The following is a 72,089-nucleotide window of genomic DNA, read 5'->3' on the forward strand; positions in this document are numbered from 1 at the left end:
GGGCAGAAGCTTTGGAGCGTCACTATGGCAACAAACATGGAGTTTACTATGTACATATCGCTGGGCCAAGCCACGGGGGATGGTATACAGCAGCAGTCACATCAGGAAACACAAGTGGATGGGCTCACTTTTCGCGCACCAGGTACAACACAAGCAGAGGAGCTAGCGATCGCCCTAGCTGCGTCGGACTCTAATTCTAAATCTATCATTACAGATTCGCGTGGCGCGTGCCGTAATTACGAGGCTGGTTGGGTCACCCTATTGACCGAGCGAATACTGAGAAACTGCAGCGAGGATGTCGATCCTACCCCCCGCTGTATAGTTTGGACTCCTGGCCATCAGGGCCTTCAAGGGAATGAAGCTGCTGATGCGGCAGCCCGAGCACTTACTTACCGGGCGTCCCCTTTTGCCCCTGAGGTCCTGGAATAAGAAGGCGGAATTCTCTTAGCTTTCAAAGACATTTGTACCTATTTGAAGGATAGCCATCGCCGGTACCCAGCCCCAGCTAAGGGACTGGAGAAAGCCAACGAACGCGTTCTACTTCGCTTATACACCAACACAATGCTGTGCCCGGAAGTAATGAAACATTTTGATCCTGGGATCACTGGCAGGTGCCAACACTGTGGCGAGGTGGCTGACACTTATCACATGGTGTGGGCCTGCCAGCAAAATTCGGCTCTCACCCCCCCCCCCCCCAACCCTACCCGAGAGGGCTGGGAGGCGGCCCTGCTTGGTTGCTCAGACCTTCAGGCCCAAAAGGCCTTGGTCAACAGGGCCAGGCTGGCGGCTTCGACCAATGGGGTCCCGGACTAGGGACTCCTCCTAGTATGTAGGGCTCCTGCGCGAGTCCACACCTCTCTTTCTTAATAAAAGCTTTCCACCACCACCACGGGACTAAACCCGCCCTTGCCACCAGTGCTCATCTACTTTGACTGGCGCTGCTCTGCCTTTAAATATATCATGTGGCACCTCTCTCTCGTAACATTAAAAACAAAGTACTGAAAAGTTAGTCAGACTATCTTTGAACGTTTGCAAGCAGCTTCCTTGGGGAATTTAAAATTGCAAAAGCAGCAGTGGCAACGGCAGTTCATTGGCGTATGCAGCAGAATTTCATCGTCAGTACAGCGCTAACACGCGCTTTTAATAACCCATGCGTTTGGTAACTTCGTTGGCTAGTGTACGCGTTTCCAATAACAAACTCGCAATTACTCTTCTTGAGGCGACTGACTGCCCTTATTCGGCGATGTCACATGTATTCATCGGCAGAAAAATCGCAACGGCATATGCAGACGTCGCACCGTGCGGATTTGTTTGATATAATCTGCACTAACGACGGGTGCTTATTATTGAGGTACAGAAGCAGCATTATGGCAAGGGTAGAAGTAAAAAAAGCGATCGATAGATCGCATTACTCAATAGAATTTATCGGCTTGTTAACATAAAATCCATTTCACGTGAATGCGGTTCATGGCGTTTGTCTGCGGGTCGCACCTGGTACGCATGTTGTCCCAAACGCCGGTAATATCGTGTTCATACCCGCTCCTACAGAGGTCAGCGTCTTTCCTACAGCCCTACAGTTGTCAACGCAAAGAAGCAGTCTGGCACCCGAACAAAGACGGAATCGCCGCCGCGAACTTCAGCCATCCTTGCTGCAAAGAGTTGTCGTCTGCTACTGCTCCCCCACGTACTGTTGGAAGCGCCCGCTAGGAGGCCATCAGTGGCCCCTCTATAGGCGGTGCACGGGGCGTATACGACAGCGATTGTGGGGTAACAGGATAAGCTCACGGTACGGTACAGTACGTTGCGGCCATTTCTGAACAATAAGCGCTATGCAAACATGTCAAATGGACAAATTACGCAGGGTGCGCAGAAGCAGAGCCGCAATAATTAAAGCGCACCGTAGGGTCCAGGAGACACTACGGAAGTGGTCGACCATCAGATCAACACTTCTGCGGCTGCAGATATAGCTTTGCGGCTATGGCATTGCTGGAAGTTGTAGATTTGATCCCAACTGCTGCAGCTGCATTTCGACGGGAGCGAAATAGGTAACGCACGTGCACTTAAATTTTAGGACATGTTAAAGAACATCACCGCGTCAAAATTACTATGGAGTCTACGGCTTGCCTCATATACTAAGTGTGGTTTTTACACGTGCAGCCCCATAATATAATTACAACTTTTATACTTCTGCCACTGTGCGATGTGCCATGTGAGCCAATGTCTAAGCTCAACTCTCTCAAAAGCTATATGGCGCACAACAACGGCTCAAGCAAAGACCTCTCCCTGTGTGTTCTATGTGCTGCACAGACAAACAACAGTGGTGCACGCAAGGTAACGTTTAACATCAACTCCACACTCCCGTATAAGCCTTACCGTTGAAGAAATTTAGTTTTAGCCGTCAACATTACCGCTAATTGTAATCCTTCAAAGCACCCAGCACGCAAAGCTTCGCTTACAGTAATTCCGACAGTGCGTATGATCTGGGGCCCTATAACGTAAATCTATTCCAAACTTTTCTATTACAATTCTGCTATCAGCCCTCCACGATTGGTCAAAAACTTTCTTCGACCACCCCCACTTCACCTGTCCGTCATGCGACGTCACGAAAACCGCGATACCTCCCCATCTGATATGATGTGTACACACTGAGTATGCATGAGTTGACAGAAAAAAAAAAGAAAAACAGTTATTTCTGATTCGACCCCTTTTCGCCATTAGCCCTCGGCTATTGGTAAAAAGTTTTCGGGGTGCACCCACTTCACCTGCCTGTCACGCGACGTCACAAAACCGCAAGAACCCACCGCGTCAAAGTGACGTGTACGCGTAAAGATGCATTAATATGCCGAACAAAACTGAACTCTCTTCGGAATAGCCGCAGGATGCCCCGTTCCGAAAGGAATAGAAGATGGCTACCGCTGATCGCTCAGACGCTGGCTACTCGCACCTGCCGGAGACCATGGGTGTGTTTGCGAATAATACAACTTCTTGCGTGGCCGTGTAACGTTTTCGAGCACTTTCGGCACATTTACCCCCTAATTCTGCCAACTCTTCTTTGCTGAGGGTCCGTTTTAGCATCATTCTTGAGCTTCCGTTACATGCCGCCGCGATTTTCGACCAGCCACCGCAAGCTAAGTAAGGGAAAGCCGACCAATCGTAGACGCCGGCACCACCCTCTTCATGCGGTTATCGACTTTCAGTGCAGTGGCTCGGCCCCATCGAATCCCTCTCCACTTGAGCATTCTCCTCACCTCTTGTCAGACAATTAGATACGACAAGCTGCTCAGTGTAGGCAATGTTATTCGTTTTTCAAGCAAACAAAAGTGACCTCCTATGAACGAGGAAAGCGTTTGATAGGTCTGTTCAGACAACCGTGCGGCTGACCGCCCGGTGCTTGCGTTGGCGGTTACGCAAATTTGACGTCACGAGATTAGAATAGGAACATATTCGAATAGTTTTACGCTATAGGGCCCCTGCATATTTTTTTTTTTTTGGGGGGGGGGGGTTACAATGGGTGCTGGGTGCGGCTTCTACACTGGTGCGGCCATTATAGCAGTATATACGTACGTGTGCAAAAACACCGTGCACGCGAAGCTGTCAGCTATAGACAATACAACTTCGGCTAGGCTGCGCTACCGCATCCTATGAAATGCGCCTTCAGTGTTAAAAAGTGTCCTCTTGCAGTCGGGTCGGCGCGCCACCGTGAGCAGTCTGCAGCAGCTCTTCTCTTGGTGGCCGCGGCACAGAGTCGCGCTGCACGTGCTGTGTCGCTCTCTCTCCCCGCTTCGTTGCTCGTGCCTCTCGCACATCGTGTGATCTCTCTGCGCTGCGCTTGCTTATCTCTGCGTGTACGCGGCGATAAGTAGTGCTGCGTGTGGTCTCTTAATCACATAGTAGCTGAACGGCATACTTATTATATTGAAAAAAAGGTTTTTTGGCAATGGCTCCCAACAATTATTAGTGCAATGACATGCAAAGGCTTACAAAGAATAAACTATGCGATTTGTGATAAACAGTGCGTAACTGCCAAATGTGCAAACTGGAACAGTTGTTCAGTCATTCGGCCGCGTCAAAGGCTCGCCGACCATGGTTAGAATTTCCGGAAAATACGCCTGGTAGCCCTTTGTGTTCCTGCAAAACATGTTATTGTTTTTACTGCATTTTCCTACAACTCATTTAACCATGATAAGCTTTCTCATGAGCTAGCCCATGCAGCGCCCTTCTTCCGAAACGGGGCCCGCACATAACGACCGAATAGACAAAGCTTAAAAAGTTATAGGTGACTCTAACCTTTGACTTAGGTATCTCTTAGTGACAGTCGCATCTCGGCGTTGGCATTCTTTAGGTTCAGCGAGCGAACGTCTTTCCCCTTGGCACGATGTGCGGTCGAGCAGCGAGGGAGGGCGAGGAGGAAGCGCAGCGCGGGCCCCACGGAGAAAGGAAACTCAGGAGAGGCCCTGACGTCACTCTTTCTGAAGCTAAAGTGAAGCCGGAAGTTGGCGTTGCTCATGGCGTCGCTCCGCCTATCGGGCCCGCTCTCCTCTCTTGTTTACATTTCTCGCGAAGCCACGCCGCGCTGCGCGCAACCGTGGTGCTCAGACGCGCGCGCTCCGCAGCAATACTAAACAATCGTTAGCACGTTAGCATGATTCCGCCAAAGAAGGCAATATTTCCCGCAGATATTCCTTCGTCCGTTGCCATTGCCGTGGTGCGGTACATTGCGTACAGCGTTGCATGCGCGTTCATTTCACGAACTTTAGTCCCTCGTGTCCTACCTGGCCACAGCAAAATCCGGCTAACGCAGCGCAACAAAACACGGAGACCAACGCGAACACGCCCGCACGGCGCCTTTGCCACGGTACGAAACCTACGGATCAACACGTGTGAGCGCACAGAACCAAAACAAAGCCACCATTGTGGCCCGAAAGGCGTGGCCGCCACGGCAAAGAAATATAACTTTAGCAAAAAAGAGGAGAACCTACTACGTCATTTCCTCCACACTTTTCTCCTAGCGCGCGGAGGGGGCAGGGCTTCTCCTCAGTTTCCTTCCCCCATAACGGGCCCCCTGGCGACACGGAGCCCCCTAGCGAGCAGCGCCCGAAGCGCACTCTTACGCGCCTCTCCAGCTCACGACAGAGCATGTAACGAGCGCGGGCGCGCAGCTGTTGCGAGCAAGCGAGCAGGTGAGGGCCGGGGGAGCAGAAACGAGAGAGGAAGTAGTGACGTCACATCCGCTCTGCTAGGCAGATGTTCACTCTGTGCCAGGCAAGTGTTTTCCATTAATCAAACGGTTAAATATCATACCACTTTGTGTGTGACGTCATTAGTACCGCTTTCAACTTACGTGTTTCGAGAAATTCCGCCAAGATCGTGATCACGTGGTGGGTCTCTGAAGTCCACGATTCTGTGCTTTGGTGTGGGTAATCAGTAATTTCTAATTAATTCCAATTATTCCAAACACTTCAATAACTCAACTTGTAATTAAACCTATGCTCTGATATCATATCTATGATGATTGTCAGCCTATTTTATGTCCACTTCAGGACGAAGTCATCTCTCTGCGATCTCCAATTACCTTTGTCCTGCGCCAACCAATTCTAATTTGCGCCTGCGAATTTCATAATTTCGTCACACCACCTAATTTGCTGTTGTCTGCGACTGCGCTTCCGTTCCCTTGGCAGCCATTCTGTAACCCTAATATTAGACCGGTTATCTAACCTACCCAATACATAGCTTGCCCAGCTTCCTTTTGTTCTCTTAATGTCGGTTAGAATATCGGCTATCCCAGTTTGCTCTCGTATCCACACCGCTTTCTTCCTCTCTCTTAACGTTAGGTCTAACATTCATCGTTCCATCCCTATTTGCGCGATCCTTAACTCCTGAAACACCCTCCCCTCCTGTCTCCTTTGTGACTGCGAGGAGACCGCCTCGCCAAGCCAACAAACTTCTCGGCTCACCCTCGCAACCTTTCGCTCTCACCTACAGCACGTGGTGCGATGTTATCACACTTGCACTTCATACAAAACATCGCGGCGACGTGGACAGTGACGGCGGAAATTCACCAAGACGGCCCACACAGTTTTGATATCGCCATAAAAGGACCTAATTTTAATGCGATTGTGATTTGTTTCGGAGCTTCCCGCGCACTTTCCGTTATCAGCTTCTGAATCGTTATGCCGCTAGTGTGCGAAGAGAAAGGAGAGTATGGTGTTTTGTTACCGAAGCAGGGAGGCACCATCCGCTCTATCTCGCTTCCGTCATCACCGTACCTTTTTTTGATTGGCTGTGTGCGCTGCTTTCGCTGACATTCTTCAGAGATAGAAGACAGCAGCGGGTCTTGATTTGGTCGAGGAGGAGACGTGGCGGGAACCGCTGAGGCCGAACGGGAAGCGGCGAGGGGGAATCAGGGGCCGTTGGCTCGCGCCCGCGCGCGCGCCAGTATTGGGAGCGTTGTACCCGGCGTACGTTGCCTTCGCTCACGTACATCTCGTCGGGTTGGAGGCGGCTATTAGAAAGCTTTAGCTGAGCGGACGCAAAGCGTTGGGGCTGCCAGCGCTTGGGTGCGTTCGCGTACGTAAACATAAACACTTTAGATGTTAGCGGTCTTAAACGCAAGCCGCAGTGAGGTCGCATGCGCTCGCAGTGCCATCAACGTCGGATCGATGCTGCGTTGTCATTTATTTAAAATATGAAATCAAGAATATGAAGTAAAGTACATTAAGTTACTTTTAATAAAAGCAGTTAATGTCTAAAAGATGATGACTGCCTACACTTGCCAAAAGATTTATAAGATTATCTACGCACCTACATTAGGACTGAGGCCGAGCCGAGGCAATTCAAACATACGTTTGGTAAACTGTAGTTGAGCGTCTCGTGCAACATAATCCGTTGTCGTCTGTGTTTTGTTTAGTCAGAGCCTGCTGCAAATTTTCACATTCCGCCGTTGCGGCGACAGCGTGCCGATATGCTCTGCAACCAGCTTCTTTACCACGTCGGCCATGAAATGCACATGTACGCACGTCCTCGCAAGCGCAGCCATGTTCTCCGTCTCTGAGGCAGGATGGGCGGCTTGTCGCGGCTTGTCTTGCCTCTCATAAGTTCTCGTACACCATGAGAGTCACCTGGGTAACGTGGCCGCTTAGGGGCAGCGATGTTTTCGGCTGTCCCAACAACCCAACGACGCATGTACACGTAGTGGTCTGGCCATGAGCACTACCGTCGCCCCTAGTTCTTGCGTACGCAAGCCACTTGCGTCCCCTAAACTAAAGATCTCAATGGTCGCTGCTGCTTTGTGCGTCGTTCTTAACTAAGGGAGAGCGAGAGACACGTGTCCGTCTTTCGGGGCAGCGGATGTTCGCGTGGCTGCGAGAAGTACATCCACACGGCATTCAGAACGCTGTCTTTGGGGAACCTCGGGTACAGCCGTGGCTTCCAAGGTCGCACTGGCACACCGTTTTTTATGCGTTGCATATTGCAATCACTCATTTCAGCCCTTGGGCGCGGCCGGGCAGCCATCATTGACCTTTAGCGCAACCACGTGACGTGACGTCACGACAGCCGGAGGAAAAGCTGCGCCCCAACTCGCGCGGTCGCGCGCGGCCGCAGCCACCACCTGACTCCCGCTCCTCCCGCTAGGGGCGCTACGCCGGCGCGTGACGTCACGGAGGAGAAGCTGGGCCTCAACTCGCGCGGTCGCGCGCGGTCGCAGCCACCACGTGACTCCCACTCCTTCCGCTAGGGGCGCTGCGCCGGCGCGTGACGTCACGGAGGAAAAGCTGGGCCCCAACTGGCGCCGTCGCGCGAAGCCGCAGCCACCACCTGACCGCGCAATATGCAACCCATTCTTGGCTTAACCAAGCTAAACCTGGCCATTTTTTGTGTTATCTCGGAGCGCACGGTTAAACCACAGAGCATCTTAGAATATTATTTAACCCGCATTTTGGCATGTGCCGATGTTCTAGAGAGTCATGATATTGCATGAGTGTTATGAACATGTTCTATGTTCGTTTCCAACCCGATTCTCTATGCACACGACCCCGCTTCTCTACCCATTTGACCTTGGATGCCCGCTGAGAAATAACACTTATGACAATCACCACGTCTAATATTGCAAGGTAGGGCTCTGGGACGCATGGTACACGAGTCCCGTCCCGTGGCCACAGCGTACTGATAAAAGTGAGAACGCGCATGGCTCTAGATAGAGTATAAAACTAAACTCTTACGCTTGAACAACAAGCCTGTACATTAGTGCCATATTTTTTTTACAAGTAAGATATGCTGAAGCCCAATGCTTCACTGCCAGCGGGATAAGAGTGGATGCAGTTGGGAAGCCGTTTACAGTGAAACATTTGTTTACACCCCCACAGCATTAATATTTAATTTAATTATGGAGTTTTACGTGCCAAAACAACTTTCTGAATATGAGACACCTGTGGTTATTTAACGTGCACCGAAATCTAAGTATACGGGTGTTTTCGCATTTCGCCCCCATCGAAATGCACCCGCCGTGCCCATGATACATTGGATAACTGCTCGGCGCCCGCCTTATAAGGTCAGTGACGAAAAGCCACTTACAACGGTTGAATGTGCCTTGCTGCTAGAGTATGCTACCTAAGTGGGACGTATCAGCTGCTGGCCTAACAGAACAGACCACTGACATGCGCAATCTGCCATCATAATCATCATCATCAGCCTCACTACGAACACTGCAGGGCAAAGGCCTCTCCCATACTTCTCAAACTACCCCGGTCATGTCAGCTGCAATAAGTAGATATATTCCCTTACCACTTCCAGTGCCTCGCTACCCATCGTAAACTGCTGTTCAATTCCCACATTGCTAAACATTACTTTAGTTTTCTGCGGATTAATTTTTAGACCCACCCCTCTGTTTTGCGTGTCCAGATCAGTGAGCATGCATTGCAATTGGTCCTCTGAGTTACTAATCGAGGCAATATCATCAGCGAAGCGCAAGTTAGTAAGATATTCTTCATTAACTCTTATCCCCAATTCTTCCCAATCCAGGTCTCGGAATAGCTCCTGTAAACACGCTGTGAATAGTATTGGAGAGATCGTATCTCTCTGCCTGACGCTCTTCCTTATTGGAATTTTTCTGCTTTCTTTATGGAGAACTACACAGTAAACATTTTACACCCTTATGGGTGTTAAAGGGGTGCTCTCTGCATTTACAACCACGCCCACACCCTTTTAGCACCCTTGTCGGCCAAATCACGCTATCACAAGGGTGTATACCACACATAAGGTGTGACTTTGCTCGAAGAAGGGTGTTAAATAGACGACTGAAGGGTGTTGAACGCATTGATGCACAAATCTGAGTAACTTTGTACACGTCCGCGCATTCAGCAATGTGTTTATGTATTGCATTTTTAATGCGAAAGCATTTTATGGCCTTTCAGGTAGGAAAGCTGGCGTTTTGCGCAACAACAATCCATACGGCACCCTGCTCATGCCAATCTTGTCATTTCCCTTGAGAGCATTCAGAGAGCATTCAGAACCGCGCCACCCTTTTATTTACTCAAATTATTCACGTTATTCTAGCGTCACGTCCATGAAAAGAACACTAGGTAAACCTAACCTTTGGTTACGTCGTAGGTACTTTCGTCTCTGTATATTTCATAGAATATGGTACTTTAACCCTCCGCTTAAAGAAAATATTTTCACCAAACCAAGTTATATCTCGTCTCGCATCGACCATCAACACAAGATCGATGTGCCATTCTTCCTTTTTGCCAAGAACAGCCACTGAATGGAACCGCCTTCCCGCCTGCACAGTCTCAATTTGTGACACCACTAATTCAAGATCGCTGTTTAAAGTGTCTTAGTTTGATTTTCTATTCTTGCCCGGCACTGCAAATATTGTATACTTTCACCCCTTCTTTCTGTTGTGCCTACTAGGCATTGAAAGTATGTATAATAAATCAATAAAATGTGACGTCATCAGCGTCTTGTATGACGTCAGTAGTGATACAGAAGGTAGCAAATAGAACTTCGTTAATTATGAGTAATTATGGGTAAATAATGTGAAATAATGAGAATTAGGGTGGAATAAACTGGATTAAGGTTCGCACAAACTGTAGCAAGGTGGATTACGGCAGATGAAGGTAGAATTGTGAAGGACACGTGACAATATATAAACTGACGTATCACGGTCACGTGATAATTGCAAGTGTACATCCGTGAAGTCATTAAATTTTCGCATTCCTAAGTGACTGTCGATCTTTTTCTAGGATTCTGATGTTAGTGGCATGACGGCCACTCGAAAATGTATCATCGAGAAAATGTACGCACTTTCAATTATTATCGCTATATTTTGTGCTCACAGTAATATGACCATGCAATTAAACACTTCTAAGACAAACTGCAGTACCAGAATGAAAACGCGCAACTTGCACAATTCTGCAAGAATATTTCGGTGCCCTTAAAAGCCCAACAAAAAGTGGCGAAATTAAAGAAGTTTGTGAGGTAACACACACAATCGGCTGCGACAGAGAGAACGACGTCACTGACGGTATGCCCGCAGTCCGCCGTTGTCGCTTGCGTTCGATGTCTCGAGTTTGCTCGGAGGCGTGGTTAGCAGTATTCGCACGCCATTTGCCACTTGTGATTCTTCGAAATTAAATTTCTTCAAAATTAAATCTACCCGTCACGTAAGAGAATGAGTGGCTCATACTCCCTTAACCAGTGGCCCCTCCCCCCGTAAAGGCGGCCTCCCCATTACGACGAAAGAAGTGACTTTCTACGCTGGAATGATGAACGGCAACGCAGCCAGCTGTGGAAGACGACGACGAACATGGGAGCAGTGGCACGAGAGCGTGCCGTGGATTTCCCATAGAGTTGCCGGTCGGCACAAGGAATCGCTCTGTTCCACGTCGAGCGAACCATCGCATTGCTGGGAGCACAGAAAAAGTGGCGCGCCGAACTGTCGACATCGTTCCGATAGCCGCCTATGCAGCCAGGTGCGCAGCACGTCAGCATCGTCTGCTGATATTCTTAACAAACTCGATGAAGGCTACAGTTTCGCGGATGACATGCTTGCTGAAATTCGCCTTCAACAACGAACCACAGAATACAGCAACGCTGCAGCGCGTGCTTAGCCCGGCCCGCCCGTGTAGCGGGCTAGTGAGGAAGTGAAGCTGGGCGCGACTAGACTTGCTTCAGTTTTCAAACTCGGCGCCGTTGCGCGGAACCGCCACCCGCCCGCGCCTTCGTGGCGCTGCACTCGCGCCCAGCTTCACTTCCGCAATAGCAGGCTACGCGGGCGGGCCGGACTAAGCATCCGGTCTCCCCAGGTAGTTTGCATGCCCTTCTAGAGCTGTCGCCTATAGCCCTATTCAAATTCGTAACTACATTTGGAGCACTATGGAAGCTAGAAGGCTTGTGCTGGCTCTCGAGAAAGTGTTTAAGCTGGAAGTGTAGGTTGAGAAGTTTGGGGTTGGTCACGCAAAGGCTTTTTTATGCCTTAGCAGTAGGATTATCAAATGATAAAAAGAAGTGCAGTGTGTCTAGCGTGAGAAGCTGCTCATGTGGTAGAGGCTTGTGTGCGTGTGAATCCGCTCCTCAAAAGGGAGTGTGTGTGTAAGTGAGCTACTTCCTTGCTGGTGCTGTTTGCGAAGAATTGGCAAGAAAACACAATAAGCAATATAACTTGAAATAATAAACCACGCAAAGCATGCTGGCACAGTAGTGACAGCAGCCTATGAGCATACAAACATGCAGCTGTGTGACAGTCTTAATGCACGACTGCAACATCTGGAAGGAGGCTTACTTCTTCTTTAGTAAGCAGCACAAAATCCATATTTTTGGCTTTCCTCGTGCAAACCAAAACGAGGCTCATTGCCAGTGATCTTGCCTTTTGTTCTAATAGCATTTGTTTATATTGAACTTAGTGCGTCGTTTCTCGTTAGTCATGCAGATGATAGCCGCAGTTTCACAATGTCCAGCCTTTGTGCTCTCCATCAAGAGCAAGCCACTTTAAAGCACTTGTGAAGGCAACATTGTAACTAGATATAGGTGTCTAGTGTAATTCAATAAGTCAAGCCTTTGTGCTCTCTATCAAGAGCAAGCCACTTTAAAGCACTTGTGAAGGCAACATTGTAACTAGATATAGGTGTGTAGTGTAATTCAATAAGTCAAGTTATTAGTTACAACTCAGAGGCTCCTTGGCCGCCTAAGCTTGATATCATGTGCAGTTGTGTGTGATTGTAAATATTGCCTATGGTATAGTGCATACTGCAAGTATGATTCCTGATCCAAAGTATACACTTGCATTTCCTTGGTGGCTTTTCATAATGAGGATTTTCTTTTTGCAAGAATATTCACAGAATGGGGACATTGCAGCATCATATCCTTTATTGTGCATCAGTGCTAATTTCGTAGGACCTTCCTACTACCGATTTATTTGCAGGGAAGGAATGTTTACTCTCTGCAATGAGCTTGTTATTTGCGCGTTGCATTACACCCTCCTACCTTTAATGTATTTCTATATAATTCTCAATACCTTAAAATGTGAGCTGTTTTTATTTAGACTACAATATCAAAATCAAAATGCGCCGGATGGCAATCTAGACTGCAAGGGATTTGAAGAACTTACAAGAAACCAGGACCTCCGAGGGCGTTGAAAGAACGTTTCCGCAGGCAATGTGCCTATTGTACTGAGCTAGCTGCTCATGAAAATTGCAAGCATGTTAGCGCGACAGTGTTAAGGAGCTCGTGTCGCAGAAAGGCCAGCGTCGTCGGCGTCGGTGTCAGCGGTGTTGGTCGTGAGCGATAAATCCCAGAAGGCACTTCATAAATAAACATCTTGCATGAAGGGCTGGTGGGAATCGAACCAGACTCTCCGGAGTGTGAGACGGAGACGCTACCACTCAGCCACGAGTCCGATCGTTCAAAGCGGTACAAAATGGCCTCTAGTGAATGCGGTGTTGCTTTAGAAACGTGCCGTAGAAAGTTATACTGTGGTGTATATCGGTAATTACGACCATGTAAATTACAGAAGTCGCAGTTTCACGAGTAGCGAAGTACGTTTCCGCTACATTTCTTCTGCACTCTGCGCTCACGCAGAGCCATCTTGCGGCAAACACAGAAGACCGCCTCCTCGCAATGTACGGCGCTGCCCCGACACGTGGCGCGCCACTCGCCCCATGATCGCGTCCGCCTTTATGGCGTGCCGCGGCCCGCCTCTCTGCCGATCGCGACATTTGGCTCGCGTACATTGAGTAGGCGGTGCGAACGGGGTGCGATAACGCTATCGCGTTCCACTCTTGAAGGCAAAGCTTAAGCGTCCTCCAATTTTTTTTCAGTTCACACAGTTTTGCAGGATAAATCAGGCCTATCATTGTTTCTAAGCACAACCGTTCCTCATTTGCATCGTGAAAATCTGTCTCATGCTTAATTGTAACAAGTCTTGAAAAATGAAAGTTTCTTAATTTTGAAATACACAAAGTATTGGTTGAGGCTAGACAGTTTTCAGACAACTTGACCATGTTGAACCTAGCCATTACAAGGCGAGAAAAAGAACATGTACAGGAGCACTCATTCAATGAAATGCTATGCTTGTGGTCATTTTCCATGTGCCAAAATGTACTTTTAAGTGGGGCAGGGCAGGTAGCCAATTTACAACCATTACGACTCATATGGGTAGTGTCAACACAGGATCACAAATGGTTGTGGCTCTGAGGTTCATTGAATATGTGAACACTTATATACAATCCCCCCCCTCCCAAGTGAGGGGTAACCGTGCAATATATTTTGGGCCGTAAAGACGTCTTTTTTGGAGACAAGAAATTTCAGGCTCTAGTTGAGAGGCTACAGAAAGAAGGACCATGTAAGTATTCGCAGATTAACATAAAAACTGCCTAGGAGGGGTATCGCAGTTTAGAGCATGAAGTAGAAAGTGGGAGCATGAGGAAAGATCATAGGTTTATTTAAACCTAGGATCTTTGGGAATACTACTTGTGACCGTATTTCCAAGCTAGCCGTTTGAAAGAAGGGGGCGTGCTCTAAGGAAAATAGTTAACAACACATCCTAAATTTTCAACGAAAGTATGCCGAAATGTCAATTCTTACTAAATTAGCGAATAAGAAATACACGATAAATTTTAGAATACAGAAAGGGTCTAATAAACTGTATTGGAGAGTTGGAGATTGTTGGGCTGGATGCATGTATTGCAGCGCAAATGACAATGCCAGTGGGGGTTCCCTTATTTTCATTTTGTGTGCACTCTCTGTAAAAATACTCTTTGTCTCCTAGTGTAATAATGTGGTGTAAAAACAGTCATTTTTTAATTTCTTATGCATCTCAGTCTTAATGTGCCATATCCCGTAAGGTTCTCAGCCGCAGTACTTAAAGTGTAATGCAGAGATATATTGCAGATTTCATAATGTCAATTTTATATCAAGATCACATACACACTATTGGACAAATGTCTGTTGTTGAGAGATGTCATTGTTAGTGTCTTTCAATTTTATTAACTCTTATTTTCTATGGTGAAAAGGCTACTGTAAATTTATTTGCTTTTGCTGCTGTATTTGCCTTGTAGCATTCACAGTGACATAGTGGTTTAGTGTTCACAGTAAATGCAATTCCTAAATTGGCAAAATAGAAATTTCTCCGACCTTTTACTTGTCTTGCCCAGTTGCCTGAGCTGTGCATTGTGCCCAGTCACATTAATTTTGTTACTTTCAGGAGCTTGTTGCCTTATCAAATTTTCCGCAGTGTACATCTGTTATTGCACAGACTGAACTCTCTTGATTCTCTTCTTATTTTGCTAATGCAGGTTGCAAGATTACAGCAATGCCATGTGCTGCATTTATTGGTCAAGATGCTCAGAGAATGGACACCCTGCACCTCGTGGTTAACCGTGAACATTTTTTTTTCTTTTGGAAAGCCAAACGCCATTTGCTGCATCAATTGCATTTTTGCAGCTCAGATGTGTACTATATTTTTTTCTAATTTTGAATCAATAATATTCACTGTTCAGTATAAAAACTGACGTACAGCGTGAAGGACCAGGACTGCGAGAGATGACATACACTGCGCTGACTTCCATCAATATTTCATTGCGTTGCCACATCGTGTGTTTATACACAAGAGGGGTCATGGGGGGGGGCACAGAAAATGAATGGCAATCACAAGGGGTGTTCTAACAGCAAGTCATTGTTGAAAAAAAACATCACAATTTCTATCTGTTGAGATACAAGACTTCACTAGGGGTCAGCGTGATAGACGGGGCACTAATGCACACAATACCCAGTTTTCTGGTGAAATCAACTTCAATAATTTACCGGGTGAGCTGTGTCTCGCTAGAACTTCCGTATCTTCAAAGAGAGGCATGCAAGGGCAGTCCCGGGAATGAATGCCCAAGTGGCCTTGAACAGTGTTATTGACGTTATAGTGCTCATAAATGATCATTTACGCGCCTGCCTGTCCGTCCAACGTATTTACTGCCTCCAAACTGGGGAGTATGGTAAACCACATTCGTTGCACATATCGCAAAACGTTTTCTGTGCCCGACAGAGCAACAACTCTGACGCGATTTTTAAACGCTTTTACAGTTTAAACGCTTACAGAGCTTTGCCAGCTTTTCTGGGTCTGAGAAAAGGACTGTGATTCCTGCAGGTTGCCCAATCTTTTTTAGCCTATGAGAGACATCATGCACATACGGTAGCACTGCAAACCTGTGTCTTTCAACTGACTGGTTTCTTGATTGAGTGGGCTCATCACGTTTTGTGCCCTTCAGAAGCTGTTCCGCTATGGCTGAAATTAAGGCCAAAGGGTAGCCAAACCAAGAAGGGCGATCAACCTGTGCAGCAAGGCTATCATGCATTTCAAGTGAGCAGGATTTACTGATGCTGTTAAGGAGGCGAAACTTTACAATACCTCGTTTAACAAGCTTTGACTATTTATTTTTTATTCATTTTATTTGTACATCCTGCAGCCTCGGTGAGGCTATTGCAGGAGTGGGTAGTGAAAAAATAAGGAAAGCGAGAAAACGAGATACAGGCACAAAAAATATGAATATCTAGTATATGTAATTGCTTTCAAAAATTCTTGCATAGGTAAAGAGCGGATGCTTCCAGGCAGTGAATTCCAGAGTTCAATGGCCAGCGGAAAGAAGCTGTGCTTGAACATCTCCGTTCGGCAAAAGAAAGGGATAAGGTTGAGATTCTGAGAACTTCTAGTGATAGAAGGTGGACTAAAGTTCAAATAATTATTTAGTGTATCAAGGCGCTCAGAATGAATCAGCGTGTGTAAAAATTTCACGCATTCTAAGCGGCGGCGAGATGAAAGAACTGTAAGACCTGTAGCTGATAATGGGAAGAAGGGAAAAAATGTCGGCTATAGTTGCGATAAATGAAGCGCACTGATTTCTTTTGGACAGATTCTAACTTTTTAATATTGGATTTCTTATGAGGATTCCATATGATGCAGCCATAATCAAGAATGGGGCGGATAAGTGTTTTATACGTCATCAGTTTGGTATCCTTTGGAGCCTTACGCAATGAATGATGGAGGTAACCGAGACGTCTAAAAGCTTTGTTACATATGATGTCATTGTGTTTCGACCATGACATGTCATGGGAGAAATGAAGACCAAGGTATTTAAATTCGGTTACTCTTTTTAAATCTTGACCATGGAAAGTGTACGTGAAAAGTGATGGAGATGGGCGTCTGGAGAAGGACATGGAAACAGTTTTAGAGAAATTAATGTTGATTTGCCATCCCTTGCACCACCTACAAAATTTTGCATAGGAGTCATTAAGTAAATCATGATCCATTGGTGTGTTACTACTATGATAGAGGACGCAATCACCAGCGTAGAGACGAATACTAACGGACACGCAATGCGGCAAGTCATTAATATATAATAAGAAAAGAAGTGGGCCTAAAACGGAACCTTGTGGGACGCCGGATGAAACACTGACAGGAGAGGAAATACAGCCGCTCAATTGCACAGACTGAGAACGCTGGGTTAGGAAGCTATGTATCCAACCAACCAGAGAAGGGTTATTTAGAATGGAGTTAAGCTTGTAGAGGGGTTTTGGGTGTGGGATGGTGTCGAAAGCTTTGGATAAGTCAACAAAAATGCCGTCAATCTGTCCGCCTAAATCTAATGACTGACAAATATCGTGCGTGAATTCGATTAGTTGGGTGGTGGTGCTATATCCGCGACGGAAACCATGTTGGTAATTGAATAGGATATTGTGGCTTTCAAGAAATTCCGTGATGTGTTTAAAAATTATATGTTCGAGTAACTTGCATGAGTGGGCAGTTAATGAAATGGGTCTGTAGTTCTGCAGAAGTTGAGCGTTACCGGATTTGTATATCGGAATGACCGTAGCAAGCTTCCAGGATTGGGGAACAGTGGAGGTGGATAACGATTTACGGAAGATAACGGAGAGGTATCTGCTTGTCCAAAGGGAGTGGCGAACGAGGAAAGAATTGGGTATGTCATCTGGGCCGCAGCTCTTTTTAGTATCTAAATGGAGGATCATGTTCAGAACACCTGAGCTAGAGACGACGATGTCTTCAATAGGAGGGAATGAGTCACAGCGAAAAGCTGGAAGTGAAGAGTTATCCTGTGTGAACACGGAATGAAAATAGGTGTTAAAAGCGGAAGCAATCGTGAGTGAATCTGAAACTGTCACGTCCTTAACAACTAAACTCTTTGTTGTGCTGTTACTTGGCATTATCGATTTCCAGAACATACGAGGGTTTGTTTTCATTAATTTTGGCAAAGTAACAGCATGGTAGAAATCCTTCGCAGGTGTTAGTTTCTGGCGCAGTTCCCTCTTGGCTCTGCAATTGAACTCTGCAATTTTGTCAGGATTGCCATTTCTTTTAGATTTGCGCAATGGCGAAACACGACGCGATAAATGCAGCAGTCCTCTTGTCATCCACGGTGAATTGATATTTTTCTTTTTTGTTTTCAGGGGAACAAATTGGTTAATACATGTTTCAACAATATTCTCAAAAAACCCTACGGCAACATTGACATCATTGTTCAAAGATACTTCATGAAAGTTCTCAAACGATTCGCTAAGTATGTCGGTAATTGCAGCATCATCGGCGCGGCTGAAATCACGAAAAGTGCAGCACTCAATCCGCGGTTTGGGAAGAATACAGCAAACCGAGAACAGTACGGCTTTGTGGTCAGAAATCCCGTCAGTAACGCAGTACTGGAAGCCACCCTCGAAAAGACTTGAGCCAAGAAAAAGTAAATCTAGGACAGCTCTTTCCCTGGTGTTCTCGTGGACAATCTGTTTAAGACCGAGTGATAGGGAAAGGCGCAATAGTTTTCTTGAGAGTGACACTTCGCAGCCAGTAATGGTGAGAGAGGGCCAGTGAATGCCTGCTGCATTAAAATCTCCCATACGTATTATATTTGACGATTTCAAATCATGCAGAATGTTGCTAAGAAAAGCGGACTGATCACCACAAGAGCCAGGAGGCCGGTAAAACACTCCAATCAGCGCGGATGACCTTTCCAAATGAATCTTGCACAAAAGCAATTCAATTTCACATGGGGTTTCAAGGACTGAAAACTTCAGGTGGGACTGTATATAGAGGGCGACACCGCCGCCTCTACCATTTGGTCTGTCAACTCTTACCAACGTGTACCACTTAACGCAACTTCGGAGTCGAATATGCCGTCATGTAGCCATGTTTCCGTAATGCCTATAATATGGGGGGAATGAGCAGTTACTAGAGAGATGAAGTCGGAAAATTCATTGAGAAGGCTTCTTGCGTTATTATTTAATACACGGAGGCCATTGGTTTTGCGACGAAGCAGTCAAGGCGGAGAGGCAGGTGCGACGCTATTTAGTGCTGTATTACGATGTACTTTTTCTAATGTATTAGAAGCGCTGTTCCAGTTATAGCGAACTTTATCAATAAATATATGGTCAAATCGCACGCGGACCGTGCACCCGTTGTTCCTAAATCTCTCAGACGCTTCCCAACGTTTTTTGCGGATATTCCGGACACGTAGCGAAAAATCTCCCGAAATACGGTAATCGGTTTCCTTTAGCCTGTGACCACTTTTACATACCGACACTTTCTCCCGATAGCCCAGAAGTTTCATAATCACGGGTCGCGGACGGTCACGTGAATGCCTTCGAAGACGATGGCATCTTTCTATTTGAGGACCAGCTCATTTTAAGTTTATCCTCAAACCATTTCGCAATGTCTGAGGAGAGGCGTTCATTATCTTCATCGGAGGATTCTGGCAGACCATGTAAGATTAAATTGTTCCTTGGAGCATGGTTTTCTTATTCATCATTTTTAGTTGAAAGGTTGTGAATTTCGTTTGTTAGACGTGCGAGTTCACTGTTAAGGCTGCCGCTTGGGACGGCAGGCTTATGTGACGAGGACTCCAGAGCAGCCAGACGCGATTCGATAGTCTCAAAACGTGTATTAGGAGTTTGTTGAAAGTTTTTAATTTCTGCGATATCCTCAGCTAATCTTTTCTGTCCGTTCAAAAGCTCAGCGAGCATTTCATACACCGATGGTTGATCGTCAAAACCTTGCGAAAGGCTCGGATTTTTTTGGGAGCGAGGACCAGGATTGCTTTCAACGTCACCACTCTGTAACAATCTACTAATACAAACAGCGAGCTGCGACTACAAAGAAATATAAGAAAAGCATCCGCGAGAATGGTGTGGGCAAGAGAGCAGCACGAAGAATCGGTCATCAGAGCGAATGCAGCGGGCATTCTGAAAGTAACATACCTGCGTAAGAAATAGGCAGCAGGTAAGCATGATGCTCGTACTGCTGCCACTTTGCCCTCTGAAGAAGGAAGGATCCGGCTGGGAATTTATACGCATGATCGTTGACGTCATGGGACTGGGCTTGATTGTGAATGGATGGTTGAGTGTGCCAGCTATGCCAGGGCTCCGGGCACGTGTGGTGGCGGTCAGATCAAGAGAGTCATCCGGAAGGGAGATAGGACAGTTCGTACAGCTGCCAGCGGAATCACCCAGGGATCTTGACGATGGCGACGAGCGCACGAGAGCTGTGACGTCAGGAGAGATGACCGCTGGACATTCGAAGTGGCAACAAGCGAGGAAGGCGATCTGCGTAAGAAATAGGCAGCGGGTAAGCATGATGCTCGTACTGCTGCCACTTTGCCCTCTGAAGAAGGAAGGATCCGGCTGGGAATTTATAGGCATTATAGCTGATGTCATGGGACTGGGCTTGATTGTGAATGGACGGTTCAGTGTGCCAGCTATGCCAGGGCTCCGGGCACGTGTGGTGGCGGTCAGATCAAGAGTGTCATTCGGAAGGGAGATAGGACAGTCCGCACAGCTGCCAGCGGAATCACCCTGGGATCTTGACGATGGCGACGAGCGCACGAGAGCTGTGACGTCAGGAGAGATGACCGCTGGACATTCGAAGTGGCAACAAGCGAGGAAGGCGATCTGCGTAAGAAATAGGCAGCGGGTAAGCATGATGCTCGTACTGCAGCCACTTTGCCCTCTGAAGAAGGAAGGATCCGGCTGGGAATTTATAGGCATGATCGCTGATGTCATGGGACTGGGCTTGATTGTGAATGGACGGTTCAGTGTGCCAGCTATGCCAGGGCTCCGGGCACGTGTGGTGGCGGTCAGATCAAGAGTGTCATCCGGAAGGGAGATAGGACAGTCCGTACAGCTGGCAGCGGAATCACCCTGGGAGCTTGACGATGGCGACGAGTGCACGAGAGCTGTGACGTCAGGAGAGATGACCGCAGCACATTCGAAGTGGCAACAAGCGAGGAAGGCGATCTGCGTAAGAAATAGGCAGCGTGTAAGCATGATGCTCGTACTGCTGCCACTTTGCCCTCTGAAGAAGGAAGGATCCGGCCGGGAATTTATAGGCATGATCGCTGATGTCATGGGACTGGGCTTGATTGTGAATGGACGGTTCAGTGTGCCAGCTGTGCCAGGGCTCCGGGCACGTGTGGTGGCGGTCAGATCAAGAGTGTCATCCGGAAGGGAGATTGGACAGTCCGTACAGCTGCCAGCGGAATCACCCTGGGATCTTGACGATGGCGACGAGTGCACGAGAGCTGTGACGTCAGGAGAGATGACCGCAGCACATTCGAAGTGGCAAAAAGCGAGGAAGGCGATCTGCGTAAGGAATAGGCAGCGGGTAAGCATGATGCTCGTACTGCTGCCACCTTGCCCTCTCTGCAGAGTTATGCAGACTCTCTGCAGACTCTCTGCAGAGTTAAAGGGCAAGAGTGATTTCTTACTTCTCAGTTCAAAGCACTAGCACACCTGTTTGTTTGCAAGGCACTGCCTGAGATCTAGAAAGTTCAAAAATCATCAATGGGGACCTGATTTGTTAGTTATAGAGGCTGCAGCTCTTAAAGATCTCCAAGACTCCCAATGCAGCAGGCTCAAAAGCGAGATCAGTGCAGTCAATAAATACCAGGTTGTCGTCCGCAAACCTACACACTTTGACAACGGGAGACGCGTCTAGGTGACCTTGAATATTGCAATCATGATTAGGTAGATAAATATCACTTAGTTGCGGCGCCAGGCATGACCCTATACAGTATACGAAGGAATGATGTCTGTATACGATCATGCCTGGCGCAGGTTCGCAGTGCTACCGTATTTCCATGATGTCTCCCATAGGCTAAATAAGATTGGGCAACCTGCAGGAATCAGTCGTTTTCTCAGCCCCGAAAAAACAGGCAAGGCTTTGTAAGCGTGTAAACGCGCCTAAATCACGTCAGTGTTGTTGCTCTGTCGGGCACAGCCAACTTTTTGTGACATGTGCAACGAATGTGGTTTATCAAACTGTTTTGCGGCAGTAACTTTGTTGGACAGACAGGCAGGTGCCTAAATGATCGTTTAAGAGAGCACTATAACAACGTCCATAATACTGTTCCAGGCCACTTGGGCATCAATTTCCGGGACTGCGGCTGCGTGCCCCTCTTTGAAGATACGGTAGTTTTAGCGAGACACAGCTCGCAGGTCATCCTGGAAATTATAGAAGCAAATTTCACCCGAAAACTGGGTAGTGTGTGCGTTCGTGCTCCCTCTATCGCGCTGCCCCGTAGTGAAGTCCTGTATCTCGACAGATAGAAATTATAATGCTATTTTTTCAAGTGACCACGTTCTTAGTACTATGACTTGCTGTTAGACACCCCTTGTGACTCATTTTCTGCGCATGCCCGCTCTTCTATATATACACACGATGTGGCAACGCAATAAAATAGTGTTGGAAGTCAGCGCAGTCTTTGTCCTCTCTCGCAGTCCTTGACAGTCACGCTGTACGTCATTTTTTCTCATTAACTGCAATTATCCCAAGAAAGCACCTTTGTTCAGTATATTTATAATGTTAGGTACGACCATTTTCTGACAAATGTTAACGGTGTGATATTTAACTTGAACTTTTGCATGACTGCCTGTGCCTGTGTTCTTTTAGTAACCAGAGTATGGCTAATTTATTAAACCATATTTGATAATTTGCATACACACATGCTACAGCAACCCCTAATCTTGTATTACTGCATCTAAGTGCAAATAATTTAGAAATTTACTATGCATTTTAAAACACTGTCCACCTTTTGTGCTCAGTAAAATCGTTTAGTCAACAGTGGTTTGCTTTTATCAGGCCGCCTACTGCACTTTGCACCCATACAGTAGTAAATGTGGAATACTCACTCTTGATTTATAGTAAGAAAAGAACCTATTTTCAAACTACATATTGTATATGTACCAGTGCCTTCGGGTTACAAAACAAAAATTGATAGCAACTGGCATTATAGTTAGAAAATCTCCTACACAGCACCTTTGGTCCAGAGAACTCTCGTTTCACAAAAGAGGACAAACTATGTAGACACTAAAAAATTCTACGTATTTTTCGCGCTCGAGTAATCTTGTTGGAAAGAGAAAATTAGCAATAATGCTCCTGCCTTAAACCTCACTTAAAGCACGTCTAGGTTTGGAAAGTATCGTTTAAGTCTGGAAAATGTTGGCCAGTTATGCTTACATCGACTTTCCAAACTTTTCATGATGCTTTGCGATTACATTGGTGTACAAAATAACAGGTGTCTTTCTTGTGCGTTTGCTCTCCATTTCAATTACTTCCCTAATTTACCTTTGCAATATCCCTTTTTAAGGCATCAAAGAATTTTCGTTCATTGGAGCCTAATATTGAAAATTTATTCCTTTATGTGGCCCAAAACACTGCGAGGTCAACTCAGGCTCTTTCATTGCCGCTATACATAGTCTTATCTAATAACAGATTTGATCAATACATATATTTTAGATACCTTTGTGCGAAATGTACATGTTCTTGTACTTACCGATGTGTTTGGTGATTGTGCATGTTTATATTTCATGTGATTTATCTATATCTTGTACTCTGTATTGCAGCATGCAATAAATCTGTTTACATTTTTCTTGAAGATGCAGCATATATCTTACCAGTCTGTGTTGCATGTTATGTGGATCTGGAAAGTGTGATAACTGTTGGTGTTGATATACATGCTCAAAAGTGTCATTTTCTAGCTTGTTATTGTGCAGCGAAGACAGGTTTTGCAATATACACCATGAATTACTAATATGTAATGTTATCCACACCTATAGGTGTCGTGTATGCCCATGGAAGCTTCAAGGCCGGCTGTTCGACGGTGCGTTTGGTAGCCGAACTTGAACCTTCTGGCACACGCGAGAGTTACGCGTGGATCGCTGTACATAGCAGTAATTGAAGGCGTGTACTGCCGAACCTGCCTTCCGTACACACTAGAAATAAAAGGGTGTACACCCTTCCAACACCCACATAGATGGGTGTTAATGTGGACATGCACCCTTACGCCCTAAATTTATTTTGCTGGACACCTTTCCTCTAGGTTGCTATAATTGCACCTCAACTGTAGGGTGTAGACAACAGCACCCTTAGGGTGTTCGTCTGGCGACAAACAGATTTACACCCTTAAGGTTGTTAAAAAGTTTAGTGTGTGCGGTGGCTGGCGAGCCCCTATAGATATCATTCACGATTTTTACATATGGCTCATGGACCCCCTGATTCCGTAATGCCTGCATGACTGCTGAGGTTTCGAGAAGCACTTTCTAGTAATAATGAAAGGTATATATAAGGGTTGGTTATATTCAACATATTTCTCTATCGCCTGATTGATATTGCGAATATGGTCTATTGTTGAGTAGCCTTTACGAAATCTTGCCTGGTGCTTTGGTTGACAGAAGCCTAAGGTGTTAATGATTCGATTTGCGATTACCCTAGTAAATACTTTGTAGGCAACGGACAGTAAGCTGCTCGGTCTATAATTTTTCAAATCTTTGGCGTCCCCTCTCTTAAGGATTGAGATTATGTTGGCGTACTTGGAATGGGGGGGGGGGTTCCGGTATACTCGAGGTCACGAGGCATTGCGTATACATGGTGGCCAGTTTTTCTAAAAAAAAACCTCTCAGCATCTTTCAACAAATCGGTTGTTACCTCGGCCTTCTCAGCTGCCTTCCCCCTTTGCATAGCTCCCAAGGCTTTCTTTACTTCTTCCGGCGTTACTTAAGGGATGTCAAATTCCTCTAGAATATTATCTCGGATTATTGTGCTACGTGCCACTGGTACTGTATAAGTCTCTATAGAACTCGTCAGCCACTTGAATTATGTTTCCCATATCAGTAATAATATTGCCGGCTTTGTATCTTAGAGCATACATGTGATGCTTGCCTTTTCCTAGTTTCTTCACTGCTTTTAGGCTTCCTCTATTCCTGCGAGAATGCTCAATTCAATCCACAATATAATTCCCTATGTCAGCTATCTTACGATTGTTGATTAACTTGGAAATTTCTGCCAGTTCTATTTTAGCTGTAGAGTTAGAGGCTTTCATACATTGGCGTTTCTTAATCAGATACTTCGTCTCCTGCGATAGCTTACCGGTATCCTGTCTGACGAAGTTACCACCGACTTCTATTGCCCACTCCTTAATGATGCCCATTAGACTGTCGTTAATTGATTCAGCACTAATGTCATCTTCCTGATTTAAAGCGGAGTACTTTTTCTGTAGCTTGATCCGGTATTCCTCTATTTTCTCTCTAACCGCTAACTCATTGATCGGCTTCTTACGCACCACTTTCTTCCGTTCCCTCCTCAGGTCGAGGCTACTTCGAGATCTTACCATCCTATGGCCCCTGCAGCGCACGCTGCCGAGCACGTCCACACCTTGTATGATGCCTGGGTGAGCACAGAGTATGAAGGCTATTTCAATTCTAGTCTCGCCATTCGGGATGCTCCACGTCCACTTTCGGTTATACCGCTTGCGGAAGAAGGTATATATTTTCCCGAACTTATTCCGTTCTGCAAACTCTACTAATAACTCTCCGCTGCTCTTCCTATAACCTATGCCATATTCCTCCACTGTCTTGTCTCCAGCCTGCTTATTGCCTAGCATAGAATTGAAGTTGCCCATCAGTATAGCGTATTTTGTTTTGAATTTACCCTTCGCCGATTGTACATCGTCATAGAAGCTTTCGACTTGCTGGTCATCGTGACTGGATGTAGGCCTGTAGGCCTGTACGGCCTTCAATTTGTACCTCTTAATAAGTTTGACAACAAGACCTGCCACACTCTCGTTAATGCCATACAATTTCTGTATCTATTACGTTATTAATCAGGAATCCGACTCCTAGTTGTCTCTCCGCTAAGCCCCGGTAGCACAGAACGTTCCCGCTTTTTAGCAGTGTTTATGCTTCATTTGTCCTCCTAATCTCACTGAGCCCTATTATATCCCATTTAATGCCCTCTAATTCATCAAATGGCACTGCTAGACTCCCCTCACTAGATAACGTTCTAGCGGTAAACGTCATCAGGTTCAGATTCCAATGGCGGCCTGTCCGTATCCACAGATTCTTAGCACCCTCTGCTGCGTCACAGGTCGGACCGCCGCCATGGTCAGTTGATTCGCAGCTGTAAAGAACCCTAAGCAATAGAAATCTTAGAATCGCAACTAGAGATCATAAACGAGGGCGTTTTCAGCGATTCAGCAATCTCGCTGGGTTGAGAGAATTAAAATGGGAATAACATCGACAGTCATCGTGAGATGGGTATCGCCGGATTTTTTTTTTACCAACGATTACGTCCTACCTAGTAAAGGTCATGGTACAAAAAAAGGATACCTTTATTAAAGAAAATATTTTTTGTTGTTAACGAAAGATAGGCCGTTTGCCGAAGAAAAGACATTTAGATCTTGTACTCGACCGTCATTTGCAAACTGAAGGCAGTTTTACTTTTTCGATTAATATTGACTTATGCGACTACCATTGAATGTGTATTGAAATCTTTCCTACGTGCGAGCCATCGACTCTTAGATACTTTCCTTTCATATAACCTATTATTTGTCTTTCTGCCAGTGCGGGATAGTAAACCTATTGTGGACGTTGTCATGTTCCGCCATTTGTAAAATTCTGTAAGATCGGCAGTTCGAGACAATCGGAGAGACAGTAGAAACATTTTGGGCCAATCAGAGCAGAGAAGATCTAGATTTCGGCAATACTGTGGACTTGCGTTTTTCCAGATTGCACTTTCTTTGTGATACGAATGAAATACCAATTTCTAATGCGCGGGATGGTTGCGTTATCATAGAATCTATCGTCAGACAAAAATAAAAGGCAGAGCACCGTATCCGCTGATGAGACAATAGTGAGAAAATAAAGAGCGAGTGCAGCCATAATATATTACAATCGTAGTTCAAAGAACTGTAATGGAAAAAAAGGTTCCACGTAATAAGAAAGAGTTCGAAAAGCAACAAAATAAAATTTATACGTATCAGAAACTCGATATCCACCACGTTCTAGTAAAAGTAAAACTCATTGCGGAAGGACGGAACGACAAATGAGCTGTCAGGATATTTTCCTAAATATTCGTTCTGTGCTGCCAACATAACGAGGACATCAGGGATTACCTTGCGAAGAGGTGCAATATCGCATACTAGTGCTTTCTGATCGCTGAGTTAATGAGTTCCGTGTCTCGTAAACCCTCAGGAGGAAGAAAGGGGGTAGAGTTCCAGGGAAGATGTCAGACAGGTGGCTTATACAACAGTCACGTAATTCTGCCGAGGCAGCTTACGAACTGAACACGTCTTTTCGGAACCCCGCTTGGTGAAAAGTATCCTTTGTGCAATAAAGAACATTCAGGCCTCGCAGGCCAAGCTGTGTGTTGGTTAAGGTCCATTTATGTATAATTTATTTTTTTCAACTCCCCGTTTATGGAGTCATTTACTGTTGATTACCGTACATAGGAGCGAAAATAGCCGATCCTAATATTAATGTTCTCATTTTGTTTTATTAATGCACAACATTTCTGGTCCTTGTTTCCATGTGAATGAAAGCAATGCACTCGCCTTACAGAATTTTGTTTGTGGCAAGGAAGTCCGCAGCGTTTGACAACAACACTACGGCTGTGCGAGCTGTGCACGTGCTGCGCCTTGTATGGTATACCCTTCTAGGTGCACTCTTGGACATCTATTGAGAATTTAACGAAATTCTTTGCTTACATGCGATACTGCTACACTGGCTAATTTATCTGCTTACTTGATGCCGTGCTCTGCTTTTGGCAGCCATGAAAAGGGTGGGAACACAAAATTAATTGCACTTGTTCGCCAAGAGTTAACACAACTATTATTCAGACGTAATGACTTAAACTGTAGTTCACCTAAATATCGCCTTAAGGCCGCCACTGCGCACCATAATAGAGCATGAGTACACAGATCTTTCACTATACTAATTACCAAGTAGAATGCTAGTAACTGTTTGCGTAAATTAGTAAGTGCTAAGACTGTCCGTGGACTCTCGGAGCTCTCAGCAGATTATTGCTCGGACCAGCGCAAGCATCCAGCAGACGATTGCAGTCTGGAGAACATGCGCGCGGTGTCTGCAGCCATGTTGGAAAAGCCGCCGTTTAATTCTTAGTACTTTGCGCGTTCCATATACGGCAAACACCGCGCACCCAATTTCCGCATCTGTTTCATCGGTGCATTGTGTGCCATCATGCCAGCTTTTCATGAGCTGTGGGATTGCTGCGCCATTAGTCTTCCTGTTTTTTTTCATAGACATGCACAACGATCAGGCGCAATGCCTGCTTCTCTGGAGATGCTTCGCAAAAGCTGTCATGCTCATTGTTGTGTTTAGTTAACAGGTAGATTTATCTTTTCTGGCGAGTGAGGCTTGCGTGTGTGGCTGTTTCTCGCCGGGATCTGGGGTAGTAGACAGTCGGACCTTACCCATCGTTGTGCACGTGTGGAGCCCATCGTTGTAAAGTTCGAGTGCTTGGTTTTTGACATGTACGATTACAACAGGGTAGCATTTTCTGATAAGACTCACGCGCGCTCTGGCCGGGACATGCATCACATCAAAAACTCATCTAAATGCCAACTAATGACATTCACGCGAAAAACATCAACTCATAGATTTTCCTATTATATGAACTCAAATATAATATCTCAGGCATCAGCATATAAATATCTAGGCGTAAATCTTACACCGAGCCTTTCCTGGGCCTTTCACATTGCAACCATCTGCGCAAACGCTTCCAAATCTCTTGGGTATATTCGCCGCAACTTGCGTAATAGCCCGTCTAACATCCGTAAATTAGCATTCGTATCATTTGTACGCCCTCAGCTCGAGTTCGCGTCCCCTATATGGTCTCCCTACCATGAATACCTAATCCACATGATAGAATCCATCCAAAACCGAGCTAGTCGATTTATTTCCCGAAATTACAGCTACCAGTCAAGCATTACTCAAATAAAACTCGACCTTTCCCTTCAATCACTGAGTAGCCGACGTGACATAGCACTCCTGTCCTTGCTCCATAGATATGTTCACCAAATCAAGCCACCAAACTTGCCACTGGAACGCGCGTCTTGCACATCACGACGACTTTATAATGATTTAAGTCTCACTCGCATTTATGGCAACACTAACGCATTTAACTTCTCGGCTTTACCACGAGCGATTCGGTTATGGAATTCGCTTCCTAATAGCACTGTCGCTCAAATGAGCAATGATAAATTCAGACAACTACTGAACCTACAGTCTTCATCATAACAAATATCTTCATCTGTACATATGTCATGTCATATAATACGTGACTTTCTTTTTCTTGTTATTGTGGTTTCAATTTTGTTTGCTTCATGTACTCGCGCTATGTACGTTATTTAGCGCAAGTGTTACATCGGCTTTTATGTTATGGTGAAATGTACTTTTCATTCCTTTCCCGATAACTCTTTGTATTGATTTAGCGTTTTTTTAACACTGTTTTGGAAGCATGTGATCATTACAAACTTTTTTAACTCTCTCATTTTTTAGCGCTCATATATCTGTTTTCTCTTGTCATTTGTTCAATGACGCCCCCCTTACTCAATGCTCCCCTTGGGGCCTGTAAGGTACTTTGAAATAAATAAATAAAATAGTGCTGCCATCAGCACTTTTACAGACGTGCCTCACCAGCTTCAGGGCCATGCACTACTTAAGCGCGGTTTCTTAGCCGAATGAGCAGCTTTCGCAGTATACGGACGCAATATCTGGGCTCGTTGTTTGTGCAAACGGCGACGCCTTACAATCGCGATTTTGTTTGTGCGCCTGTCGAAATCTCGCTTCAATTTCTAACGCGGCGAGTTTGCTTACACTAATTATAAGTTGCGCGAAAAGAGGGAGAGCGACGTAAATTGCGCTATAATTGTGCGTTTCGAACAGGTTATGTGCGCTTCGGACGCCATTTTCTACTATTCAATCTTTCATTTAGTTCCATTTCATTTTACTACCTTAAAAACGCCCTAGGGCCATTACATCCGGGGTGAGTGTACCTGTATTCATTATACATTAGTTAAAGGTCACAGAACAGAAGTGAACATTTAAATGAGACACACGTGAATGAAATGGATACATAATACCATCACGTACATACATAGGCAGCGAAAATACCTATTAATACCTTGTGCAAGCATATCCCGTCGTTCTTATTCCGAAAGATAATCGTTTATTTTTTGCTTGAACGTAGGTGCACGGGCTATGGCGGAAATTTGGTGGGGAAGCTTGCTCCAATCTGCTGCTGCGCTAAAAAACAATGAGCCTGAAGTGGTACGAGTGCGAGGGTGGCCAACATCTTACGTGTGCTGAGTGCGTTGCGATATTCGCACAGTGCGAATAATGTACGGTAGTTGATTAATGAAAGTTTGATCAAACTTACGAAAAAGAGAAAGCGCTGAGATGCGACAACGATTAGCAAGGGTAACCCAACCGGATTATTTTCTTCAAGGTTGACACGCTGGCATCTCAGGAATATTTGACTGGATGAACCTTCTGGCAGGGCACGGTTTTGCACTGATTGAAGCGCGTTCATTATTTATACTTTATGATGACTCTATACGGCAGATGCGTATTCGAGTTCAGACCTCGTTATTGTTTGATAGGCTGACAATTTTAGATGCTTCGGGACTTGCTTTAGGTTTAGTTTTTAAAAACCGAGAGATTTATTGGACCAAAAGATGACGTTAGTAATATGTGTTCGTCAAGACAAGTCATTAGTAAGGTATTTGGAAGGCTGCAGTTTCTACGTGTACACCATTTAATGTGTAAGGGTAAGCTAGGGGGTTACGTCCCAGCTGGAGAATACCACTACTTTGCATTTATTTGGGTTAAGCTTCATTAATCAGCAATCTCACCAATGTTGCAAGCGATTATTATCTTCCAGAAGCTTAAATTGGTCATACACGTAATTGTTTGGTAAGCGACGCGGTCATGAAACCACAGAAGTTACCGGTAGGAAATCATATGTGGTGTTGGCAATAAGAAGAAACTGGGAGTGGCTACTAAGGAATACTTCAAACCATCGCAAGATTTCGGGGTGCATATTCGCGAGATAGTTTTAGCAATAATCGTTGATGTGGTACCTTGTCGGGTGCTTTCACCAAGTCTTGAAATACTGCGTTTGTGTGTTGATTATTACCTTGATTGATGTGAATATCACAAAGAAAAGCTGCCAATTGGGTCTCGCAAGAAAAGGTTTAGCAAGTTCTATGCTGCGAACGATGGAAAAAGTTACTTGTGTGTAAAAAATTCATATTTCTGTATAAATTACACGATATATGATTTGACAAGGTACACTTCTTTGAGAGATGATGCGATATTTAAGTACAGCGTTCTTGTAACCTGATTTGTAGATGGGAACCACCCATTCCTTTTCCAGTCATGTTGTATGATGTCAACCAAAAGCGACTGCGAGAGTAGCAAACACAAGTAAGCAGCACTGATGGGTTTAGCATTATTTAGCACTCTTGAGTTTATGCTGTCTACTCCAGCTGAGGATGTCAATTTAAGACTGTCATTTAAAGACAAAATACCATCGGCAAGTAAAGTTACCCATGGCACGACACTAGTTGAGTCAGTTACTGTAATGAGAAATGCCAACTCATGTTCATAGGAGAAGACTCATACAAAAGTAGCACAAAGAAATGTGAGCGAATTCAACGTCGTCGACCATTTCACAGCTTTCATTGACTAGCGCAATACTGTTTATTTTCGTGGATAGATCACCTGCCAGAATTTTCTTAGCTTATTTGCCTGCATTTTTGGTAGATCATGGAGAAATAACAACTGTTCTATGTCCCGAATACCCGCGGTGCTTGCTCAGTGGCTATAGACCTCAGACTCTGCCCAGGCGGCGCTGCGGAAAAACCCGTCACCAGCGCCCCCATCGCAGCCTTGGCGCTAACTGAGTAGTGCAAGGAGGGCTCTCCGCAAGCGAAGGTGCATAGGCCCCAATAGACTCTTCTCTTTCGTTTGTGTTGAGGCACGGTTTCCTAAAACTCAAGGACCTGGAAAGCTTCTTCAGCCCATCCACGCTTCGGAAAGGAAGCTCAGCAGGGCGAAGTACGTGTACAATATAAAATAATGTCTCAAGTGTTATTTCGGCGGGCTGGAACTCGCAAGTACACAGAGCATCAGGTTTTTCTATAGGCATATCAGCATAAAAATCTAAGCATTTCAAATTGGTTTATAATATGTCCTGAAAACGACTTAAGTATCTCCTATATTTTTATGTATGTTATATTAATGTTTTGTCTCGCAATTATTTACAGAGTAAATCCTTTCATAGCCTTTTCCAGGGTAGCAAACAGAAAACGTTTTCCAAGGCAGCAAACAGAGTGCGATTATAACGAAAGTAAGCTTCCTACAGTGCCTACGCGCTGCATCTTTCTTTCTCGCAGGAGCTACAGCATCGCTCAGTACTTTAATTTGAACTTTTCGCAGACGCTTCGAGCAACAAGCGCGCACAAATAAATGTAAATAAACGCCACATTTTTTCTTCTTTACACATGTGCGTTACTTCGCAATTACTCATCCAGTGCTACTACAGAAACTTTATTGCTCACATTTGAAAAACGCAGTCGAGAAGGCTCAGCACATTGCGAAGCGTGCTTGTTATATCGGCGCAGGACATACAAAATACCGAAAGTAGAAATGAGCTCGCGATACAAGGATGCCATAGAACAGGATTTTTAATTCATAAACGAATCAAAATGTTTGGTTAAGCTGACCTGCCAAATCTCTCCGTTCCACTTGTTGAGTGAAGCGGAGGCGGACGTCTGTTAAAAGGTGGACATATCGATGGCACATAAGCAGGATGGTTCGCAACGTTGTTTTTTCTGTTACCAACGAAGGGGCGGCTTCAGATTCTTGAGTTTTCGCTTGGTTACCACGGTCCTTCGTCAGGGCTACGCAACATAATTACAGAAGAGCAAAATTGTCGCACTTTCTCATGCGAGCCGCTTTGTTGTGGGGAATGCAAGTAATCCGAATACCCAACAGGTTGAACGGCCCGTATCCAGCGCTCTCGCCTTTCCCCTTCATACGATCGCGATGGAAGTCGGTAAAACTGAACCTTGTTATTCCGTTCTTCACGTTCATAGCAATTTACAACACAACAGTAGGGTCGATTGCGGTGTTTCTTCGTAGCGCGCGGAGCTATCGCGGTTGCTGTCGTTTCCGCCATCAGTCTGAAGAGTGAGCCAGCAAGCGCTTTATGGCAGTTCGGCGGCCCGTTCGACTATCCTAGAAATCCATAGCTCTCTATCTAGGTGTTAAATGCGCAAAACACTCGCAATATAGACAAAAATCTAGTTAAATCGTGGTTTCGCAGTCGCTAATTGCATAGGCAAATTAGCAAGGGAGTCGGGCTTCGCACTACTCAATTACTGCCTCTTCGCAACGGCAGGTGGCGCTACGCGTCTGCAAAACTCCAGAGTCTGACGTCCATGGTGTTGGGCTGCTGAGCACGAGGTCGCGGGATCGAATCGCGGCCATGGCGGCCGGGATTCGATGGAGGCGAAATGCGAAAACGCCCGTGTACTTAGATTTAGGTGCACGTTAAAGAACCCCAGGTGGTCAAAATTTCCGGAGTCCTCCACTACGGCGTGCCTCATAATCAGAAAGTGGTTTTGGGACGTAAAACCCCATAATTTAATTAATTTTATGTCCTGAATAGCTGATAAATATGCGCGTGCCGCAGCGTAGTAGTTATGCCAGGCGCGCGCGTGCGTCGTGCCCTTTGCTGCACGGTACCAACGTATTTTTTGTTTCTTTTTTGTTTTCAAGTCTATTTAAATAATTTGTTAGCCAGGCCTTCGAAGTTGTTTTGAAAACGTTATCTTTGAAGTGAACTTTTCTGATAAATCATTCATTTTCATTTAAACCATTGCAAATTTGTGTGGGTAGTGTGTTTATTAAAGGAGGCCGCGAGTGAAATAAAGAAGTCGTAGGATTATTGCATATAGACCCATAGTTGCCTTTGTTAGAGAAGTTTATTGTCTCTTTAAAGTGACTGGCGCGAAACTGGCCCATACTGAAAGGCAGAATCAATAACCTTATGGTCCGGAAGCGTTACGTCGGGGGCGAATTAGTTGCACATGATTCTTTGCAGACATTTGCGCGCACAGAGACAGGACGCCGAACGAAGAAGGCACGCACAATATGGGCAAACTTTAACTGGATTTTATTGTGAAAGCGACATATATATATATATATATATATATATATATATATATATACATTTCCACAATCAGCAAAAAACAGGAAAGCAAGGAAACAAAAGAAGTGCGAAAACTGCATAGCCACAGGTGTCGGAGAAACCGAAACTTGTCACTGTCATATCGTTTCGCCATCCAGAAACCTCACTTCCTAATCACCTTATGCTACAGTCGGGCCGCGCAAACCACTCTGATCATGCCAAAGAATTTGTCTGGCCACGGCTATGTCCCTGATTAATTGATTTACGGGAGAAAATAATAACGTGCATCTACTAAAGGTAGGATACAAACCATTACATCGCTTACAGGGTACTGCCATTTGGCCTTCGATGCCTTGCTTTGCCTTGCGGCGATGTTCTGCTTGCCTCTCGTTGACACATCAGCTGGTTCGGCCGATATAACACTTGCAGCTCGACAAGGGAACCCGATATACTACCCATTCTTTCCTTGCACCGAACTTGTTTTGATGCTTTATCTTGCATTTTGATTTCTAAAGCGAAGCTTTCTATGCCTGTTCCTTCGACTTTCCAACTGCTGTTGCTGCTGCTGTTGCTGCTGCTGTGGGCTGCTGTCACGCACACCGACGAGCAGGGGGGTGGTTCAGAGCGTGTACATAGATGGCAGGCGCGAGTAAGAGAGGAAAGACGACGGGACAAACTCGTTTTCTGTCCCCCGCGTCGAATGTGCACAATACCCCTTGCCCTGGCCGTCGCCACATTAGCCGCTTGACAGCTGTAATTATCCGTGACTCCCATCAGAAGCATTTCAGGAACTGCAGGGCTTTCCTTTCTACTAACGTGTCAGGCCACATGAGACGCAGATAGAGCTGTAGAGCAGAGTACAGGAGAAGAGGCAGTTCCCATACTAGAGACCAGGGTGAGGTGACGTGAGAAGGCAAGGAAACCCCACTATACACGACAGCGGTTGCGGGTACACAGGATAAGCTTAATTTCAAGGCAGGGTAGAGTACGTTGATGGTACTTCTGAAAAATAAACGCCATGCAAATATGTCAAGCGAGCATTACGCAGGGCGCGCTGAAGCAGGGCCGCATTAATACAGGCGGGCCTCTGGGTCCAGGAAAAACTACGGAAGCGGTCAACCGTCAAATCAACACTTCTGTGCCCGCCGCGTTAGCTTAACGGCTATTGCATTCCTAGAGGTCGTGCATTTGATCCCAATCGCGGCAGCCGCATTTCGACGGGGACGAAATAGAAAGCGCACGTGCACTTAGATTCGCGGACACGTTAAAGGACATCACGGTGTCCAAATTCACCGTCCTTCATAATCCAATTCAAGTTTTATACTTCTGCCACAATGCAATGTGCCATGTATGGCAGTGACCTCAACCCTCTCAGAGGTTATCAAACATTGTGCACAACAACGCTTCAAGCAAACACCTCTCCCTGTGTGTTATGTGTACTACGCACACAAACAGCAGTAGTGCACGCAAGGTACCGTTTAACATCAACTCCCCACTCTCGTGTTAGCCTAAACGTTGAAGAAATTAAGCTTTAGGCATCAACATCGCCACTAATTATCGTGAATCAAAGTATCCAGCACGGAAAGCTTCGCTTACATCGATTCGCACTGTGCGTGGGTTCTGCGTAATTTTTCTTTCTTAATTGGGCCGCTTTTCCAGCGTTGTCTTCAAGTTTTTTGGGGGCCGAGAAAACGAGTTTGACGTCACAGCGAGATCCTAGCTTCTTTTGGTGTTTTTTATGGAAGTATGGAATGACAACCATTTTTTTTTCTTGTGGCTTCTGTTTTCTTTGCTATTGCCGCGGCGCGTTGTTCTGTTTTCATTCTTGCCTCATTTTTTTCTTTGTAGCACATGCTTCAAGCGACTGCTGTACCAACCTGTTTTCGGAAACCTGCCTCATGCAACCGCAAAACTTGTGAGGGAAAACTTTGATGCATTAGGTGATATGGCGTGACTTTTCAAGCACTTTCGAGAAACAGAAATGCGCAATATTTGCTTGAACTAATTTTGATTGCGCATATGAAAATGGGAGCAGAGGCCTTTTTTGTTCTATGTTCGTGTATCCATCATGGGTGATTTGATTCAAAGACAATTCGGATGTCAAGAAAGTTGATGCTGTTGCGCTAAGGCATCTCATGAGTTATACTCCAACGCTCTAGACACCTCTGGAAACATGTTAAAATTGTTCCAATTTGTCCTTCAGTGTTCTTAAAGGTTCTGTCTAGAATATTTAAATAATCATCCACGAAACGACACACTTTTACAACACCGAGGTCTAATGAGTGGGTACATATGACCCTGTCACTCTGGGCTAAAAATATGTCAATGAGTAAAGGAGCTATACAGGAACCGATACAAATTCCCTGTATTTGCAGGCAAATGCCATTTTCAAAAATTACAAACGTGGACCTTAAATACGCAGTCAACAATTCCAAGAAGGCGCCAGAGCCTATACCCGAGGCATTTTAGAAGGCTACTGCACCAAAACGACCTATACATTCCCCAACACACGAATGTAGTTCATCGTGTAGCAAAGAATAATAAAGATGTGTATGTCGACTGAAAATGCCTTCCGTCCTTTGCCCTAAGAGCATCATTAACAGCATTACATTCTTTTATCCTAAATGGGTCGTCTACTTTTAATCTTTTTAAATTTTTTTGTAAAAAGTGTGCAACGAACCTTTGCCACGTGCCTTCTTCAGACACTCACGCGTAAAGGCATGCCAACTTATTCGTGTTAGCCGTGAAAAACGTATCTCAGCTGCCTTTCTTACGTTTCTCTATGCTCTGTACCAGCCTCCTAATTTCAAGCTGTTTGCATAACTTCGTTACTCTGTATTTTGCTTTCGGGATAAACGCGCCGTTCATTCGGTTAAGCAGGTCAAAATTTTCGGTCAAAGGTAAAAATTTTCGCTTTTGACAAAAAAAAAAACTGGCTGTGACTAAAGACAGCGAAACCACCTACATTGCCGGAATTTAGTGAGTACAGGCTCTGTGCTTTCACCACATTTGCTATTTGCGGAATTGATACAACAGTTTTTGACTGCCTACACCGCGCCAGCACATCTACACCTCGTGACACGAGAGCTTAACTTGAGTTGATGTGAACACGCTTCGACACTTGCCTCACTACTGTCAGAATTTCAGGTGCATTCTTCCTAGGCTCCACGGTGTACTTTGGCCCGGAAACGAGGGTACGGCATACGTTGTCGGACAGGTTGATTCCTTCGGGGTTGTGACGCTTTGCTAAAGCGGGGTATCCCTTCCTTGGCTTGAAGCGTCTGAGATCCGATATTGTTTGCTGCAAGACAACTTGGCTGGATCTATTAAGCAGGCGAGAATAGTGTGCCAGAAATCTGGCACACTATTTTTGAAAGGTGAGCCATGAAGATCTCTGCATCGAGAGCGTCCCTGTACATCCGAAACTGCCGTCTCCGTTCCGATCTGAAAATCTTGCAGATTCTTTTCGTATGACCAGTGCACTACATCTGCAAGCTTGGAGTGACGGCTGATAACGGAACAAGAAGCTGAAACCCAATTGGGTATACTAATCCAAGTACAGCCAAATTAGGAAGGTTCACTAAGCTTCCAGAAATACACTCCCTCACTAGAACAGGAACTGGACTTCCTGGTGCAGTACTCGGCCACTACCTTCCTAGTGGTTCCTACAGTTTACCCACGGCCGTCAGTCCCCAGCAGCTGTGGAGCACCGCACCAAGTCGGCGGTGAGACCTGTAACGTAGCAGAGAGTGCTCAGAATCTCGCGGCCCGGATAGGCTGCCAATGGAAATTGACCCCGTCAATCTTTCATTGCCGAACGCTGCCGAGTAATGCTAGCTTAGCAGGACTCTTTGAGGAAATATCAGGCATGGTCTGGGATATCGTCGGCCTTAGTTAGATTAGAAGATCTGGTGAGGCTTATACAGTGCCGAACAACGGCCATGCCCTCTGCTATAGAAGTCTCCCAGATAAGATGCAATACGGGGTACGATTCCTAATTTATAAGGACATAGAGGGCAGCATTGACGAATTATACAGCCTTATTGAGAGCGCAGCTGTAGTCGTTATCAAACCCAATAACAGGTATAGAATTAAAGTAGTATAAGCCTACGATCCAACATCCGGTCCCGATGACGATGAAGTAGGTCAGTTTTATGAATATGTTGAATTAGCGATGAGAAAAGTGCAAACTATGTATACTGTAGTAATGGGCGACTTGAATGAAAAAGTGGGGAAAAAGCATGCTAGTGAATAAGCAATTGGCAACTACAGCGTCGATTCTAGGAACGCTAGAGGAGACATACTGGTAGAATTCGCAGAAAGAAATAAGCTGAGAATAATGAACACCTTTTCCAGGAAGCATAGCAACAGAAAATGGACCTGGATAAGCCCTAATAGTGAAACAGAAAATGAAATTGATTTCATACATTATGCCGATCCTAGCCAAGTGCAGGATGTAGAAGTGATACGTGGGGTAAAGTGCAGTGATCATAGGATAGTGAGGATTAGGATTGACCTGAATTTGAGGAAAGAAAGAGCTAAATTGGTCAAGAAGAAACAGGTCAACCTAGAGGTAGTGAGGGTAAATGCAGACAAATTCAGGCTCGTACTTGCAAGCAAAGATGAAGTCTTAGAACAAAGATAAAGATGACATAGAGATAATGAACTAAACCACAACTCGGCTCGATTCAGAGGCAGCAATTTAAGTGGGTGGCAAGGCACCTAGGCAACCAGTAGGCAAGCGCTCCCAAGTGATTAAGGACTTAATAATAAAACGGCAAATAATGAAGGTGTCCAACTCAAGAGATAAGATCTGATCAACGATGCGAAAATATTTTATAATCGAAACTATAACGTTAGAAAGACTGAAGAAGCCGTAAAAAGTGGACGCAGCCTGAAATCAGTCAGAAATAAACTTGAAATAGGACAAACCAAGATGCATGCATTGAAAGATAAGCAGGGTAATATCATCAGCAAACTCGAAGATATAGTAAAAGCAGCGGAAGAATTCTACACTGACATGTACAGTACCCAGATGAGTGAGGATACCTCCATTAGAAACAGTAATGAACAGGATGCAGAAGCTCTTCTTTCAACTAACGATGAGGCCAGAAGGGCCTTGCAAGACATGCAGCGAGGAATAGCAGCTGGAGAAGATGGAATAGCAGTCTATGTAATCAAAGATGGAGGAGACATAATGCTTGAAAAACTGGCTGCTTTTTATACGAAGTGTTTATCGACTGCAGGGGTTCCGGAAAACTGTAAGAATGCAAACATTATACTAAGAAACAAAAAAAGATACGATAAACAATTTAAAAACAATAGTCCAATTAGATCACTCCCAGTATTATATAAAATATTTAGCAAAATAATCCCCAATAGAATAAGGGCAACAGTGGACATTAGGCAACCAAGGGAACAGGTTGGTTTGAGGAAGGGATACTCCATAATGGATCACATCCATGTCATTATTTAGGTTATCGACAACTCCACAGAGTACAATAAGCCTCTCGATATGGATTTCATAGATTTCGAAAAAGCATTTGATTCAGTAGACATACCAGCAGTCACAGAGGCATTACGTAATCAAGGAGTAAAGAACGCTTACATAAATATTTTGTAAAATATTTGCAAAGGTTCTACAGTTACCTTAATTCTACATAAGAAAATCTAGAAGATACATATAAAGAAAAAGGTCAGACAGGCAAGCACCATCTCTCCAGTGATATTCACTGCGTGCTTGGAAGAAGTATTCAAGCTATTAAACTGGGAAGGCTTAGAAGTAAGGAGCGATGGTGAATATCTCAGCAGCCTTCGGTTTGCCGATGACATTGTTATATTCAGAAACAATGCAGACGAGTTACAACAAATGATTGAGGACCATAATAGAGCGCTTGTAAGAGTAGAGTTGAAGATTAATAAGCAGTAGACAAAGATAATGGTGAATAGCCTTGCAAGAGAGCAAGAGTTAAGGATCACCAGTCAGTCTCTAGAGTCTATGAAGGAGTAGGTTTACCTAGGTTAATTACTAACAGGGGACGCTGATCATAACAAGAACCTTTACAGAAAAATAAAAAATGGGTTAGAGCGCATACGGCAGACACTGTCAGTTCCAGACTGGAAGCTTACCATTATGATTGAAAAGAAAGGTGTAGAATCAGTGCATTTTACCGGTGCTGACATATGAGGCCGAAAGTAGGAGACTGACAAAGCTTCAGAATAATTTAATGACCGCGCAAAGAGCGATCGAACGATGATTGCTATGCATAACGTCAACAGACAGAAAGAGAGCAGTTTGGATCATAGAGCAAGCTTGTATAGACGATATTGTAATTGTCACGAAAAGAAAAACATGGAGCTGGGCAGGTCATGTAATGCGCTGGTTAGATAATCGTTGGACCATTAGGGTTACAGAATAGATACCAAGAGAAGCGAAACGCAGTTGAGGACGGCAGAAGACTAGGTGGAGCGATGAAATTAGGAAATTTGCTGGCGCGAGTTGGAATAGGCTGGCAAAAGACAGGGGTAATTGTAGATCGCAGGCAGAGGCCGTCATACTGCAGCCGACATGCACTCTAAGAAAAATCCCCCGGAAAACGGGAGTAACTGGGCCGTTAGTCCCAAAAAGGGCGCTTTCATCCCAAAAGGGACTAACTGCATGGATGTGCGTGCCATGCGGAAATTTCGGAGAGAAAGTGTTCAGTACCTGGTCAGAAAGAGAGCAACGAGAGGACGAACGGCAACAGTTACTCCCCACGCTCTACGCTGTCTTCATCTGTGTCGTGGAATGATGCAGCAAAAACGGTATTGTGTATGAATCGTGAATAGTTCGAAGCTCGTGCACTGTCTATTGAACTGCACGCAAAGCAGCCCTTTGCCTCTTCGTGAGACAACTGCGTGAAATCTAAAAGCTGGAATGTGAGGAGCCACGCCTAGGCCATGCAGTTCATGCGCACAAGATAAGTGAGCGATACGCATTAAACGCACACGTCATTGATAGACAACTAGATTTCCTTGGTCAATAGTACCGTTCTTTCCGTTCCAAGGAAATTGAAAACTTAACTGAAGCGCCGTGTAGCTCAAACGGGACACGCTAAGCGACAGAGAAATTGGCCTTCTCTGTCGTCGTGAGCTCGCTGCACGTATACATCGCGTAGTCCCTCAGTTTAAATCACCCTATGAATAACGGGCAGTATCCTTTTTTCAGTTGCTTATGGTTACAAGTACACTCAATATTAGACTCTCCCCACATACCATACACAGAATGCCGAGTCGCTTTTCGGGAGCTTAGCCTTGTCTCAGTATGCTGTCCTGCCAACCGAGAAAGAAGACGGCGTTCCGAACGGTCGATTTTTTATGTTCTCCGCTCTAAAGGATTTATCGGCCGAGGTGCTGCTCAGGCTACCTCAGGCTGCCTAAAGCCCCTTAAACTTCGTAAAGTATTTCATTTATTTATTTAACAATGTCCTAACAGGCCTCGTATGAGGCATTGGGTAAGGGGAGCGTTACAATAAGATTAACAGAGTATATAGAGCATATGAAAAACACAATAGACATACATTATTAATTGACCGTGAAAAAATATATGCCTATCTTATACAAGTATTAAAGGCATCGTACAACATAACAAGGTCTGGAGTGTACATATTAGAAAAAAACAAACGATACAGTTTCTTTAATAAACAATGAAAAATAATGTTGCCACTCTAGTACAAATACTAAACAATACTAAAGAATGCAAGAATAATAAGCAAAATGAGCTCATAAACAAGAGAGCACATAACTGAAAAAAAAGAAAAAAGCATCGTGCACTTTATTGAACTTACGCGGTGGAATATGAAATGATGAGCTGGCGGAACTTATCGGGATTAGGTTCGGAGACGATGAAATCAGGAAGAGCGTTCCACAATCGAATGGCACGAGGAAGCGCCGACCAGTTGAATGCATGTGTGTTCCCGTAGATGCGTGTGAAGCTGAGGTGATTATGTAATCTGCGAGATTTGAAAGGTGCGACTTCAAGCCGTAGAGAGAATTTCCTATCCGCATGAACGTACTTGTGAAATAGAGATTTGAGTGCAAAATCGCGTCGAGTACTTAGTGGCTGAAGTGAAATATCAAGTTTTATTCGTGAGATGCTTGAATTGTTGGTGTAGTTACGCGAGGTAAACCTGGCGGCCCTATTTTGAATTCATTCTAATAAGCTGATTAGGTTGTTATGATGGGGTGACCAGATTGGGGAGGCAAATTCGAGCTGGGGGCGAACAAACGTCTGATAAGCTAGCTTACGGATGTTAGAGGGCGAATTACGTAGGTTTCGGAGTAAGTACCCCAGTAATTTTGAAGCATTAGCACATATAGTAGTAATGTGATGGACCCAGGAAAGGCTTGGTGTGAGACTAATGCCTACGTATTTGTAGGAAGTAGCTACAGAAATTGGCTTATTATTTACGTTATATTGGAAGGAAGAGATTGAGTGTTTACGGGTGAAAGACATTACTTTGCATTTAGACGAATTAAGATTCATTAACCAAGTGTTACACCAATCGAATATGAGATGAAGGTCGCTTCGAAGGATGAGGTGGTCATCGGGGCTGGTTATAGGGCGGTAAATAATGCAGTCATCTGCGAATATTCGCCCTCGGGATGTTAAGTTATTAGGAAGATCGTTAATGTATATTAAGAATAGTAGCGGCCCAAGAACGCTACCTTGTGGCACGCCCGAAGTCACATAGGAAAGGGGCGAAGAAAGGTTGTTAACGATAGTAAATTTTCGGCGATTAGAAAGAAAGCTCCAGAGCCAAGTTAGTGTCAGTGAATCCAATCTTAGTGCATTTAACTTTGAAATTAGGCGGCAATGGGCTACGCGATCAAACGCCTTGGAAAAGTCAAGGAATATGCTATCAATCTCTACATTATGGTTCATGTCTAAATGAAGGTCAGTCGTGAATTCTAAAAGCTGTGTCTCACATGACAAAACCCTTCCTGAACCCGTGCTGATTAGTGAAAAAAAAAGCTGTTTGATTCCAGATGGTTGTATTTATGAGAAGCTATTATATGTTCGAGCATTTTACAACAAATACACGTGAGCGAAATTGGCCGGTAGTTATCTGGTGAGTATCCGTCACCATTTTTGAATATGGGAACTACTTTGGCAGTCTTCTAATCTGACGGGAGCGCTCCTGAAGTTAGTGACTGTTTGAGAATGTGATATAGTATTTTGCTGGAAGTCATAACAGTGTTCTTTAGTATTTTGGAATTAATCTCATCGACGCCACAAGAATTAGATTACTTAAGATTGTTTATAAGAGACACAATGCCGTCGATAGTAATGTCGATGGCTGTCATGTACTGATAGTCTAAATCGGGAACCTCAGGTAGGGTGGAGTGATCTTCAGTACTAAATATAGATGAAAAATATGTGTTGAAGCATGAAGGACACTCATTGTCTGGAAGGGGCACATGGTCGCTATCATGTAAAAAAATGTGATTACTGTCGCGGTTCGGAGAGATAATTTGCCAGAACTATTTAGGGTTGGATTCGAGAAGAGATGGAAGGTCATGTAAAAAATATTTATCTTTAGCAGCGGATAACGCGGAGTTGTAGTTTTTTAAACATTGATTGTATTTTCCCCAAGCCAATGGAGTGTTAAATCGTTTAGCACTAGTGTATAAGCGTTTCTTTTTGTTTCGAAGACGGCGAAGAAAAGAGGTGAACCATGGGTTCGATTTATCATTGGATATTTTGATTATTGGGATGTATTGGTTTACTAATGACTGTAATTTGTCTCGAAAGAGTACCCAGTTTTCCTCGACCGTTCTACTGTAAAAGGAAGCGAGAATTGCACTGTTGAAAAAAAGGTCTAGGTCAGCATTAATGGTAGTATAGTCACCCTTGTTATAGTTCCGAATTGTTTTTTTTACTATACCCGTATATTGTAACGGAATATTAAGGGTTAATCGGAGTAGATTATGGTCGCTAAAACCATCCAAGTATGTTATTTTCTGAACTATTTCAGGGTTGGTTGTCAGTACTAAATCTAAGATGTTGGGACTGCGAGTGGGTTGGTTGACAGTCTGGGTGAAGTTGAAGTCTAGGGTTAAATTAATGAAATCTAATGACACTCGACAGGTAGAGGTTAGCTTTGCCCAGTCAATGTGTGGAAAATTAAAATCCCCTAATAGATAAATTATATCCGCTGGGCAGGCCTTAATTGCAGTAGTAAAACTGTTACGAAGGTCGGTGGCAAAGGTTTGATGTGAATCAGGAGGACGGTAACAGGCACCAATGAGTACCTTAGTAGAACGGGTTAGACAGGCGGCCCAAATGATGTCGAGATTCGAGTCTCAGTTAACGTATTAAGATGTAATGATTTTTTTATTCGCGAGAATGACGCCACCACCTCGCCTGTCAAGGCGGTCATGCCGGTAGATATTGTAAGCGCGGGCGAGAAAAAAAATTATCAGAAATATCTGGATGCAGCCAGGTTTCGGTGAGAATGACTATGTCAGAATCGGCATCTTCAAGGAAGGAAGAAACCATTTCATGCTTCGATATTAGGCTTCGGATGTTAGTAAATGATGGCGATATTGGTGTTGTAGTGGGAGAAGATCTCGATTCTTGACGGTCGTGAGTGCACGTGCGCCTCTCATGCTATCTATTCAACCGCACAACATCTTGTGTTGCAATATCATAGACATATGTTGTTGTACCAATACGCAGCCTATCAACAGATAACCTATACGGTTTGTTTTGCGTCTTCGCAAATTCTATCAGTTTTCTTCTGGCTTGGCGAGTGGTAAACGAGAAGTCTTCGCGTATGAAAAATGATGAGCCTTTAAGCTTACGTGCAGCTGCAAGTACCTGTTCTTTCTCTTTAAAAAATGTGAACTTTGCTATGAGGGGCCGGTGCTTGTCTGCATTGTATTTGCCTAGTCGATGTACACGTTCCAACTCTGCACCAGCTATGTTTATGTCCAGCTTTTCTGCGCAAAACTTTATTATTTTCATCTCCGATGCTGCCCAATCCTCTGTTGGGTCATCCTGAAGGCCAAAGGAAAGCAAGTTACATCGTCGCAGCCTGTTTTCCGTGTCATCGCACCTAGAGGTGATTGTTACTAGCTGATTAGAGACACCGTGTAGATGATCAGCTCCCATGGCTGAATCGCCCGAGCGCTCTGACGGAGCGCTTGCTTCTAGTAGCGTTACCCTTGCGTTAAGAAGCTGGATTTCGCTCTTAGCGGCTGCTAGCTCGTCTTTTGTACTTTTAAGTTCAGCATGTAGCAGAGCATTGCCTTGCTCAAGCGTGGTTACTTTTGTTAGCGCAGCAGTCTCCCCCTTTCTAGCGCTTTTGAGTTCAGCAACGAGTGCTGCATGTCCTTCTTCTAGTTTAGAAATTCTATCTACGACGTCAGCAAAAGCCTCAGCCTCAGACTTGGTCATCGGACCAGGATTGGACTCAACATCACCAGAAAGCATGAGCAACAATTCCAGCAATACACAGCATAAATCAGATGAAGTAGCCAGCGCTCCTTTCCGTACATCTGGTAGCTCTACTGGGCACGACACCTTTAACAAGCAGCAATCGCTGGTCTTCACACATGAAGCACAGGAGAGGTAACTAACTTGCAAGAGCAGCTTTGGTGAATTTGTCATCTCAGATACGGTGCCGTGCCCGAAGCCGCCGATGTCTCGATGGCTTTTATATCCGCGGCCGGTAGTGCAGAGCGTAGCAGTGCCTTGTTGCCAGACGCGGTAGCTGAATCCGTCCGAAATTGGTGCCGGTGACGCGGCATGTGGCCATGGCAGAAGCAGAAATCCAAAATGGTGGACATGAACTCAGCAGGCCACAGGAAAGGGCCCAGGAACATGTAGCCTGCAAGAGCAGCTTTTGTGAATTCGTCATCTCAGATGCGGTGCCGTGCCCGAAGCCGCCGATGTCTCGATTGCTTTTATATCCGCGGCCGGTAGTGCAGAGCGTAGCAGTGCCTTGTTGCCAGACGCGGTAGCTGAATCCGTCCACTCTACGTGACACTCTCCTCCTCCGTTTTCTCTCCTCCTCGTTTCTCCTCTATTTCACGCTCTCTCCTCAACCGTGGCACTGCCTACAGTGCTCGAGACTAGCAACGGCGCCAACATACTCTCCTCGCCATTCCTTTGACGCTTCTCGAGCAAAATTGGCACTAATGCACGGCGCGAGGACCCACGTGATGCTATTAGAGCAATAGCGTCGCGGAGTTGGCCTCGGCCATAGCTCGCGAGGAGGAGGCGACATTCTTTAAAGCGTGGTACTGCTTTACGAAGTTCAGGGGCTTTAGTGCTACCTTGTCTTGCTACCAGTAACCTGGTTGTGGACTTCGTTTTCCTGCATGCTGACTTAAGTGTTCCCCCGTACAGAGCCCGCCTTCAGAGACGCCCTTCGGATCGTTATTGACCTGAAGGAAGTAAGTTCCTATGGTCAATTTCAGATATCGCACGTATGGATGGTGACGTGCATATCAGGGATGACAAAATCAAAGCTAGACACAGGCTGGGCATCACCAGTGAAAGGTAAACGCTGCATCCTTATTGATCATGAACCTACGGAAGTTAAAATGAAGCTTTTCTGGCTTCCTGAGCTTTTGGAAGACGACTACGTTCGAGATGCGCTCAAGGCTCAGGGGAACGTAAATTCTATATAAGCAGAAAGCTAAAAATCATCGGAGATGGAACAAATGCGTACTTTAAATCGTGGCGTTGCGTTGACTCTTGCCGATGGAGTCAGCGTGGGGGACTTTCCTCATATGCTACCTATTTGTGAAGTGCAGAACCTTGTATTTATTCCAGGCCGACCCTCTCTTTGGCTGCGCTGTAACAAGGTGGGGCACATTCGTCGAAACTGCAGAACCCCATTTTGCGAAGCCTGCAGGCGCTTTGGCTACACCGCTGAAGAATGTGTCGTAACCTAAGCCGATAAGTTACAACACAGAACAAGGTTCTGCAGAACAAGGTTCTGCGAGGACTTCTACACCGGAACTACTGGCAATGGTGCGACGAGTTGCGCGCGCAGGGCCAGAGTCTGAAAGTGCCAGGTGCCTGTCCGACGGAGTCGACGTGGTCGCCCGTTGCAAAATGGGCACGAAGAGCCTACCTGTGCGACAAGTGGTGACGTATTTGAAAGAACATTCCCTCTCGTTGCTTACTTCTGACAAGGAGGGGGGCTTCGCTGTGATGCCGAAAGACGTCTACCAATATAAGGCGTTAGAGGCCATAAGTTCTGTTTTTAACAGTCATGAAAAGTCTGTTCTGCGGAAAGCAAAGTCAGCTGCAAAGAAGCTATGCGGAAATCTCAAACTCGACCGCCTTGTGCGTAGCATCGAAACTAGCAAAAAATCATCCCTTGACATGTTTTTCACTGTAAAAACGCATAAACCTGAGTGGCCCCTGCGGGTTATAGTATCTGAGAAGGGCACTTGGCAGAAAACGATTGCCCTGTTCTTGCAAGAAAAACTAAAGCTACTAACTGTTGACGATCCTTTCCAGGTGAAATCCTCAGACGCTGTAATAAGGTTTTTAAAAGACAATTCTAGCACTAACTTTGCAGCATGCTCTGTAGATGTTAAAGATTTATATTATTCGATCCCCCAACATGAAATTTTGGAGTGCGTGGAAGAATGTATAGATACACACGGTGCTGTCGCTTTTCAGAACGCCTCCGGGGTTTCAACTGGTGGGTTCCTGGAACTCCTTTCTGTATATTTGAAATCCACTTATGTTACGTGGGAAGGGAATGTGTACCTGCAGAAACGCGGCGTCTGTATAGGGTCATGTATTGCGCCAGTACTTAGCGATTTGTTTCTTGCCCAGAAAGATAGATTACTTCAGAACGCTCTAACCAGAACAAACGTCCGGGGTGTCTTTCGGTATGTTGACGATTACTTGGTTCTATGTGATGGCTCTGGCACGAATTCAGATGACGCAGTTTCGGAGGCACTAACATGCTTTAGTTATGTGCTTCAGCCGCTTGCTGTTACCCACGAGGTCCCCACACAAGGGTCTTTGAGATTCCTTGATCTCCGACTCGAGCTCTCCAAAGGGAAGGTCTGCTGGGCCTATGAACCCAGAGGCGACAAGGCGCCACTGCCATTCGAATCAGCGCATTCAAAAATAGTGAAGAGAGCAATTGCAAACCTTTGTCTAACAAATGCGCTCAAAAAATCGTGCATCCACGCAATGGAACAAAGTTTTCGACGGCAGGTTGACCGGCTTACTAGGGCTGGTTACCCGTCGCACCTTCTTGTGTCCGTTGCGGAAAAAATGAGCAAGAACCTAAAACTCAAGCGTGCCCATGGCGAGCCAGGTAGCGAGAAGCCAAAAGAAAAACGACGGACCGTGGCCCTGCCATACGTGCACAACGTATCTCACCGCCTGAAAAAGATTGGGCGCAAAGCTGGTGTCAATGTAGTGCTTACTGCCCCGAAAAAACTAAAAAGCCTCTGCCGACGCGTCAATGCTGAAGAGCCGACAAACCAGGAAGGGTGCACGACTAATCACCAGAATCGTTTTGTGGAGTGCACGGAAGCCGTTGTGTATTCAATACCTCTGAAATGTGGGAAAACGTATGTAGGGCAAACTTCTAGATGCACAAATGAGAGACTGAAGGAACACAAACTTAGCGTCGAGCAGGCTAACAGGAATCTAGGCATACATATCAGGGATTGCCCCTCAAAAGATTGCGCCGCAGAATTTAGACGCTGTAAAGTGCTGAAGAAGCACAATGACCAGCTGGTCCGGGAGATAATTGAGGCGGCCGAGATTACCAGACTTCGTGACCAATGCGTTAGCACGCCGTCCTTGTTACTGACAAATAAAGAACTTGAGCTTTTGCACGTGCAACCGCTATCTTGAGTGTATAAAAGAAAAGAGGAAAAAAAAAGTGCTTGTTTCACATGATGTGAGATCACGTGACTGCGACACGTGAGGGCAATGTTTATAAGAAGCCGTGTTTCTTTCAGAATAAACGTTGTTGAAAGTCAGCGCTTGTGGTGTCTTCTTCTCTCGTCCCTTGTCTATATTTTGCGCTGTTACTAGCAGGACAGAACAAGGGCTCGGGATGAAAGCTTGCAAGATCACATAATGTATATTACGGAGGTTCTCGACGCGACTGGAGACGTTCCCTCTTCCGCTGAGACCAGCTGTGCGAATAAGGCCCCCCTACATGTTAAAGACAATGGCATCGCAGAGCTGCCCGTGAAAAAGGAAAGTAGCGAAGAGAAAGATGACCAATTCAAGCAACAACGCAAAGAAGCACCCGATACAACGCAGCCAATTGCTGCCCAGCAAGCGAATGAGGCAGCCGCAGATGACTCATCTGATACACCGAAGCATCTCAATACGTGTGCTATGCTGGCAGAGGAAAAACGAAGTAACGCGGATACGTCTATTCCGAAACGCCGTTCGACTAACAGATCGAAATCAAGCACGGACAGCAAGACGGCCAGTACCACAAGAAAAGCACGTCGCCGCAAAACAACGCAATTGTCCCGAAAGTGCCGGCGATTATAGTCCAGAAGGCCTGGTTGGGGTTCGGGTGGAGCCTCGCTGTTGCCCTCTAGGACCGATCACATAGATCATTAAGCCTAAATACTGGGTAGCCACCATCGCCCTGTCTCAGCAACTTCTGTTCGCAACTTTGAAGGTACGAGGCCTTAGGTCTTTGCAGAAACAGGCGCAGCTTCGCCGGCTGTTGTCTAGGAAGCGCCTAGACTTCGTCGCCGTGCAGGAGACGAAGATTGATAGTGATGACGAGACAGAAAGGGCTTTGCGACCTTTTCTGTCTGAGTATAATGTTCGCGTTTCACACGCTCTTGGCTTATCCGCGGGCTGTTTCCTGTTTCTGAAAAAGAGCCTACTTTGTTTAGCATTTAGTTACCATGAAGACAATGAAGGTTGATATATATATGGTGATTTTGTGTTGCAGGGTGTGCCATGGCGAATAGTGAACGTCTATGCATTTAATCAGGCTGGAAAACGAATTAGTTTACTTGATACTGTGTCTAGTCTATTGGACTGTGATCGTTGCATTGTGTTGCTTGGAGATTTCAATTGTGTATCTGATCCGAGCGATCGAAGCGGCGTTAATACTCAGCGGAACAGGAGTGGTAAAGTTTTGTCTAAGGTTATAGAAGATGCAGGGACCATGGATGCAGGAGTGTCGGGACGGGGAGCTCGCTCTCGCACACGAACTCAAGCTCGCTCTTTTGCCCGCCTTGATCGGATTTACGTTTCTTCATCACTCCTCTCCCGACGACTGTCCTGTGTTACTATCCCAGTTTCGTTCTCTGATCATTGTATGGTTATCGCAAGGATTGGTGACAAATCTGTAAATAATTTCCGACCACAGTGGGCTTAACAGAGAAGCTTAACTCTGTGCTTCAGGATCACTTAGCTCTGAGATCAGGGATTTGTTAAGCACGTGCGCTTGGCCTTAACAAATACCCTTTCTACTGACTTGCCGTTATTTGCTGCTTGGGAACTCTTTAAACAAGAGGTGCGTATAGTGGCTATAGAAATCGGAGTGGTGAAATCATTCTATAGAAAGAATGAAGAAAGAATGCTTCTTAAGAGCCTATGTAGTGTTTATCAGATGGAATGCGAAATTCCAGGCACATACATTGTGGACATACAAAATCTTAAATGTGAGTTACAAAAGTATGATGCACTGCGTTACAGAGGTGCGCGAATTCGATCTCAAAATACGCGTGCTCTGCAGTCAGAGCAGCCAACAAGTCATACATTACTTGACGAGCGACGTCACTCAATCTCCAAAGTAATTCCCGAAATATACTGCGAAGGTAGTCTTTTAACAATTATGAATGACATAATTTCTCAATTTGAGACTTACTATACTGCGTTAAGTGCCCCTCCCGACGATCACAATGCAAAAGTTCTAGAGAGTTTTGTATCTCTTATAAAACCGTTACAGGATGATGACTGCATTCATCAGTGGTAGCCTTACGATCCAAGAAATTGAGCTAGCTATTGATCACCTGCCTTTGTCGAAAACACCCGGCCCTGGTGGACTTTCAAGTCAATTTTACAAAACTTTTCAGTCAATTATCAGTCCCATATTATTTGACACTTTTATTACAAGTTTAGAGATTGACGCCCTTCAGCAATCTTTTTGCAAAACCCACACAGTTTTAATTCCCAAAAGTTCAGATAAAGAGAAACTGCTTTCTGTTGAAAGCTACCAACCAATCACATTGTGACACGTGGATTACAAATGTTTTTGCAAAAGTTTTATCTAATAGAATGCAATCTGCAATATCAATTCTAATTGGTTCCCATCAGACGCGTGGAATTAGGGCCGAGAGATTCAAACCAACATACATATCACACGTGCACTTCTTGAATACTGTTATGGTGGCACTGAGCAGCTTGCAATGATCCAGGTAGACCTTGCTAAAGCTTTTGATCGTGTCAGTCACTCCTATTTATTCTCTCTTCTTGAACATGTCAATATTGGCTCCGTTGTGCTTAAAGGCGTTAGGCTTTCCTACACCTGTTGTACTACTCATTTAGTTATTAATGGCGATCTCTCTGAACCCGTTTCTGTTTGCTCATCAGTAAAACATGGATGCCAGATGTCCCGACTACTATTCGCCTTTTACCTGGGACCGCTATGCTTAAGCGTAATTCAGTCGAATTACATCCATGGCTTCAATACTGGGTAATGAAGTAAAAGTCTTAGCTTATGCAAATGATCTAGCATGTTTCTGCATAGATAAATCCAGTGTTGAAAAGCTAGTATCGACAATAGAGTTATTAGCAGCGTATCAGGACCATGAATGAACTCCTCGAAACGTTTAGGCAAAGGTTTGGCTCATGTTGCTATACACCAGAACAGTTTGCTGGCGTTAAGTGGACGGATGGCCCGCCAAAGTATCTTGGCGTGCCGCTAGACGCATATAAATTAAGCGCACATTATTGCAAAGAACGGGTTTCGCCCTGCGGAGTTACGCCCAGACATTCGTTCCACAACGCCTTTCTATTTTTGGGAAAGCCGAAGCCTGCAATAAATTCTTGGCAACAAAAATCTCAGAAGAAGCAGGAAGACCCAAGGATCACCTGGGCACCTAGTCAACCAGGTGGGCCATTTCAAGAAATCATTTCAAACAGCTTGCCACGCTTACCGGGAAGCCTAAGCCTAGCGATAGCATCCCCGTCGCCATGTATCACCACCCACGGAGACTGACGTGCTGAGCCTAACGCCGCGATCAGAGCCGGAGAAAACCCCTCTACCCGGCTCTCGCAGAGCATTAAGGTTAACATGGAGGTGGTAAGCGTAGACGGCGAAAATATTCAATCAGAAGAATTGGACCAAGGCCATTGGTACGAAATTAAAAGAAATCATCGAAGTGATAAAACACCATTTCAGCGAGGTCACGAAGCTACTTGGAACAAGAAAAAGGGCAATCGGCAGATTCGACAGTTAATCGTCGCAAGCCGCATGCCACACTTACCAGTGGACTACTACAGGATCATTATTAGACCAATAGGTGGACTCAACGTGACCGAACACGGTGCAGACCGCATCTACCACAGCGTACAACGTGCTGCAAATGTTGAACGCACAGCGGATGAAGCAGATAATCTTTGCCTCAACCAGAAGCAGAACATTACAGTCCTCAGCACACCATCGAAAGAAAGAGCCGAAAAATACGTCGCAATAACCAGTCTGAGCATTGTCAGCAAGGAATATGAAGTCTGTGCCTATCGCGCAGCACCGGAGAATACATCGAAAGGAGTCATCCGAGGTATCTCTGCCGATGAAAGCCCGGAAGACATCGTTAGGAAGCTGGTCACTCCACGCAGCCTCAGCGTCCTCTACGCCAGGCGTATGGGCGATACAAACAACGTAATCGTCATTTTTGATGGATATTACGTCCCTAGCTATGTGAATTATGCAGCTGCACTTGTTCGATGCACATTTTGCAAGAAACAATTTGACATCTGTTACGAATGCGGAAGACTTGGTCACCGAACGGACGTATGCCCCAATCCTACTGATAAAATTTGCCGGAGTTGCGGCACCAAGAATCCAAAGCAAGACCACGAATGCAAAGCCGAATGCCAACTATGTGGAAAAGACCACCCGACCGGAGATAAACGATGTCAAGCGAGGTACCGCATCCCATACCTCGTCAAAAGACGAAGATGGGAACGTGCCCTAAGAGAGGAACAAGTGGAATACGAAAAGTACGGCGATAAACAAAAAAGACGAAGTACAGCCAGCAGGAACAGAAGAGCCAGGAGCAGACCACACTCCGGCAACCGATCATGGTCAAGGTCAAGGTCCCGACCCCGCTGGCAGCCCAATTAAGCCAGCACAGACCATTGGCAACAGCAAGGGCACTATCGGCGATTACACCACCGGACCCCCATCACAGTTGAGCTGAGCTGACGTATCTTTCGGAGCGCGCGCGGAGGCAGAGGCTGCACCTAAAACTAGGAATAGAGAGTTAGAAAAAGAACTAGCAAAGATGAAAAAAATGATGCTGGAACATCATCAGCGGATTGTTGCTCTAGAAGAAGAAAACAGTAGACTGCGGAAAGAAAACATTAGTCTTAAAAACGGGCGGGGTATTACACTAGATAGTAGTAAGGAAAAAGAGGCAGATATGGAAGAAGAGGCTAACACGCCAGCCAAACGCAAAGCCACGGACGATAACGACACGATCACAGTTAAAAAGACCAAGTCCGTTAAACCTCTAGAGAAAAGACAGAATGAACTTGAAAGCAAAATTGACATTCTAGAAAACAAACTTGACACCATAGATACACGATTTAAAGACCTGGGTACGCAAATTATCCAGCAAGTTACACAGGCTATTATGACGCAAATACAACAATAATTTAACGCTATCGCTACAACATTTACCGACATGGAATCTCATGTGAAGTCAGGGTGACCACAAACCAGTGGAGGCGGCCCCATCAAAACAGCCAGTAAACCATATAATAAACCATCGACACCTACGGTGGTGGGAACCGGAAAATCGTAACTGCCGCCATGGATCGACACGACAATTATGCTATCTGGCAATGGAATTCTCGCGGATACAGTAGAAAAAGATCCCACTTACATCAACACCGAATCAATAAGGAACATCCTGATGTCATAATGCTACAGGAGCCACAATGTAAGGCCAAATTATGTGGGTATAGATTATTCTATAGTGCCGACGGGAAGACGAGAGCTGTCAGCACTCTAGTCAAACGTGCCTACGCGGTCGTTCAGCATGATACAGGCATTGCGGATGTAGACAATATATTAATCGAGTTAATACCTACCAGAAAAAAACAATCAAAGTCTATTTCTCCTTAATGTTTATAGTAACCCAAGAAACAAACGTCCCAATTTCCGATTACTTCTCCGCAAGACTCTCACTATCACAGAAGGCAGAGCCTTAGTGATAGGGGGGGGGGGGGATTTCAATGCTTAACACGCGGCTTGGGGATACAAATTTGAAAACCCCAAAGATAGACACTTATGGCTAGACGCACAACAAGAGGGCCTTACCCTAAACACAGACCTGTCAACACCTACGAGGCGGGGGTCTAGTGTTAGTGTGGACACTACGCCAGATCTCACCTTTACAAGGAACATTAAGGATGCGAAATGGATTAACACCCAACAGGATCTAGGCAGCGATCTTAACATCCTCGAAATCACTGTTAAAGCAGGGCCACGCAAATCTAAGGGCAAACAACTCAAAATTCTAGACTGGAACAAACTCAGACAATTTCGCAACAAAAATGATAATACTATCACAGACATAGTGAACTGCAGCACGCAGCTTAAGCAGGATGTTAACGCAGCCACACAAGTAATCCCCCAAGACGCGCAAATGCAACAGGTAGACAGTAAACTTCTACATATGTGGGAAGCTAGACAAGGTCTCTTGAGGAGATGGAAAACTCAGAGACACAATAGGACGCTCCGACGCACGCTGGCCCGGCTTAGCAGAGATATAGAAGCATACGCACAACAGCTCTGTAACCAACAATGGGAAGCAACATGCAGCAATATGGATAATCAATTAGGATTGGCCAGAACGTGGAACTTCCTCAGGCACCTCTTCAATCCTGAGGAAAGTAAAGCCACGTACATACAAAACATAAACAAAATCTTACATGCATAAGGCCAAACTGAAGCAGCTTTTATCGATGAGATAGCCGCAAGGTATTTATCTCGGGGTAAGCCAACAATTCACCCAGATTACACTGGCACCAAAAACAAACAATTAAACGAAGACATTAGCGAGGCGGAATTGAGGGCAGCTCTACAAAAGCTTAACGCTACGTCTGCGCCGGGACTGGACGAAATCAAATTATAGATAACACAAGTCGGAACACCAAAGCTATCCTAGGATTGGACCTAAAGAAAGCTTTTGACAGTGTTACCCACGAAACAATACTAAACAGTATAAATGAGCTAGGCGTAGGCCAGCGAGTGTACAGTTATATATGAGACTTCCTTACCAAGAGAAAGGCGCACATTAAGATAGGAGGACTTAACTCCGAAGAACTACAGTTCGGAAACGCAGGTACGCCCCAAGGTTCAGTGATATCCCCGATGTTGTTTAACCTGGCTTTTATTGGATTACCAGCAAAGCTACAGGAAATCGATGGCCTCAATTATACCACCTACGCTGACAATATCACCCTCTGGGTGAGCGATCGCAACGATGGACAGGTTGAAAACACATTACAACGTGCTATAGAAGCAGTTGAACAATACCGAGCAGGAACCGGACTGGCGTGTTCGGCAGAGAAATCTGAGGTCCTCATTTATGTACCGTCGAGACGTGGTCGAAAACCACGCAACTACGAGGAAAAAAACAATCCGGAAATTCACCTAACTACGGCAGAAGGTACGCCCATACCCAAGGTTGACAAAATCAGAGTATTGGGCCTCATCATTGAAAGTAACGGCTACAATGGATAGACCATACGCAAATTAGACACTATAAAATCTCAAATCATGTTGGCTACTTAAACAAATAGGCAACAAACATAGTAGAATTAAAGAAGGCAATCTGATTCAACTAGTCCAAGCGTTCGTAATAAGCAGAATAATATACGTGGCACCGTACCTATGATGGTACTCGTCAGAAAAATACAAATTAGACTGTTTAATAAGAAAAATCTACATGCAAGCAATCGGACTCTCCATCATCGCCAGCAACGATGGACTACTGCAGCTAGTTCAACGTTGAAAGTAGCGCCTTGTCCTGGGTCGTCTTTCTTGTGTCTGTTGTTTTGCGTTAAACAAAGTACTCATGGTTACTGCAGCTAGGTCTCCACAATGCACTGGGTGAGCTAATCGAGGCACAACGAATAGCGCAATATGAACGCCTGTCCAAAACTAAAACAGGTAGGCAAATATTGGATCGCCAAGGTATCAGGTATCATACCCAACATGGCGTCAAAGTAGATATGCCCAGACACATCAGAGACATGATAACCATCCATCCAATACACAAGAATATGCATCCTACCCACTATCAGGGTAGACGGGAAAGCAGAGCACGAAATATACAGAAGAAATTCGGCAACAGCAAGGACAACATATTTGTAGACGCAGCTAGATACAGACACAAGCTCGCCTACACAGCACACAGCAATTGTGATAAATTACGAGGGAAAATGCACGACGAGCGCTACAGTCAAGACGCCACATGGAGAAACTGCAGATGAAATAGCTATTGTGCTAGCCATAGCACAAACACCAGCGGGCGTAATCATTAGTGGTTCCCAGACGGCTATACGAAACTTCGCCAAAGGTTGTGGGGATGCGTGACTCTCACGCCTCCCCCGAGATCTAGTTTTCCCGCATAGCTCGTCTCCTGCAGGGCGGCTTCGCCTGTTGCGTGGCTTGGCGCCCGCGGCGGTTGGAGTGGTTGAAGCGCAGTGCGAGAGATGGCGCGAGTGTTGCGCTGCTAACGCCGCCGACAGGCGAGGTTACTTGGGCGCCGAAAGGAAGGCGCTTGCTCTCTTTGGGGTTCGGGAAGCAAGCGGGACGGACATGCCGTCTGCGCGTGCGCCGACCCATGCTTCTGCGAGACCGTTTCGCGTGGCCGCCTTGGACACCGTCCGCGTGACCGTACACGCGAATGACCAGGCGTTGGGATCCAGCATGGGGCGAACATATTCGCTCGCTACCAGGTCGCGGTAAGTCAGACTTCTAGATTTGTCGCGCGCCCATCGGCATGTTTTGTGGATAGCAACTCGGCTAGCAGGCATTGATCTATTGATCTATGAAAGGTGCAATAAATGCCCTTGTGACTGTTTGCACTACTGTGTTGTCGTTCCTTTGTCCCAGGAGCACGGGTGTGAGAGACCCCACAAGGTCGAATCTCCCCAGAGGCACTACGACTCCAAAAATTAGCTAATAACCGCGACAAAAGTGCGATCTCATCTGGACACCCACTCACACACTACCAGACGGTAGCAATGAGGTGGTGCACCGCATGGCTCGAGAGCTTACGGGCCGAGCCTCGGTTAGCCCCGCCTCACCGACTACCAATGAGTGGGAGTGGGAAGATCGAATGAGCAGATTTCACGAGATTACACAACACCATAGATTGCAGAGGCGTACATTCCAGCCTCCGCACCCAAAATTAAGCAAAAACCAGTCTGTAGAATGGCGGCGGTTACAGACCAGATCCTATCCGAGTCCAGCTATTATGCACCTAATGTGCCCAGATTTATGCCCAACGGACAAGTGCAGACATTGCAACTCTAGAGCCACCCTGGAGCACATCCTAGGGAAATGTACGGCTGTAACCCAGGGTAGCGGTGATGCAGCCTCAAACAGCGACAGCCTCCGCGCGCGCTGGGAGTCTGCGTTGCTCAGCTCGGACCTACAGCACCAACTCTGGGCAGTCCTGCGAGCCGAGGAAGCTGCCAAGGGCCAAGAACCCTTGGCTGAAACCTAGGCGGGGTCCAGGCCCACCCCACCAAATCGCAGGGCACGGAATAAAGCTATTCGAATGAAAGAACAAAAATTTACTATGCATTGCAAGTTATTCATTGTGCCAGGCTATACATCCAACGCTTTCGCCGAATCCTTGCAACCTTCGTATGGTCCTAAACTTTTGAGCCCATGAGGCGAGACAATATTTTTAGCCCAGTTAGTGAAGGTGGGCTGGGCTTAGTACACCTTTATTTGCGGCCAATAGTGTCTCGTTTCTTCTTTTTTCTCGATACTTCACATTCTATAATTCGGTCATTCATGGAAGTGGCATTTGTTAATGCCTTACCTGATTTAGTTGTTTCTTCAAATTTTTCTACGCGTTTATGCTTGTGGGTGTTCATGCAAGGAGTTTACTTGGCGGTTTGTTTCCTGACAGTTCTGTTTTCCACTGAATACTTGTAGTCTGTGTCGCATAAAATGTTATGAAAAGATTTACTATCCATGCTATTTCCACCTCCCTTTTACCGATCACTATACAATAAATAGCCACGCCGCGATGTACTGAAGCGAGTTCGGAAAATGTGTTTATCCCCTTGCTGCAAAACATTATTTTAAAACTTCATAGTGAGATCATACCGGCAAAAACATGAATTCAGAAAAAGGGTATCCTTGTCTGTCTGTTAACTGTCGCCTTTCTGATGTGCCAGAGACAATTGAACATTGTTTTATTAGCTGCGCCGACGCCATCCAATTTTGGGATGTCCTCCAACGGACGTTAAGAAAGGACTTTGAGATTAACGCTCATACTATGCGATACCTGCTGCCGACTACTGATAATAGTGCACCTTTCGATAAGTGTTTTCTCATGGGAATGCACAAATTGTGGAAAACGCAAATGATGGACTGAAACGCCAAAACGATGGTACCTACAAGGGTACATTTTATCCAGATGACACTACACCTAAAGCACGTTTATGATGGGCTCGATATAGGACCGGACTGGTACTCTATTTTGGTGAGGTGCTTATCCTTACCACCCTTCTAAAATGAAACCAACGTTTCTTCTGATAGTATGAACGCTGCCTTTACTGTGCGTAACTTTCATTGTACCCTCCATTCCGTGACTGTGCAGACCTGGTGAATGTGTCCTCTGCTAAGAGACAGTTACTGCGCTGCACTTTACCCCAACCTTTCCTTCCCATCAACAAGAATCTCTCCTCTCTCTCTCTCTCTCTCTCTCTCTCTCTCTCTCTCTCTCTCTCTCTCTCTCGGGTTGAATCCTACTGTAATAACTACCATTCAAAAAAGAAAAAACCTGCCGTGGTGAAGTGGTTAGAATAGCTTACTTGTGTGTGTGAGGACGTGACTTCGCATCCTGCTTTCGGGCACCATTATTTTCTTTCTTTTACAGCTCAGTAATTTTTTCATCAAGGTATAAATGCCTTGTTTTAATATTTCACCTTTGCGGAGCATCGGAAAGAATGACCGTTACTCCCTAGACGACCATCAGAAAAGCGCAATTGTTAGTCTTCGAAGGAGTAACCGCATAAGGAGTAACGGTTCATCCCCTCGCACTTACCCCCTACAGGGAGAAATGGTTGTGGTAGATCACTTCCTACCCTAAAGGAGTAACCTCAATACCCCATTTCCTCCTCTTCTTCTTAGAGTGTAAAACAGGCTGCTGCTGCTGATGATGATGATGATCACTCCAAACTAGTTAAAAGAAATATTGCGCATATGTGTTGGTCGAAAGCGCGTCAAGAGTCATGCCATCGCTTAATGAAGCAAAGTTTTCATTCGGCGGTATTGCATTTGAAAAAGGAAGATTTCGCAAAACACGTTGTTATAGCAGTCGCTAAAAGCATGTACCGCAAAAAGAAATATGACGCAACGATGAAAACACAACAACGCGCCGCAGCAATAGCAAAGAAATCAGAAGCCAGAAGAAAAGAAAAAATGGTTCTTCAATACTTTTATAAAATTTCACATAACCTAAAGCATATAGGATCGAGCTTTGACGTCAAAGTCATGTTCTGGGCCCCCCGAAAACTTGAAAGGCTATGCAAGAAAGCCTGCCTAATTAAGAATAAAAAACCAAAACACATGACAAAGAATCAAAACAAGTTTGTTGCATCCAAAGAAGGGCTAGTATATCTGGTTGTCTTGTCGTGTGGCAAGTGTTACATCGGCCAAACCAGCCGATGTGTCAATGAGCGGCTAGCAGAACATCGTCGTAAAGTAAAGCAAGGCATCGAAGGCCACGTGGCAGAACAATGAAAGTCACGCATACGTTGCTATCGTATATTTAACAGATGCATGATATTATTTTGTCACATAAATCAGTTAATCAGAGAGATAGTCGAGGCCAGAGAAACTCCTCGGCATGAGCTGAGTTGTGCGAGCGCCCCATCTGTAGAATTAAGTGGTAAGGAAGTGAGGTTTCTGGATGGTGAAACGATATGACACCTCGAAGTTTCGGTGTCTCTGCAACCTGTGGCTTTGCAGTTCTTGGTCGTTTTATGTTTATTTTTGTTTTGTTGCCTTCCTGTATTTCCGCATTGTGGCAGCGTATATATATATATATATATATATATATATATATATATATATATATATATATATATATATATATATATATATATATATATAGTGTCATGTCACAATAGAATCCAGTTGAAGTTTGCGCATGTTGCGCGCCCCTTCTTCGTTCGACGTCCTGTTTTGTTCTCGCAAATGTCGACAAGGAAACTTATGGTAGCCAATATTCTCGAGATAGGTAATTGACGATAAGCTATCTGGTCGACTTGTTAGTTCTAGGTCTAATACGTTCGCTGTGTCTCGTGTGACGCGGGTTGTTTCGGAAACAAGTTGAGCAAGGTTAAAATTAAAACAAACCTCGAGGAAGTTCCTCGCTTCTTTATAATGTACTAAAGCGGGAGCAAAATTTGGCGACCAATATCAGGAAAGTTATACTCGCCGAAGTTGAGAAAGTCAGGTTGAGTTTGTTTGCAGAGTACGTCGCTACGTTGACAGGCAAAATCTGGTGTACTGCTAGGGGGTCTATGGCAAACGTTCAAAAGTACTGACTGTGGAGCGGCGTGACAATGGATAAGAAGGCTCTCGCAGTCCGACTTGACGCTAACAGAACACGGCAACTGCTGGCTGACAGCTGTAAGGAAAGCTGCTCCGCGTGTCACCGTGCGATCCTTCCGAAACACGTTAAAATTCCTTAAATCGGCCAGCACTCCCGAGTTTGAAATGCCGTCACTGAACAAGGTCTCCGTGACTACCAGCATGTTCCTCTTAATGTTAGCCTAAGATTAGACACGTGTTCAGGTCTTGGAATAAAGCTTCGTATGTTAGTCTTTAAAGAGTACCGAGATGAAAGTGCGCCATAGAAAGGCGATTCAGTGGCAGCGATTTATTTTTTCGCTACGAAGTGGTTGGTATACTTTAATGGTCGGCGAAGCTTCGTCATGTACATAGCGCCTGGAACCTGAGAATAGCGTTTTGATATGCAGGGAATGCGTCACAGACTTAGTTTTTGCGAAGGCAACACGGTGTTTACAGGCGTTGCTAACTGCCGGTAAAAAATCTTCGGCAATACTTAGGTCAGTGCCATTAAAGTTACAGCCATCCTTGGTTTTGAAACTGACGCAGTTTCTCCCCAAAGGCAAAGCATCGATTGCGATAGCAAATGAGCAGACAGCCATACAAAATAAAGATAGTAATTTTATCTGTGGTATAAAATTGCAGACGTTTGCTTTCTTACTACTTCAACAAGCATGGTGTCAGCTCGCACAGTAAACATGAACACATCACACTCGATGACTGCGGGCACAGGCTTCCTCTAAACACTCGTCTCTTTTGCGTGGACGACATTCAGACATGATCGCCGGCTCCACTCGCACGCTTTCTCTCGCACATACAGCGAAGGGGACACGCGACGGTGTTAGCGCCCTTGGACTTCATACGGAACCTCATGGCGGCGCCGACGGCAGAAGTGCACTTCGAGTGTCTATATAATTGCTATCACCATAAAACAAAAATTGAGCTATAATTGGACGCATGTGATCAGGGGAATACCGGTTGATTCGGTGCGCTCGCTCTATGTCCTTAGGGTTACTTTCGGAACATGCGAGTAGTCGCCTAATTCTTTTTTCGATTAAATTGATGGCTTTGCTGCAGGTGGATCAGAAACGCCATAAAGATTGATTTATTTCGCCTTGAGTGGATCTCAGCATCATCTACATGGGCGTACAAGTTATTAATCAGCTGCGCCATTCGCTCACTCTCTACCCGCGTGGTTTGCATATCAGCGTGGATAGATGACACACTCCAGTAGCGTCCACCTCTTGCTTAGCGTCTCTTGTGAAGCAGTCGTAGCCATAGATTTGTTTTTGAGATATTGCATGTCGGCATTAATCGTAGCCTGGCCAGCCGATGGCTTCCTCATTACAGCTGGAAAAGCGCCATAATCCGGACCGGGATTACTTTCAATATACATAGAGAGTAAAAAGCGGCATCTGATAACACAAACGAACCCAAAAGAATGCACAAGCAGCACTGCGCACTCGGTAGCTGCACAAGAGAATAATGTCTGTTTTTTTTAATTTCAAAAGAGAATAACTTCTGCTTTGGTTCTGATTTCTGAGTAAAGGGAGTGTGCTACGCGAACCTGCAGGATGAAGAGGAGCGGGCTAGTGCGCGGCATCGTAGCAGGGCCACCGAGTCCACTTTGTCGTTGCGCCAGAAACGTCTATTTGTTTTATTTATTGTACCCTCAAGGCTGTACAGCATGGTACATGGGTGGGGCACAGAAACAGGACATACAAATGTGATAAGGAGCACTTTAAACAAAACAAAATTAGAAAAAAACTGCAAGAAAGAAAGAAATGAAAGCTAATGACATGTTGAAATAAGGTACATGGAATGATATTTATCTTATTTATTTATTTATTTACAATACTGCCAGTCTCTACTGAGACCATAGCAGGAGGGCACTATATATATGCACATAAACAAAGAACACTGATACTGTTAAGTATGAATACATGTATAACGTCAGTTTTGCACCTTAAAACATGAACAATTTTTACTACAAAATGTATACACCAAACAAAAGTACATGCGAAAAAAAAAGTAAGAAATGGCAATTGAGGTATTCTACAGTGGATACCCGACTACATACACAGGACACAAGTACATGGCGGTTTGCACGATCAATAATAGCACTAGCAACTTTAACTTGCTAAACAATTTTTTCAATTTCTAATTCAAACTGAGACAGTGACTCTGTGTTAGTGGTGAGAGGCGATAACATATTCCATTCACGGATGGCAACCGGAAAAAAGGAATATTTAAACACATTATTAGTACATTTATATTCTACTAAGGTGTTTGTGTGTTTGTGCCTGGTAGGTCGTGTTTGTGAATAAGAAATGTAATTTGAAATGTCAATTTTGAAAGAATTATGCAGAAGTTGATAAAGAAATTTCAAACGTGCCTGTTTCGCTCGTGCTTCGAGCGTAAGGAGCCCAGAAATTGCTAGAAGGTTAGAGGGAGAGCATTCACGTCTAAATTTGTTATGGATAAATCGAATGGCCTTCCTTTGTACTGTTTCTATTTTCTTTATGTTAGTTTGAGTGTGAGGGAACCATACAGTGTTTCCGTATTCGAGGATCGGCCTAACAAATGTTTTGTATGCTAGGAGTTTTGTTGACAAGGGTGCGAGTTGAAGTGATCTGCGAAGGAAAAATAACTTTTGCATAGCAGATGAGGTAATGTGGTGAATATGCTCGTCCCACCTTAGGTCTGACGTTATTGTTAAGCCTAGATATTTATATTTTTGTACTTTAGTCAAAACTGTACCATTTATGGTGTAGCAGAAGTCTGAAGGTTCTTTTTTCCTCGTTATGGTCATACATGCTGATTTTTTTACATTGATTATCATCTGCCAGTCTGAGCACCATTTCGTAATACTACTAAGTGATTTGTTAAGGGAGTAGTGATCTTGATCATTTTTAATTTCTCTATAAATGATACAGTCATCCGCGAATAACTTTATTTTACAGTCTATGTTAGTGGTTATATCATTAATATACACGAGAAATAACAAGGGCCCAAGCACGGAGCCCTGTGGTACTCCTGACGTAACTGATACTATATCTGATGTTGTATGTTCGAAAATAACAAACTGACACCTATTAAACAAAAACCCACGAACCCAAGCAACAATTTCTGTGTCTCCGATAATGCTTTTTAGTTTATTTATTAGTTTGGTGTGACAAACACAATCAAACGCTTTAGAAAAATCAAGTAGGATTAGGTCCGTTTGGCCGTGATTGTCAATACCCAGCGCGAGATCGTGTATGACTTCTGTTAATTGAGTTATGGTCGATAAACCCCTGCGAAAACCATGCTGGTTAGGGGACAGGATGCCTTCGTTTAAAAAAAAATTGTTAAATGTTTTAGAATTATATGTTCGAGTAGTTTGCATGCCGTGCTCGTTAACGATATTGGTCTGAAGTTTGATTCAACGGATTTATCTCCCGACTTGTAGATCGGAATAATTTTAGATATTTTCCAATCTTTGGGTAGTTTTGATGTCGATAGGGATTTACGGAAAATAAGGCCGAGGTATCTGCTGCACCACTGTGCGTACCTTTTAAGAAATTGGTTGGGTATATTGTCCGGACCACATGCTTTTTTAGTGTCTAGGGCAAGAAGAAGGTTAAGAACACCAGCGTCTGTGATAACGAGTGGGTCGATAGTGGAAACAGTCCGTGGAACTAAGTCCGGCATGACGCCATTATCGTTTGTGAAGACCGAACGAAAGAATTGGTTATATCTGTTGGCTTTATCCGCTTTTTCACTTGACGAGAGCTGAGTTATGAGCGTGTTTTTTTGGCGAAAGTGGTTCCAGAATCTATGTGGATTGTTCTTTATAAAGCTGGGGAGTACGGTGTTGAAGTAATGGTGTTTCGCTTCTTTCGATTTCTGTTTGAAATTTTTTGCTGCAAGCGCTAGCCTAGGGGTTTTAGATGGAGTATTGCCTGTTGCCTTGCTAGCTTTGCGTAACCTTTTGAGTTGGCGTTTTGCATGTATTACTTCCCGAGTAATCCATGGGTTATTTTTCAAGGGTTTTTTCGATTTAACAGGAATAAAATGGGTTACACAGTGGGACACTATGTCTTTAAAACGCATCCAGACAACATTTATATCTGACAAAGGATCTGAGGCCAATGCCGAAAACTCTTGGAATTCGTGAGATAAATAGGTTTGTATGTGGGCGTCATCTGCTTTGTCGAAATTGATTATAGTTTGGGCTGTGGTTTGCACTGATATCTTGTAATCTAGTGGCAAGATACACATCGGAATATTGTGATCGGATATTCCTTCTATTACTTCTAACTTCACTTGTTCTAAGAGAAAGTTACTACTTAGTAAGATCAGGTCAAGTATACTCCGAGACTCGTTTTGCACCCTTGTGGAGTACTCCACAATTTGGCGCAAGTTGAAATTTAACATCATATCGAGAAGGGCTTCTGAAGCCTTTGTTGTGTACTGCATGGTAGACCAGTTAAGGTCTACCATGCATGGTATACCATGCATATGGTGACACATAGGTCATTGCGCTCTACACGCATACAGGCGCCAAAAAATCACAATAAAAGATGCAAAAACGAAACGAAAAATACATCAAAAGGACCTGTTAAGTTCCTTGCGCCTTCTTTCTGGGTTAGTAATACTAACGGTTGAGGTTGCCAGGTGGTTCCGGTCACGGCTAGTTTTGGTAGAAATGAATGGGAATATGCTACCCTGTTTTCTCGACGAATATGAACCTTGCAATGGTGATCAAGGCGAGAAGATATTGTTATGAATGATGTTTATTTACAGGGTGAAACGAGGTCCAAGATGGAAGGTACAGGCCAGGCCCAGCCGGCGCAGAGTACCCCGAGATCGCGCGCGCACACTCTACTTCTTCTTTCTCTGCCTCAGTCGCGCAGTGCTGCGACATTTTCCCCGGGGGCAGACGAAGCTCGCTCAGCGAGTTAAAGGGACCTGTCATTGTGCTGCTTTAGTCTGGCCACGTGAACAACTTGCGTCGCACGTGAACGCCGATTACTTGCCGTCACTTTGGCGACGACATAGTTCACATCACTCAAACGGCTGAGTATAACGAATAGTCCGGTGTAAGTGGCGAGAAACTTGCGGTACAATCCCTTTTTGCGAACAGGGGTCCACAACCAAACCTAATCACCGGGAGTAAAGCTGACGGGGATATGCCGCGAATCATAGCGAATCTTGCTGTTGCCTTGTGAGGACAACGTCCTAAGATGCGTCAGTCGACGTGCTTTCTCAGCACGACGCAGAGTTTGGGCGATGGAAGGATCTTCTTGGTACGATAAAGGTAGAATAGTATCCAGAAAGCTCTGGGGACCGCGTGCGTACAGCAAAAAGAACGGCGCATATCCAGTAACTTCGTGCTTCGAACTATTGTACGCGTACGTTACAAAAGGTAAGACGGCGTCCCAATTCTTGTGGTCAGCAGCGACATACATTGATAACATGTTGGTAAGGGTTCGATTCGTCCACTCCGTGAGGCCATAGGTTTGCGGGTGGTAAGGAGTGGAATGCGAATATGCAGAATCACAAAGCCGTAAAAGTTCTTCAACGACGTTGGCTGTGAATTGCCGTCCACGGTCACTGATGACAACCCAGGGAGCGCCGTGACAAAGTATGACGTGATGCAACAAAAATGAAGAGACATCGGCTACAGTGGCGGATGGAAGTGCCGCCGTTTCCGTGTAGCGAGTAAGATAATCTACGCATACTGTAATCCAGCGGTAGCCAGCTGACGTCTTTGGGAGTGGGCCAAGCAAGTCGATGCCGACTTTTTCAAAGGGTAGCGTCGGTGGCCTAACTGGTTGTAAATAGCCTGCTGGGGCCGTCGTCGTTTGCTTGTGGCGCTGAAAAACAGTACAGCTGGCGACATACTGTTTCGTTGTTTTCCAGAGCTTGCGCCAGAAGAATCTCTGTCTAAGTCGGTGTAGTGTGCGTGCAAAGCCAAGGTGCCCGGACATGATATCGTCATGCATGGAAGGAAGGACAGCAGGGCGCAGGTTTTTGGGCACAACTAGAAGCAATGGGGACCATCAGCTGAGTAATTGTTTTTGTACAGCAAACCATTACAAAAAGTAAACGGTGTTGTTCCTGCTGACCCACGTGCAGCTGCCCGTAGGGATTTCAAGGTAGGGTCGCAACGTTGCTCGCTCTCGAAGGTACGCAGGTCTGGAAAGTCGGAAGAGATGGAAACTAGGTAGTCATCGAAGTCATCATCCTCAGCTTTAGTGGGAGGCGAAGGGAGACGGGATAGGCAATCAGCATCCGTGTGACAGCGCCCGCTCTTGTAGTTAACGGAAAAGCTGTACTCTTGAAGGCGAAAAGCCCAGCGGGCCAACCGACCAGACGGGTCACGCAGCCCAACCAGCCAACAGAATGAATGATGGTCAGTCACTATCGTGAATGCGCGGCCATGTTGATACGGACGGAACTTCTGAATGGCGAAAACGACTGCTAGGTACTCGAGTTCAGTAACGGTGTAGTTTGTCTCCGCATTTGTAAGTGTCCGACTAGCGTAGGCAATTACATGCTCACGGCCATCGCAGAGTTGAGCAAGCACAGCGCCAACACCCGCACCGCTGGCGTCAGTGTGCAGCTCAGTTGACGCCTCCGGATCAAAATGCCGCAGTACCGGTCCAGAAGTCAACAAAAACTTCAGCTGTTGAAACGCGGACTCGCAGTCAGCAGTCCACAAGTATGGGATGTCTTTGTGAAGGAGAGACGTGAGGGGCGAGGCAAGCTGGGCGAAATTCTTGATAAAGCGCCGGAAATATGAGCAAAGGCCATAAAAACTTCGCAGATCTTTCACCGTTTCTGGCTGTAGGAAGTCGCGTACCACTGCTACCTTTTCAGGGTCTAGTCGTATGCCATCTTTGTCGACCTGAACGCCTAGTACGAGGGCTTGACGCTCACCGAAATGACATTTCTTCGAGTTTAAAATAAGGCCAGCTTGCTGGATACAGTCAAGAACGATCGACAGGTGCTGATTGTGCTCGTGAAATGTCCGGCCGTAGATAATGACGTCGTCTAAATAGCACATGCAATTTACCATTTGAGTCCACGGAGCACGGTATCCATAAATCGCTCGAATGTCGCTGGAGCGTTGCATAAGCCAAAGGGCATCACGTTGAACTCAAAGAGACCGTCAGGTGTAACGAAGGCTGTCTTCTCCTTGTCTGAGGGGTGCATGGGGATTTGCCAATATGCTGACCGTAAATCAACAGAAGAGAAATACAACGCGGAGTGGAGGCAGTCGACGGCGTCATCTATTCGTGGTAGGGGGTACACGTCTTTCTTTGTGACGGTGTTTAGGCGGCGATAGTCCACACAGAATCTCCATGAGTTGTCTTTTTCCTTCACTAGGATAACAAGAGCAGCCCAATGCTACATGATTCCTGGATCACTCCTTTCTGTAACATTTCTTCGACCTGCTCGGCGATTACTTTTCTCTCTGAAGGTGAAACGCGGTAGGGCTTCTGACGAATTGGCGTTGCTTGCCCTGTATGGATGCGGTGTTGCATACGAGACGCCGGTGGTGTATGGGACGCTCGTTGGCCTTGAGCAAAATCAAACACTGTGGCGTAGCGAGCGAGCACAGCTTCCAGCAGACACTGCTCACTAGAAGACAGCGACTTGTTAATCAGCAGAATTATCATGGTTGGAATTGGGTTTGAATTTCTTTTCGGCAGTTGACATTTCGACCGTTCCGACGCTGACAATGGCTTGTTCATCAAAACTTGCCAGTTTAAGTCCTAGCGGCAATGTTATGGATTGGGTTGAAACGTTCACTGTCCACAAACGAGTACAACCATCAGTGGTGACAACGAGGGAACGAGGGACTATCGCATTTTTCTTGAGCGCATTGTTATAGTCGGGCTCGGCTAAACCACAACAAGAACCTGTACGAGGGCGAGAAGAAGTGACAGGTACAAACATTGCAGTCTGAGGGGGCAAAGTCACATCTTGCGACACGGAAAGAACGTCCGCGAAATCACTGATGCTATCTGTCTTTGAAGTTCGTGCGTTATGGCGAAGAGAAATCGCGTCACTTCCACAATCCAAAGTTGCCCCCCACTCACGCAAGAAATCAATTCCTAAAGTAATGTCATGCGTTGTACGTTCAAGCACAGTACATTCACTTCGAAATGTCTGGTCCCCTATCGTAACTGAAACAGAACAGACCCCAAGTGGGCGTAACATTTCCCCACCAACTCCACGAAAGCTAGCGATCCGATCCCAAGAAAACATAACTTTTTGTCCAAGACGATTTTTGAAGGACAGGCGCATAACAGAAACTGCCGCCCCGGTGTCAAATAAAGCAAAAGCACTCACATTGTCAACTAAAACGCACACTTTGATTTTAAACAATTTTACACAAGTGGGCCTGTCCGGCGGCCTGTCCGGCGGCCTGTCCGGAGACAGGCCGCCATTGGAATCTGAACCTGGCAACGTTTAACGTTAGAACGTTATCTAGTGAGGCGAGTCTAGCAGTGTTATTGGAGGAATTAGAGGGTAGTAAATGGGATATAATAGGGCTCAGTGAGGTTAGGAGGACAAAAGAAGCATATACAGTGCTAAAAAGCGAGCACGTACTGTGCTACCGGGGCTTAGCGGAGAGACGAGAACTAGGAGTCGGATTCCTGGTTAATAAGGAAATAGCTGGTAACATACAGGAATTCTATAGCATTAACGAGAGGGTGGCAGGTCTTGTTGTGAAACTTAATAAGAGGTACAAATTGAAGGTGGTACATGTCTATGCCCCTACATGCAGTCATGAGGACCAGGAAGTCGAAAGCCTTTATGAAGACGTGGAATCGGCGATGGGTAAAGTCAAAAGAACATGCACTATACTGATGGGCGAGTTCAATGCCAGGGTAGGCAAGAAGCAGGCTGGAGACAAGTCAGTGGGAGAATATGGCATAGGCTCTAGGAATAGCAGAGGAGAGTTATTAGTAGAGTTCGCAGAACAGAATAATACGCGGATAATGAATACCATTTTCCGCAAGCGGGTTAGACGAAAGTGGACGTGGAGGAGCCCGAATGGTGAGACTAGAAATGAAATCGACTTCATACTCTGCGCGAACCCTGGCATCATACAATATGTAGACGTGCTCGGCAAGGCACGCTGCAGTGGCCATAGGATGGTAAGAACTCGAATTAGCCTAGACTTGAGGAGGGAACGGAAGAAACTGGTACACAAGAAGCCAATCAATGAGTTAGCGGTGAGAGGGAAACTAGAGGAATTCCGGATCAAGCTACGGAACAGGTATTCGGCTTTAACTCAGGAAGAGGACCTTAGTGTTGAAGCAATGAACGACAATCTGATGGGCATAATTAAGGAGTACGCAATAGAAGTCGGTGGTAACGCCGTTAGACAGGAAACCAGCAAGCTATCGCAGGAGACGAAAGATCTGATCAAGAAACGCCAATGTATGAAAGCCCTTACCCTACAGCTAGAATAGAACTGGCAGAACTTTCTAAGCTAATCAACAAGCGTAAGACTGCGGACATCAGGAACTATAATATGGATAGAATTGAACGGGCTCTCAGGAACGGAGGAAGCCTAAAAACAGTGAAGAAGAAACTAGGAATAGGCAAGAATCAGATGTGTGCGTTAAGAGACAAAGCAGGCAATATCGTTGCTAATATGGATGAGATAGTTCAAGTGGCTGAGGAGTTCTATAGAGATTTATACAGTACCAGTGGCACCCACGACAAATAGTGGAAGAGAGAATAGCCTAGAGGAATTCGAAATCCCACAGGTAACGCCAGAAGAAGTAAAGAAAGCCTTAGGAGCTATGCAAAGGGGGAAGGCAGCTGGCGAGGATCAGGTAACAGCAGATTTGTTGAAGCATAGTGGTCAGATTGTTCTAGAGAAACTGGCCACCCTGTATACGCAATGCCTCATAACCTCGAGCGTACCGGAATCTTGGAAGAACGCTAACATAATCCTAATCCATAAGAAAGGGGACGCCAAAGACTTGAAAAATTATAGACCGATCAGCTTACTGTCCGTTGCCTACAAACTATTTACTAAAGTAATCGCAAATAGAATCAGGAACACCTTATACTTCTGTCAACCAAAGGACCAGCCAGGATTCCGTAAAGGCTACTCAACAATAGACCATATTCACACTATCAATCAAGTGATAGAGAAATGTGCAGAATATAACCAACCCATATATATAGCTTTCATTGATAACGAGAAAGCGTTTGATTCAGTCGGAAGCTCAGCATTCATTGAGGCATTGCGGAATCAAGGTGTAGACGAGCCGTATGTAAAAATACTGAAAGATATCTATAGCGGCTCCACAGCCACCGTAGTCCTCCATAAAGCAAGCAACAAAATCCCAATAAAGAAAGGCGTCAGGCAGGGAGATACGATCTCTCCAATGCTATTCACAGCATGTTTACAGGAGGTATTCAGAGACCTGGAGTGGGAAGAATTGGGGATAAAAGTTGATGGAGAATACCTTAGCAACTTGCGATTCGCTGATGATATTGCCTTGCTTAGTAACTCAGGAGACCAATTGCAATGCATGCTCACTGACCTGGAGAGGCAAAGCAGAAGGGTGGCTCTGAAAATTAATCTGCAGAAAACTAAAGTAATGTTTAAAAGTCTCGGAAGAGAACAGCAGTTTACGATAGGTAGCGAGGCACTGGAAGTGGTACGGGAATACATCTACTTAGGGCAGGTAGTGACCACGGATCCGGATCATGAGACTGAAATAACCAGAAGAATAAGAATGGGCTGGGGTGCGTTTGGCAGGCATTCTCAAATCATGAACAGCAGGTTGCCACTATCCCTCAAAAGGAAAGTGTATAACAGCTGTGTGTTACCAGTACTCACATATGGGGCAGAAACCTGGAGGCTTACGAAAAGGGTTCTGCTGAAATTGAGGACGACGCAACGAGCTATGGAAAGAAGAATGATGGGTGTAACGTTAAGGGATAAGAAAAGAGCAGATTGG

Source organism: Dermacentor variabilis, chromosome 8 (assembly GCF_050947875.1).
Source record: "Dermacentor variabilis isolate Ectoservices chromosome 8, ASM5094787v1, whole genome shotgun sequence".
In the NCBI taxonomy this organism is placed as follows: domain Eukaryota; kingdom Metazoa; phylum Arthropoda; class Arachnida; order Ixodida; family Ixodidae; genus Dermacentor; species Dermacentor variabilis.